Genomic DNA, 65095 nt, shown 5'->3' with positions numbered 1-65095 from the left:
TCAGTGGGGCGAGAGGTGCTCCCTGGTGCCAACAGACCTGCAGGCAGAGGCCCGGTTCCATCCCAGCAGAGCCCGAGAAGCCCCAGAGGTGCAGAATAAGGATTTCTGGATGACGTCTGTGTCTGGAACACGCAGAGAGCTCAGCAGGGTTAGGACAGCCAGCAGCACCTCAGCCTGTTGCTTCCGCTCCTGTTTGTCAGGGTTTGGGGTCACTCCCAAGGGCTGCTTAAGGCCGTCTTGGTTTCTTTCCCCTCTGGCTTCTGAGTCATCATGGAGACAATCACCACTACAAATCTCCAGGGGCCAGAGAGATAGTGCAGGGGCAAAGGGCCTTGGCCTGCAATGGGGAGTCCCAGGCTCCATACGGGAGAGAGTCCTGAGCACAGAGCCAGGAGTCAGCCCTGAGCACAGAGACAGGAGTAAGCCCTGAGCACAGAACTAGGAGTCAGCCCTGAGCAGAGCCAGGAGTCAGCCCTGAGCACAGAGACAGGAGTCAGCCCTGAGCACAGAGCCAGGAGTCAGCCCTGAGCAGAGCCAGGAGTCAACCCTGAGCACAGAGACAGGAGTCAACCCCGAGCACAGAGATAGGAGCGACCCTGAGCACAGAGCCAAGAGTGATGACAGAGCCCAGAGCCAGGAGTGAGCCCTGAGCACAGAGCCAGGAGTGAGCCCTGAGCACAGAGCCAGGAGTCAGCCCTGAGCACAGAGACAGGAGTCAACCCTGAGCACAGAGCTAAGAGTGATGACAGAGCCCAGAGCCAGGAGTGACCCTGAGCACAGAGCCAGGAGTCAGCCCCGAGCACAGAGCCAGGAGTGAGCCCTGAGCACAGAGCCAGGATTGAGCCCTGAGCACAGAGCCAGGAGTGACCCTGAGCACAGAGCCAGGAGTCAGCCCTGGGCACAGAGCCAGGAGTGACCCTGAGCACAGAGCCGGGAGTCAGCCCTGCACAAAGTCAGGTTGGCCCTGTATCCCTCCCACACACCCAACCAACCAAACTAAAGATGAGTGTCCCAGAGTGAGTCTTGCTGGGAAGCCTTGCCCCAGAGCCGGTGTCTCAGAGCCGGTGAGCCCAGAGCCTCAGGCATCTTGTTCCGGCAAGCCTGTGGGGGGCGCTGGCCAGAAGGGGCTCCTGGGCTTGGGGGCTTGGGGCTTCTTTTGTGGCTTCTTTTGTGGCTTCTTTTGTGGCGCCTGCTCGGCACTGCATGCGGGAGCCTACGGGGTGCCGAGGGCAGGACGCCCCCTCCCTGTGCTGTCCCGTCCCTGGCCTGGGTCTGCCTCTAAAGTTTTCTCTCCCGGGGACCGGAGTGATAGAACAGCGGGTAGGGCGTTTGCCTTGCACAGAGCTGACCTGGGTTCAATCCCCGGCATCCCATATGGTCCCCCAAGCACCGCCAGGAATAATTCCTGAGTGCAGAGCCAGGAGTAACCCCTGAGCATCGCTGGGTGCGACCCAAAAAGCAAAATAAATAAATAAATAAATAAAATAAAGTTTTCTCTCCCGCACGGTGCTCGGCCAGGATGTAGTGACCGCTGGGTACGGAGAGAATAAGACGGGCTCTTTCCTGGGCATCCCTGGGGGTACGAAAGGCGAGGGTTCTGGGGGGTCAGGTAGCGCTGCAGACCCCCAGCTGCCCCGCCCGCTGTGGATTCTAACCCCGCCCGCCTGGACTAACAATGCGGCAGGTTGAATGGGCTGAGAAATGCAAAGCCTGGAGACCTCATGCCGGAACGGCGGCCAGTCCAGGCGCCCCTAGAAAGCTGAGCCCCTGCGCTCCCCCCACCTCAGTGCCCTTCGGGCCCCCCCCCTCCGCCCTCCTAGGGTCCAGGCACCCCTCTGCCACCCTGCCCCCTCTAACCGCCGCAGCAGCTGGAGGGGGAGGGCAGCCTTGGGAGAGAGCCACCAAGTTCCGGCCCAGAACCCCTGCCGGGCAGAGGGCGGTAGGGTCCTGGGCCCTCCCGCTCCAGGCCTTGAGGGGTGCAGAAGCGAAGGGGTGCCGGCCTGGGATGGGTTAGAAGGAATAAGGGACAGATGTGTCCTGGGAGGGCGGGTGCAGGCCAGGGGTGTGTGGGTGTGTGCTGGCAGGGCTGCAGGCCACCAATACAGCCCGGGGCACAGCCCCAGGGGTATAGTCTTGGGGTACAGCCCCAGGGGTACAGGCCTAGGGGTACAGCACCAGGATGCAGGTTCAGGGTGTAGCCCAGGGTACAGCCCTTGGTACAGCCCCAGAGGTACAGGCCGGGACACAGCCGGGAGCACAGCCTGGGGTACAGCCCAGGGCACAACCCCAGAACTATAGCCCGGGGTACAGCCTCAGGGGTACAGCCCAAGAGCATAGCCCAGGGCCCAGCCCGGGTTCCAGCCGCCTGCCCGGCCCGAGTTGCCCGCTCCGGTCCGCGCTCCAGTCCTGCTTTCCCGGGCGCGCGGCGGGCGGGGTCGGCCGCGGATTTGAATGAGAAAGCGGCGGCGGCGGCGGCGGCCCCGGACCCGGACCGGCTCGGCGGCGGGACCTGCTGCCCCTCGCGCGCGGACTGTCCAGCAGGTCGGCAGGTCGGTGCCCGGGAGGACCGGGCCAGGCGCGCAGCAGGTGGCAGGCGGCGCGCTCCGGGTTGCCGGGTGCTGGGGGTGCTGGGGGTGCTGGGGTGCTCGCGCGGGACCCTTGGGGTGGGCGTCTGTGCGGGAGCCTCCCCCGCCGCCCGGCCCAGGACCCCGCAGGTCACCTCGCCAGGCGAGGGGATCCGGGGTCTGGGGGTCCGGGGGCCTGGGAGTCCAGGGAGCGAGGGGGCTCCGGGGGTCCGGGGTCCTTGAGTACGGGGATTCAAGGGTCCGGGGGGCGCGAGGGGTGCGGGGATTCGGGGGTCCGGGGGTCCTTGGACGCGGGGTTCGGGGGTTCCTCGGGCGCGGGGTTCCGGGGGTCCGCGGGCGCGGGGTCCAGGGGTAGCGAGAGGCGCGGGGATCCGGGGTCCTGGGGGTCCTTGGGCGCAGGGTTCGGGGGTCCGGAAGGCGCGGGGTCCCAGGGGTCCCGGAGGTCCTCGGGCGCGCGGTCCCGGGGGTCCCCGGGGGTCCAGGGTCCCGGGCGCACCGTGCGCCTGCGCGGTTCCCATGACGACGCCGCCGCCCGCCCGACGCCGCGCGCAGCGGGACCCGGTGGCCGGCGCGGACGGTCCTTTGTCGTGTGTAACCGGAGCCATTCGGGGCTCAGGTGGACGCCGGGTCATTGGGGGCCGGGCCGGGCGGAGAGCTGGAGAGACCCCCGCGCTTGGCTGAGCGCAGGGAGGGGCTGCGGCCGAGACAGGGACCCCGCCCGGGCAGACGGTCCCGCGGCCCCCTGCGCCCCCCTTACAGCCCCGCGCGACCCCCGGAGCCCCCGGAGCCCACGAAGCCCCCGCGCCACCCCCGCCTCCCCCGCGCCCCGCGCTCGCCAGGAGCCCCCGAGGTCCGGGCTCTGCTTTTCCACTTGTCCGCGCTTTGGGTCAGGCCTGAGGTCAGCCCGCTGCGGGAGCGCGTCCTGGCCGCCCAGCAGGCTTCGGGCTCGGCTGGACACGGTCCATTTCTCGGAGTCCAGCCTCTCCGCGGGGCCCTTTGAAGGCCTGGGGCCGGCGCCCGCCAAGGGCAGCCCGGAGCGCGCAGACCCACCTCGACGCGGACTTGGGCACACGCGGAACAGCTGCGCTGGACGCGGGGATGGGCGCGGGGCTGCGCAGGCCAGGCCTTCTCCGGGGTGATGGTCATTGCTTGCTCGTTACAGCAGGCCGAGCTCGTGGTCAGCAGCCTCCCTGATGGCCCCTTGGCCAGTCAGTGGGGGTCACCCCTGCTGACCACCCAGCACCCCGGAATAAGACCAGTGTCCACCCTCCACGAAGACCCAATTAAGCTCCAGTAGTGTATTCTGAAAAAGCTGCATTGGCTGGGGTGGGTTGTGGGGACCTGGCGTTGGGGGGTCGTCCCACTGTCCGCTCGCAGGTGGTCAGCCCGTGGCTCAGGCTCTCCAGGCCCTCTGCCCACAACTCCACAGGAGAACTCCTGCCTGTGCTGGTGGGGGGTAGGGAAAGGCCTGGGTTTACTGCTCCGGGCCCTCCTCGGCCCTCCTTGGCCCACCCCGCAGCCCAGCTCTCTCTGATCGTTTTCCCATTCGGCCCAAGCTGCAGCCGCTGAGGCTGCCTCTGGTGACCCTAGGAGGAGCCACGCTGACGGACAGGGACACCCCTAGATGTGGTCCTTCCCGCCCAGTCAGCAAAACTTCCTACTGCTTTGCTGCACCTGGGGTGCTCAGGACTCGCTCCTGACTGTGCTCAGGGACCATCCAGACGGGATGGAGCCAGAGTCAGCTTGTGCCCTCCCCGCTGTGCTATTTCTCAGGCCTGATCAGCAGAGATTTCTGGGACAATTTTATAGAGAAATGAAAGAAAATCAAATGTTTAATTGGTCTAATGCAGCATAGACTACTGCGTTAATAATATCTAATATTTATAATATATATTACATTGTACAAATTATAATACATACATATCATGCATGTGATATATAACACAGTGTATAATATTACATTTATTGAATGCGGATCCCGGGGCCTGGAGAGATGATAGCACAGTGGATAAGCATGTCCCTTGTATGTGGGACACTGGTTTCACCCCAGCACAACATGGGATCCCCAAACCCCACCAGGAGTGATCCCTGAGTACACAGCCAGGAGTCAGCCCTGAGCAGTGCCAGGTGTGGCTCCCAGACCAAACCCAACCCAACCCAAACTAACCCGAATTCTGCCTCATAGCTAAGTCAGAGTTGCTAGTTCTGAGAACAGTCGCCTGCATCTTTGTAAAGCACACAGGGGCCCCTCAAGAGAATGGGGGGCCCTTAGGAGAGAGGGGGGTCCCTCAGGAGAGTGGGGTCCCTCAGGAGAGTGGGGTCCCTCAGGAAAGCTGGGGGCCCCTCAGCAGGGCAGGGGACTGTGAGCCGAGTGGTGGGTGCTCTCAGGGCTCCTCTGAAGCTGGGATGGGGCTGTGGTCTCCTTGCCTCGCTCTGTGGGAGGGGGTTCCTGGGTCAGGTGGGGGCTCAGAAGCCCTTTGTCCGGTGGCCTGACTATCGCTCCCCAGAGGGCAGGGCTGCAGGGCTCAGGCGCAGGGGACGGGCACACACTTGGCCTTCCGGGGGCCTCTCTGGCCTCTGCCTCGGGCGTTCTCTGGCCCAGTGCCTGCCGGGAGCTCGCGGTGGCGCTGGGCGACTCCCTTTGTCTCCAGGCAGGGCGACGCCTCCGTGGGCTGCAGACCCAGCCATGCAGAACAGCGTCCCCAACAGAGGAGGCGGGGACAGCTGCTCGGCTCTGACCTCTGGGCCGCAGTGGGTCCCCTCCCCTCCCCCGTGGGCTGCCGTGGGCCACCTCCCCTCCCCGTGGGCTGCTGTGGACCGCCTCTCTGCCCACATGCTGGTCGGGCCAGGGGAACTTGGACGGCGTTTTCACGGTGCATGCACGGGGGCTTCAGAAGCAGGACGGGGGGGGGGGGGGAGGGGGGTGTTTGCCGCATCCTGAGTGAGTCCTGAGTACTGAGCCAGAAGTCAGCTCTGCGCCCCAAGCCCTCGCCCTCCTCCGCCCCGTCTTGGTCTTGGGACCCCCCCACCCCCCTCAGCGGTGCAGGAATGGGCCAGGCTGGGCTGCAGGCGACCGCCCCAGCCCCCTTGGACGCTCTCCGGTCTGTGCTGGAAGGGGAGGACGTTTCCCGGCAAACTCCCTCATCCCACCTCCGTGACGCAGACCCGGCCATGCCACGCGTGATGCCAAGGCTGGGACCCGAGATACGGCAAGCGTGCCACGCTGAGCTCTGGGCTCCGGTTTACTCTGGACTCGGTGTTTGGGGGCCGTGTCCAAGGGTGCAGGGGGCCTCGTGCTTCTGGAGGGTGACCGCTGGGGCCTGCCGTCCTTTCCCGCTCTCAGGCCCCGCTCGTGTCCAGCACAGCTGCAGCCACTGACCCAAGGGGCCTGAGAGGCCGGGATGGGGGAGGGCCCCACACAGAGTCAGTCGGGAAACCCCAGCCCATACGTTCACATTCGGAGCTGATCGGAACCGCGGGGCCTGACCAGAACCTCAGGGCCTGACCGGAACAGCTCAGGGCTTCCCTCCCAACTCTGCTCGGGGAACCCTGCGTGGCCGGGCCCCCGGGGACCCTGTGTCTAACCCGAGGCCTGCTGGACCCTGCCTCCAGTCCAACAAGGCCTAATAAAAAAGTCCTTAAACTTGAATTTTCAATCTTCATGAAAGAATCAGATCACCATGAATCACAGTTAAGGTCCTTCATGGCTGAGGTCAGGCCCAGACCCCTCGTCCCGGCTTCCCTCCTGCCCCCCCTGCCTGTGGCCACTCTCTTTGCTTCTCTCTCCCTCTGACCGTTCCCTTGAGTGCAGCGGTGGCCGACTTCGCTGCTGCTGTGTGGGTGGCATGGACGCCAGTCCCCTCTGGTCAGCACCGGTCCTCCAGGATGACCTCTGGCCCGGCCGTTCTCAGAGTGGGCCGGTGGCCCGCGTCTTGGAGGACCCATTCTCTTGCTCTTCTCTCTGTGGCCTTTGGGCGCTATTTGTCCTCCTGCGTCCGCTGCCCCCTCCGTCTGGCTGGCTTCACCCCGCACGAGACTTTCCAGGTCTGGAGCGAATCGCGGGTTTCTCTTGGCGAGTGCGTTCACAGTGCACGCGCTGCGGTCTCTCTGTCCACTCACCCGTCCACGGGCACTTGGGTTTCTAGATTTTGCTGTTATCAGTCGTGCTGCAATGAACACAGGAGTAAGGCTGATTTTTATTTTTTTGTTTAAATTTTTTTTGTGGGGGTTACACCCAGGAGTGCTCAGGGCTCGTTCCTGGCTCAGGCATGGGGTCATCCCTGGCGGGGCTCAGGGGAACCTTTTGGGCTGCTGGGATGGAGACAGGGTCAGCCGTGTGCAAGGCTGGGCCTTGACTCACAGCTTGTCTCGCAGCCGTGAAGGGCTTTCCCAGTGCCGTGGGAGTCACGGAAGGCCTTTGTCCCTCGGGCCGGAGCCTGGCTTTTCGGGGTGATGCCAGCTGGTCCTGCCAGCGCGTGCCCCCCTGGTACCCTTCGCCAGCTCCACATTGATGCTGCCTGCAGCTGGGTGCTTGATGCCCGAGGTTTGGGCTCCCTGAAGACCCAGCGCGTCCTGTGTGAGCTGGCTCCGTGACTTTCCTCTGGTGCTTGCCGGGAGGAGCTTCACGGAATCAGCCCCGGGCCGGTGTCTCCTTGCAAAGGCAGCGTCAGGCTGGGGTGGGCCCCCGCTCTTGGCTCCCGCCCTGGAAGGACACCAGGGACCTTCACCAAGGGGATGCTGTTGGGTTCAGCCCCGGCCTGGCTCTAACCCCAGCGCAGGAACCGGGCTGAGCGTTTTTCTCCTGGGAGCCGCGAGAAATGAACCAAATCCCTTTGATTCCTCCATCTGGCTGCGAGGCTCTGGATGGGGTGTTGGCAGGGCGCTGTGTCGGGAAACCTGCGGGCTCAGGGGTCCCTGGCCACCCTCGGCCTCCTGCCTCCCTCCCGCCTCCCGCCAGCGCCCCCCAGTCTGCTGTCTCTGCTCCCAACCTCTGCAGTGGATGGCTTGGGCCACGCTGGGACCTGCTCTGGGGGCTTCCGTATGGGCTCGGCAGCTGGGCAGGGCGCGGGGCCGGCCTGCTGGACACAGCCCACCCTGAGGTGTCCCTCCTGGGCCCGGCCTGCAGGAGCCCCAGAACAGCTACTGGCTGCAGCCTCCCGGGGGCAGGTGGTGGACATCCGGCCCCGTCTCTGGACGGAAGAGTCCAGCGCTGCCCGCCACACTCACTCCTCCCTCTCTCTGCAGGGTGCCATGAGCTCAGGACAGCGGAGCGGGGCGCGGTACCGGAGGCACTTCCTGGTGGACAACTGCGCCTTCCACGGTGAGCCGGGCGCGCGGCCCTGGGGACGGATGGGTCACCCGCTCTGGCAGGCAGAGCCAGTTCATGCGTCATTGGCCATGGAGCCCCTAGACACACCCTGGCCAGCATACACCTGAGTGGGCCTGTCCGATCCTGCCCCACCCCGCCCTGCCCTACCCTGCTCTGTCCTGCCCTGTCCCTGTCCCCTGTGCTGGCCCTGTCCTGACCCTGCCCTGTCCCTGTCCCCGTACTGGCCCTGCCCCGGCCCTGCCCTGGCCCTGCCCCATCCCCTGCAATCTCTTCCTTCTGCAGTTGGTCAGAGCACAGGTAGGCAGGCCACGGTCAGGCCCAGCCTTTCTGGGCCCAGTGGGTGTGTCTGACCTGTGGCCCTGCATGAACGCCCCCTGATGAGGCTTTGAACCCTTTGTGGGTGCAGGGCAGAGGAGGGGAAGGTCTGCCCCCTACACTCTGCAGGGGAGGGTTGGGGAGGGTTTGCCCCCTGCACTGTTCAGGGGAAAGTCAGAGAGGGTCTATCCCCTGTGCTGTGCAGGGTGGGGAGGGTCCTTATCGGGGTGTAGAAACTGAGGCTGCCCCCGACCATGGGCTCCACCGGGCCCCTCATGCTGTCTGCCTCACATGGGCTCTGTGTTTGGGTCACACCGGGCTCGGGGCTCAGGTCTGGCTCTGCTCGGGGCGGTCTCTGGGCCGACCTGTCAAGCCTTAGCTGGTGCTGCCTCTCAGGCCCGGCACCTTCTTCCCAGCGTGTTTGTAGTTACGGAAGAATGACTTTCCTCAGCACCCAAAGCTGGGAGGTGGGTCTGCGGGGTCTGCCTGAATCCCCCTGTTTCTGGCGGCTGCCCTGCGCTTGGTCTCGGAGGGCGGTCCTGTACCTCGGTCCTCTCATGCTTGTGGGGGGTGGTCCAGTTCTCAGTCGGGGCTGGTGCCCAGGGACCCTCCTGGTTTCGTGCTGGCTTACCCGGGCAGTATCACCCCTGCCACCGGCTCTGAGGAGGCCCAGCTGGGCGCACCTGGAGGCCCCGGGTGCCAGGGTGGATGGTCAGGGGGGGGTCTCCAAGGTGCCCGATCCCGTGCGCGGCCCATCATGCAGCGTTTCTGCCACACGGGGGCAGCAGAGCACATCACTTCCAGGGACAGCTGTCCTGGCCGAGACCGGGGCTGGGAGGGGGCGCTGGCGGGCGCGTGAATGTGCCGTGGCTTTCACAGGTGCTGGACGTGCCCCCCTGGGCCTTGCCGAGCTGGGACCCAGTTGGTCAGTGACTGGGGTGGCGGACCCTGACCCTGCTCAGGCACCGCCTGACTCCGGAGCTGTGAGGGGTGGCGGGGCGGCTGCAGTGACGTGCAGGGGTGTGGAGGGGCTTCAGCGTCCTGCTGGGCAGGGCCTCTGGGGCGTCCCAGCTGGCCTGACTCCTGCACCTCCAGGCTGCGGTTCCAAGAGAGGTGCCCGCGGCCTGGACGTCTGTCCTGCCCTCTGGACACGGGTTCGGCATCATCAAGCCCCTGCCACCCCGAGGGCCCAGCGGGGGTTTCCCAGGCTGGGAGCTGATCTGGGTGGGCGTCCTGGCCGAGACATGTTGTCAGGGCCCCGGAGCAGGCCTGCCTGGTGGGCCCCGGCCCCTGTTGGAGTGACAACTGCAGGCCACTCCCGGCCCCATGGGCCTTCTGGGGGCGCAGCGCTGGCCGGGCGGAGGGCTCATCTGGGAAGTGCTCCCGGCCTTTCTCCTTTCCCTGTCCCTCACTCTGTGGCTGTGGGGGCTGGCCGGGCTTGCTGGAGGCCTAACGCTGTGCGCACGGTATTTGTTGGACCATGGCTGGTGGCACACAGGCTGTCCCTGGCCCCGGGTTCAGGGCTGGCTCCTGGTGGTGTTCTGGGGTCCCAGGCTAGCTTCCTGCGTCTGCCAGGCACGTCTCGGCCCTCTGGACGTCTCCAGGAAGGGGCCAGGGCCCTTACCCTGTTACCTGCCCCCCAAGGTACTTTCTATTTTAGCACCGTAGTCCCGTTATTCGTCAATTTGCTCGAGCAGGCACCAGTAACGTCTCCATCGTGAGACTCGTTGTCACTGTTTTTGGCATATCGAATACGCCACGGGCAGCTTTCCAGGCTTTTTCTATTTTTAATTTTTAAAATATTTCCATACAGTGTTGTTTGTGATAATTCCCAAATTATTTTTGTTTCAAAATATGTACTTTTTATTCTTTAAAACGTTTTTGCCTTACAATTCGTAATGGTTTCTCGCGAATGTCATTCCCTCTCCACCCCCTCTGTCACCAGTGTGCCCCCCAGCTGAGGTTCAGTCCCGTTCTGTCCGCTTGGGTCTCAGCTGCTCCTCACTGGAATCTGCAAGCCCCATACAAGCCATACAAGAGGGATTCGGTTTCTTTTTTCTTTCTTTTTTTTCTGCTTTTTGGGTCACACCCAGCGATGCACAGGGGTTCCTCCTGGCTCTCCACTCAGGAATCACTCCTGGCAGTGCTCGGGGGACCATATGGGATGCTGGGAATTGAACCCGGGTCGGCCGCGTGCAAGGCAGACGCCCTACCCGCTGTGCTATCGCTCCAGCCCCGGGATTCGGTTTCTTAATTAATGGTTTCATCAGTGAGAAAGATGACTTGGGAGTGTGGGAGAGTGATTAGGACTGACCTGGAAATGCGGCTGGTGCGGTGGGTCAGCAGGAGAGTGGCCGGGTCAGAGGAGAGTGGCCAGGTCAGCGGGAGAGTGGCCAGCTGTCCCTGGGGCCCACGTGGGGGTGGTGACCGGCTGAGATGTCAGTGGCACTTTGCTTCCGGCTCCTTGGTCCCCACCTCTCGCCGCAACGCAGATGTGGCCGCTGCCCTTGTTTGCTCCAGGCCTTGGAGGGAGAGAGGTCGGGGCGGCTCCTCCCGGCCTGTGGGAGGTGATGTCCGACCGGCAGCGTTTCCTTGAGACAAGTTGGTCTAATTCAGAGATAGCCTAGCCCGAGGCGCAGGGCTGTGACCGGGAGGGTTTCCGGGAGGGGGTCAGTCCCGCAGTGGCCAGCCCGCCTGGACTGGGCGTGTCCTGCAGAGGGGACCCCTCTCCCCTGGCCGCAGAGTGGCCCCCAGGCACAGAGGCCGTGAGCTCAGGGTCTTTGGGGGCGGGAGGGTCCAGATCCTGAGCCCCGGGCCATGGTCAGCCTTCCCCAGAGAGAGGCCAGCAGGCATTGACCACAGGTGGCAGGGGTGTGGCTCTGCTGTGTCGGCACCTGTGTGCCCTGGGTCCAGGAGACATGGTCAGTGACTGGGCCAGGCTGTGGGGCTGGGCAGGGGCGTCTGCTTGGCCAGGCTGGACTGGCTGGAGATGCTTGGCACTGTGGGCCCCTGGTGTCGAACCCCAGACCAGCCCACAACCGGCTGAGTATTGCTGGGGAGATGCCCCTTCCCACAAAGCCGCTGGACACTGCCCCTTCTCCACACCTGCCAGGGGCCCGAGAACTGCTGGGTGTGGCCCCCCAAAGCCAAGTGAATTTGTGGGGGCTGGAGGAATGAGCCCCGAGCATCGGGGAGGGGCCAACACCGTCCCCCTTAAACAAATGTTTAAAACAGCCTCCCCGCTGTGCAGCCTCTCCCCAGACCAGCCTCCCCTGTGCTGTGGTTCCCGGCCCCGCAGCCTCGCGCCCCCTCCCCACTCTGGGCCCGGGGACACTAGGGGGCCGATTTCACACTTGGGGGTTTTATAAAAAACTTTTGCAGTGTTGTCTCCCTTCCCAGCACAGTGGCTGGGCAGTGGCTCAGGGCTGCCCGAAGAGCAGCTGGACTCCTGCTGGACATGTGGGCAGCCCCGAGAACTGGAGTCACGAAAGGGTTCACACCCAGCAGTGCTCAGGGCTGACTCTTGGTTCTGTGCTCAGGGTCACTCCTTGCTCTGTGCTCAGGGTCATAACTGGCTCTGTGCTCAGGGTCACTCCTGGCTCTGTGCTCGGGGTTGACTCCTGGCTCTGTGCTCAGGGTCACTCCCGGCTCTGTGCTCAGGGATGACTCCTGGCTTTGTGCTCAGGGTCACTCCTGCTTCTGTGCTCAGGGCTGACTTCCGGCTCTATGCTTGGGACTCACTCCGGGCTTTGTGCTCAGGGCTGACTCCTGGCTCTGTGCGCAGGGCTGACTCCTGGCTCTGTGCTCAGGGCTGACTCCTGGCTCTGTGCTCGGGACCATATGTGGTGCCGGGGATTGAGCCCAGGCTGACAGTGTGCAAGGAAAGTGCCCTCCCTGCTTTCCTCTCTCTGACCCCAGTTCTTCCTGGCCTGGACCCCTGTCCTTCTACCCCAGAGCCCTCCCTGCCCGCTGACCCCGCATCTGTGCAGAGCCCCTGGGAAGCCTCAGGGCTGGTGGCTGCTGGTCCTGTCCACTGTGAGGGAGTGGTGGGGCCGTGCCATCGCCTCTTCCCTTCCCAGCTTGGCTCCATCCCTGGGAGCTGAGAACCTTCTGGAACCTGGATGTTCGTGGGCAGCAACCCTGGCCTTCCTGATACTTTCTGTTGCCCAGCCTGGCTGTCTGGGTGCATCCAGCGTCACTGTCCCCAGCACATGCCTGGGGTGTCCCAGATGAAGGACACGTGTGTGATGAGGCCACGGCCGGCCACATCCTCCAGCCTCACAGCCCTGCGGCCGCCCCAGGGCCCGCCCGGCCGTCAATCCCTGGAACCCAGGTCTGGGTGCCTCGTCCCCACTGCTGCCTTGTGCCCAGAGGAGCTTTGGCTAGGGGCAGAAGAATGACCTCTAGCACCCCTGCATGGCCACTCAGTAGGCAGCCTGTGTGGGTCAGCTCAGTGGACCCTGCTCAATGGGCAGCCTGTGTGGTCAGTTTGCCTCTGCTCTGGGCCCTCAGGGGCAGAGCTGGGTCTGGGAGTGTCCCCCTTCACTGCCCGTCTCTCTGAGACAGGTCAGGGGCTGTAAGGCCGCAGACAGACCCCCTGCTCTGCAGTCTGAGTGCCCCCTGGGCAAGGGGCTTCTGCGGTCCCCCAGGGGCGGGCATCGTGCTGGTGTCACTGAGGCTGGGCCCGCCCTGGCACAGTGGGACATGGCAGCCGCAGCCCGGAGGCTCGTCTTCACCCCTGGCCCCTCAGCATCCCCAGCGCCTGGGCCCTGCTCGGGGCAGTTTGCTGAGTGAGGATGGCACATGCGGTGCTGCCTGGCCATGCCTCGGCCTCCCATGGCCTGTCCCCTTCCTGCACCCCCAGAGGCCTCCTGGCAGCATGACCCCAGCCAAGCTTCAGGATGGCTCCGGACTGTCCCTGGGCCTAGCTGAGGCGCTGCTGGGGCTGGGACCTTCCTGGGGTCCCACCCAGCCTATCCCATGCCCAAGCCCACGGCGCCAACCATCACCGTTTACGTGAAAGGGGGAAGGGACCCCTCCGCCTGAGAGGTCGGAGTTTCTGGCATGGCCGGGGGCGGGGGCAGGTGCGTGATGGCCGGGGGGGCTCAGGGGTGGGCACGGCGGGTGGGGGGAGGTGCAGGATGGCTGTGCAGGGGCACGTGCAGGCACGCAGGGCTCTGGGCTCTGGTAAGCTAAAGGGAAAAGGTTATTCTTGGTATTGTTCTCTGAGGCATAGCCGGCAGTGCCGAGCATGTCCCTGTGCTTGGGGTCTCTGTGAGGTGCTCAGGGGTCCCTTTGAGGTGCTCGGGGTCCCTGTGAGGTGCTCGGGGTCCCTGTGAGTTGCTCGGGAGTCCCTGTGAGTTGCTTGGGGGTCCGTGTGTGGTTCTTGGGGCCCCTGAGTTGCTCCGGTGTCTCTGTATGGTACTCGGGGTTCTCTGTGAGGTGCTCAGGGTCCCTGTGAGATACTTGGGGGGTCTCTGTGAGGTGTTCGGGGGTCCCTGCGTGGTGCTCAGGGGCCCTGTGTGGTGCTTGGGGGGTCTCTATGAGGTGCTTGGGGGTCCCTGTGTGGTTCTTGGGGCCCCTGTGAGTTGCTCTGGTGTCTCTGTGTGGTACTCGGGGTTCTCTGTGAGGTGCTCAGGGTCCCTGTGAGGTGCTTGGGATCCCTGTGAGGTGTTTGGGGTCCCTGTGAGGTACTTGGGGGGTCTCTGTGAGGTGTTCGGGGGTCCCTGCGTGGTGCTCAGGGGCCCTGTGTGGTGCTCGGGGGTCTCTGTGTGGTTCTTGGGGTCCCTGTGAGTTGCTCAGGGGTCCCTGTGTGGTTCTCGGGGGTCCCTGTGAGGTGCTTGGGTGTCCCTGTGTGGTACTCGGGGGTCTCTGTGAAGTGCTTAGGGGCCCCGGGTGGTCTGGCCTCTGTGAGGGCTGTGTGCCAAGCAAGTGCGTTCCCTGTGGAGTCAGAGGATCTTCCTGCCCCAAAGGGGTGCCGGGTCCTGAGGAAGCATCCGGGAAGCTTCTGGAAGGGCGACTCCCCCCTCGCCTGAGCAATTGCAGTGGAGCACAGCTGGGGGCTGCAGACCTCGGGCCTCCTGGGGCCGCGGAGGCGGGGGCAAGCCCTGCTGGGCAGGTCACGTGACCCTGCAGGCAGCGGGGCTGGAGCCCTGTTTGGCCTTGCAGAGGCTTCCCCGCCCTCAGAGGACCCCTCTGCCCATTCCCAGCTGGGGGCCTGGCCGGAGGTCGAGTCTGTGTGAAGCAGCCTGGCGGCAGGCTCGAGAGATGTGTGACGTGATGAAGGTGACTGAAGGGCCGTGGATGCATTACGCTGAGATGTGTGCATTGTTTCATACGAGATCTGAGTCTCTGCCTGACCACATGGGCGTCTGTGCCCAGGGACTGCACACGCGGCCTCGCCGAGCTCCTAGCAAGAGGGTCTGCACGCCTGTGTCTGCATGGGACACATGCCTCTTGTGGGCACATGTCTGCACACTGTGTCTGCACGAGACGTGTGCCTCGCGCGTGTGTGAGTCTGCACGCCTGTGTTTGCATGGGACACATGCCTCGTGTGTGCATGTCTGCATGCTGTTTCTGCACGGGACACGTGCCTCGTGTGTGCATGTGTCTGCATGCCTGTGTCTGCACAGGACACATGCCTTGCTTGTGTGTGAGTCTGCACGCCTGTGTCTGCACGGGACACGTCCCTTGTGTGTGTGTGTGTGTGTGTGTCTGTGTGCATGCGTCTCCGCTCGTATCTTGGGTGTGTCTGTGATCGTATTTTTGAGCGTGCATATGCCTGCACGTGTGTGTGTGTGCATGTCTGAGCACATGTACATATGCACGTGTGTCTCTGGCTGTCTCTGCATGTGTCTGACCACATGCATGTCTCTGCATTTTTCTGCATCTGTCTCCATGTCTCTGCATGTGTCTTTGTATGTCTTTGTGCATGCATGTCTTTGCGTGTGCCTTCGTGGGTCTGTGTGTGGCTCTGTGTTTCTGTGTGTGTCTGTGCATATGTCTGCATGTGTCTGTGTGCATGTTGTCTTTGTGTGTCTCTGTGTCTGTGTCTTTGTGTGTGTCTCTGTGTTTTGTCTTTGTGAGTGTCTGCGTGTCTGTGCTTGTGTGTCTGCATGTGTGTTTGTGTGTCTATGTGTGTCTGTGCATGTGTCTCTGTCCATGTCTCTGTGTGCATGTCTGTGTCTGTCTCTGTGCGTGTCTCTGCATGTGTGTCTGTGTGTCTGTGTGTCTGCGCGTATGTCTATATGTCTGCGTGTGTCTTTGTGTGTCTGTGTGTCTGCGTGTGTCTCTGCATATGCGTCTGTGTGTCTGTGTCTGTGTCTGTGTGCCTCTGTGTGTCTGCGTGTGTCTTTGTGTGTCTGTGTGTCTGCGTGTGTCTCTGCATGTGCGTCTGTGTGTCTGTGTCTGTGTCTGTGTGCCTCTGTGTGTCTGCGCGTGTGTCTGTGTGTCTGTGTGTCAGCGCGGCAGCCAGCCTGCGTCACACCGTGGCGGTCTCCCGCGGAGGCGGCTGTGGGTGAGGAGTGCTTTCCAGCGGTGTGGTCCGTGCAGGGCTGCAGGCTGGCCCGGGGCTCCCGCAAGCTGCCTGCCGCGCATCCCGCAGGGCCGTGAGGGGCAGCCTCCCGCTCACTCGCCCGGCTCACGGCTCACTCGGGGCAAAGTTCTGCTCTGGGGCTGGCGGATCTGCCGGGAGGGATCTGATCTGCCGGCCGGTGCCGTGCCGCAGCTGAGGCTGCCTCCCCTCCCCCGAGGCTCCGGCCGAGAATGCGCGCCCTGCTGGATGGCAGAGCTGGAAGTGTATAAGAACTTGAATCCCGAGAAGGGTAAGCGCCGCGTGGAGGCGTGCCGGCCGGTCTGTGCAGGGCGAGGGGGGACGGGGGTCGCGGAGTCCAGGCTGCAGGGTGGCCTGTCACGCCCTGCTGGGCACCCGCTCTCCGCAGGGATGGGACCTCAGGCAGGCGGTGGGGGGCTCGGCAGCTCGGGGGTGGGGTGGGGGGAGGCCTCTGTAGCCCGTGTCGGTATGGCTCGAGCAGGTGTCAGGAGACGGTTTGCCCAACGGGGAGGTCCTGAGCGCTTGGCCCCTGCTCCTGCCGGGCTGCCAGGGGAGACAGCCGGGGGCACCTGCGTCTTGGCTCTCGGAAGGCCCCGGACCTGTCCTGCCCAGCCTACCCCTGCCCAGCCCTGCCCATCTCTACCGTCCCTGCCCATGCCTGCCCGTTTCTGTCTTGCCCACCCCAGCCCGCCCCTGCCCGCCCCTGCCCATGTCTGCCCGTCCAGCCCGTCCCTGTCCATCCCTGCCCGTGTCTGCCTGTTTGTGCCCACCCCTGCCTGCCCCTGCCCGCCCCTGCCTGCCCCTGCCCGCCCCTGCCTGCCCCTGCCTGTCCCTGCCTGTCCCTGCCCATCCTGCCCAGCCCTGCCCAGCCCTGCCCGTGTCCGGTCCGGCACGGAGCTAGCCTGCTTGGGGCCGGCTCTAGCGGACACCGGACCCCTGCCGGGCCGTTCTGCCATCCTGGCCGAGCCTTGGGAGATGCTCGGTCCCTGGTGCCCCCCTTGCCCCGGCCCCCGCCTGTCAGGATGCCCTGAGACCTCTGCCTGGTGCCTGCGCTGCCTCTGCCCTGCCCTGCTCGCCTGGCTGGTGGCCTGAAGGGTCCCCAGGCAGACCCTCACGGTGTCGCCTCCCGCTCCAGAGGCTTGAATCCGTTTTCCTGGTCCCGGAAGGTTCCGTCTCACGATGGCAGTTGGTGGTTCCTGGCCGTCGCCCTGCCCACCCCACCCCTCCTGGCCCCTTCCCTGCCTGAGCCCTGTCCTGCCTCCCTAACGGTTTAGGTTCACTTTGTTGATTTATTCACTATTGAATCGCCGTGAGATACAGTTCCAAAGCTTTTGGGACCGGGTGTCAGTCATCCATGTTCCAACACCCGTCTCTGCGCCCGTGTGGTCTCAGCACCACCGTCCCGAGTCCATCCTGCCACCCACGCCAGCTGCCTCCATGGTAGGCACCTCTCCTTCCTTCTACCTCTCTCTCCGCCTCTCTCTTCCTCCCTCCCTCTCTCTCCCTCTCCCCTCTCCCTCTCTCTCTTTCCTCCCTCTCATCCTCTCCCTCTGTCTCCTTTCCTCTCTCTCTTCCTCTCTCTCCCTCTCCCCTTCCATCTCTCTACCTCCCTCAGTCCCTCCTTTTCTCCCTCTTTCTCCCTCTCTCCCTTTCTCTCTCCCTCTCTCTTTCCCTCTCCCCCTCCCTTTCTCTCTTTCCTCCCCCTCACTCTCCCTCTCTCTCCCTCTCTCCCTTCCTCTCTCTCTCCTTCCATCTCTCTTCCTCCCTCTGTCTCCCCCTCCTTTTCTCCATCTCTCTTCCTCTCCCTCCCCCTCCCTCTCTCCCTCCCTCCCTCCCTCCCACCCTCCCTTCCTCCCTCCCTCTCTATCTCTCTCTCCCTCTCTCTCCCTCTCTCCCTCTCTCCCTCCCTTCCTCCCTTCCTCCCCACCCTCATTAAAGATTGAGGCACAGGTACTAGTACTAGAGGCCGTCCTGTCCTGTGGGGTCCTTGCCCACCTTGCGGGTGTCCCCATCAGAGTGTCCCTGCCACCGGGCCCGTCTCCATCCCAACTGCCCTCCCTCGGCCCTTGAGGCCGCCTTCCAACAGTGGTCGCCCTGACGGTTTATTATTCTGTGTGTGTCCTTCCTGCCAGCGCCTCCGCCGTGGCGGATTTGAAGGAATCCTTCTGTCTGATTCCGGGGCTCTGAGGTGGGGTGAGTGACGCCTGACCCCGCGGGAGGCCCCGGCCAGGCTGCACACGGCATCTCCCGCCAGCTCCTCGGCCCGGGAAGACCCACGCGTGGGCCCGTCCCCGCCGCTGACACCTGCGGCCCTTCATTGGGATTCGCCCGTGAGTCAGTGTCCGTTCTGCTGGACGCTGAGTCAGGAGGTGCCTCAGTGGCTCTCCAGCATTGTGGGCCGCCCCGGGCTCTGGACCAGGACCTGGAAACCCAACAAGTGCCAGGGTGCACAGAGCGAGCGCTGTGGTCTCCTCTGTCCCTGTGTCAGCTGGGAAAGCTCTGGAAGGAGGGGCCAAAGGTGTGGATGGCAGGAGGGGAGGCTGATCTCCTAGCTGCCTGGGTGGGAGAGAACAGGAGAGGGAGGGATGGAGGGATGGAGAGAGAGGAAGAGAAGGAGAGGGAGAGAGGGAGAGAGAGGAAGAGAGGGAGAGAGAGAAAGAGAGAGAGAGAGAGGGAGGGACAAGGAGAGAGAGGAGAGAGAGGGAGAGAGGGAGAGAAGGAAAGAGAGGGACAGAGGTGAGAGAGGGAGCACGGAGGAGAGCAGAGAGGGAGTGAGGGGAGCCGGGGAGGGCGGGGTGGGAATGCCTGCCACCCCGGCACCACGGCTCACTGCCCGTCCCGCACACCCCTTCCTCGGGGTCCTCCTGCACCCTCCCTCCCTCTCTCCCCTCCCTCCCTCCCTCCTTCCCACCCTGTGCCTGCTAGTCTGTGTCCCCTACGGGCCCCTGCCGTGCTGCAGCTTTCCCGGGGTGTGGGACAGACCCGAGGGCGTGTGTGAGGGGGTCAGGGCACAGGGTGGGCACCCGAGGTCCCTTTGTTCTGAGCATTCAGGGTGGACTGGACTCTGCCCACCGTGGGCAGGGTGGGTCAGGTGGGGCCAGCGGAGAGTCTCCACCTTCCTCAGCTGGACAGCTGTGGTGGGCGCTGGGCACGGGGGTCTGCCCCGGAGCACACACACACACACACACACACACACACGCACATGCACACACCTTTGTACATGCGTGAATCCGTGTGTGCCCACATGTGCAGAGTGAGGGCTCACGACCGTGGTGGCAATTGCCTGGGCCCCCGTGGATGTGGCAGTAGTCCCCCCTCCCCCCGCCCTGCGCCCTCTCTCTGTCTTCACTTGGGCTCTTACCCCTGGAGGAATCGCGGCCTGGCAGGAGGCAGTGGACAGCGGCAGGGCAGAGAGCAGGCATGGGCCGGGCATAGGCTGGGCTGGATCTCAGCTCCCACGTGTGTGCTCATCTGCGGCCGGGTCGGGTGAGGGGGCTGCGGGTTCTAACCTCCACAGCCTCAGTTTCCCCAGTAGGGCCTGAGCTGTTCTCTGTCGCCGCCTCTTTTCCCTGCTGCGGGGGCACCATTCCGGGCCGGGCGCCAACAGTGGGAGGAGCCGTCCTGCATTGGGGTGCTCAGGGCGGGCGGGGACCCTCCTTCCCCAGCTGCTACCACCGACCCAGGGGCATCTCCGGGCTGGGCTCTGGGGGCTCCTTCTTGGGGGGAGGGCGCCGAGGAACAGCAATGGGCTGAACACGGATGGAGGTGGAGGTGCCCAAGCTGCCCCCCCCAGGCTGGGCCACAGGTGGGCACCACAGGCCACCCCGCCCTCTTTTTATTTAGAATGAAATGAACAGTTGGTTCCGGCCTGGCGGCCATGCCTGACAGTACTCAGAGCTCACTCCTGGCTGCTCCACCTTCCAAAATGGATGTTTGGGGGAACCAGGGGTTGAGCCCAGGGCCTCAGAAAGCAGCGAGCCCCCAAACCCCCACCATCAATAGGATGGGGCTGGGCTGGGTCTTGGGCACATCCTCGAAGCCCTGGGCAGTAGCCAGCATTCCAGGCCCTGCTGGAGGCCACAGGCAGGCTGCTGACCTTTTCTCGCTGGACCCCTGCGAGGCATTGTGCCGGGGCGGCTGGGCACAGCCAAGGTCTCCCCAGATCCCGTGGGCAGCGCGGCCAGCTGCAGCCCGGGGCCTCGTCCAGCCCTGGCCCCCAGGCAGGACCAGCAGGCAGTGTCTGAGCTGCGTGTGGGACCTGCTGCAGGCGCCAGGCTGGCCTTGGTCTGCGTCAGAATTCGGGGTCTAACAGCCCTTTGGATTCTTGCAGACATGTCCATGGTCAGGGGTCAGGGAATATTCCGGAGCCCTCCGCGGGGCTGTCTGCGGGTCTGTGGGGGGGGGGGGGGTCAGGGAACATTCCAGAGCCCTCCGTGGGCTGTCTTCTGCGGGCTGTGTTCCTCGTGTTCTCTGCTCTAGCTGAGAGGACCGGGGGACCGGCTCAGGGGCTAGACACCAGGTCCCCCAGCCCCCCCAGCCCTGGGTGGGCTCGCCCCAGTGTGGCCGAAGCTCGTGCACCCCAGGACTACTGCTCTTGCCCATAGGCCAGCCCGGGCCCATCCCCTGCTCCCCTGCCCCCGACCAGCAGTGCCACCTGGGCAGCAGGGAAGGGTCTGCAGCAGGAACAGCAGTGGTTCCTGTGTTGCTCAGTAACCCAGACACGCCCCCCGGAGCCACAGTGAGAGTGTCGGTGCTGTCCATGCCCCTCCCTGAGCGGCCTGTCCTCATCCCTTCTGCCCCTCCCCGGGCAGCCTGTCCGTGTCCCTCAGGTGCCTGGGAGACTGAGGCCACCGACACTGATTCGGGCCAGTGCCCTGAGCCTCCGGGGCCTCCCGAGCCGGCCACCTGGGTGCTGAGCTCAGAGGTGCCATGTCCCGGGAGAAGCCACTTGAAGGAGTTGTCGGGGCCTCCGACCTGGAGCATATTCTGGAAAGAGCCGTCAGCCCTGGCCCCACGCCCCCACCGCCCCGTGGCCCTTGATGTGTCTTGGCTCCCCAGGGCTGGGGTCCTGCTGTCGGGGCCAGCGGCTGCGGAAGTGCCGGGCTCCAGGGGAGTTGATGGGGCTGGGGAGATGCCAAGGCCGGGTCGTGGGGACACCGGGATGAGCCCAGGCATGGGGTGTCCTCCCCTGGGGGTCCCAGCTCCTCTTGGCTCTCAGTCCCTTCACGTCGCGTTAGTGGCCTGTGCATGTTCGTGCTTCTCTGTGACTGAAGGAGCAGTGCGGGGATGAACTGGGGCTGGCGGGGGTGGGCATGCATGGGGGACGGGAGCCTCTGGGAGCTGAGGGGAAGGCGGGTCAGCTGTGGTGACCACCGCGGCCAGCTGGTGGGCAGAGGCTGGCCAGAGACTGATCGTAGCGTGGCAGCCCCGAGTTCAGCAGTCTGAGTACTTGAGGACTGTGCGTCCCCAGATCATTCTGTGCTTTGACGATAAAGCTCAAGGAGTAGATAATGGCTGGGAATGTCAGGCTTTGTGTGCTGGAAGTGCCATTTGTAAAGGTGTGATCTGTAATTCAGAAAATGTCTCTGAAAAATGAAGGAAAATCCCTCCTCTCCCGTCCCTCCTTTGTTCTCTGCCGTTCCCAGAGTCCAGCCTGAGATGCGAGTGCAGAGAAGCTGCTGCACTGGGCTAGCGTGTGGGGGAACGGAGCTCAGGGCTGGGATGGGGTTGGGGGACACGGAGCTCAGGGCCAGGATAGGGGGACGGGGGCTCAGGGCTGGTGGGACGTGGGGGCGCCTTCTGGTCTATCAGTGTCGTCGTTTGAGATATCACGCAGCCACAAAGGTGGCCATGAACGCCAGGAAGTTCAAATTTTTTCACGGGGTGATAAAGCTGGAGTTAAACTTTGAACTGAGTGTCAGCTTTGGGGAATTTGGACGCACAGGGAGATGGGGTTGGGGCATGATAGCCCAGCAGGACTCCGTGGAAGCCTGGAGATTTCAGTCACCAAACCTCATCCCGAGGCGCTCAGCAGATTAACTCTGGAGGAGGCTCGCCCCGGTTGAGTCCGGCCGGGAGCATGGTGGTAATTGTGGAGTGTGGGGCATTTGGCAGCCGGGCTGTTTGGGGGAGAGGGTATGCGGGGCCCCCACCCCCTCGGATGTGCCCTACACGACTCAGCCTTCGGCAGGGTCCCGTGGAATCTTTGTAATTTGTTGGTCTCTCTCAACTTTAATTTTTTGTCTCTGGATCATGTCTGGTGAATGAACTCACTTGGCGCCAGAGGTGGATCCATTCTCCACGCCTTTAGCTCACACTCGGAGATTCGGGATGGTGTGGTGGGAGATGTGAACTGAGTGACCCCTGTGAGCTGAGTGACCCCAGTGAGCTGAGTGAGCCCTGTGAGCTGAGTGAGCCCTGTGAGCTGAGTGAGCCCTGTGAGCTGAGTGAGCCCTGTGAGCTGAGTGACCCCAGTGAGCTGAGTGACCCCTGTGAGCTGAGTGAGCCCTGTGAGCTAAGTGAGCCCTGTGAGCTGAGTGACCTTTGTGAGGTGAGTGACCCCTGTGAGCTGAGTGAGTCCTGTGAGCTGAGTGAGCCCTGTGAACTGAGTGACCCTTATGAGCTGAGTGAGCCCTGTGAGCTGAGTGAGCCCTGTGAGCTGAGTGACCTTTGTGAGGTGAGTGACCCCTGTGAGCTGAGTGAGCCCTGTGAGCTGAGTGACTCCTGTGAGCTGAGTGACCTTTGTGAGGTGAGTGACACCCCTGTGAGGTGAGTGACCCCTGTGAGCTGAGTGAGCCCTGTGAGCTGAGTGACCCCAGTGAGCTGAGTGACCTTTGTGAGGTGAGTGACCCCTGTGAGCTGAGTGAGTCCTGTGAGCTGAGTGACCCCTGTGAGCTGAGTGACCTTTGTGAGGTGAGTGACCCCTGTGAGCTGAGTGAGTCCTGTGAGCTGAGTGACCCCTGTGAACTGAGTGACCCTTATGAGCTGAGTGAGCCCTGTGAACTGAGTGACCCTTATGAGCTGAGTGACCCCAGTGAGCTGAGTGACCCCTGTGAGCTGAGTGATCCCTGTGAGCTGAGTGACCCCCTGTGAGCTGAGTGACCCCAGTGAGCTGAGTGACCCCTGTGAGCTGAGTGAGCTCAGTGAAAGTGGGTTCGCTCATCACTGTGGCTACTTGGGGTTCTTCGCCTGAAGCCTTGTCTCCCTGAACCGGGAACAGGCTGTGGAAACTTTGTTCCTCCGCAGCTCCCGTGCCAGCTCATTGGGAAAATCCACACGTAAAGTCATGTCTGAAAACACGCACCAAAGCACGAAAACTCTCCTTCCATCCCTCCCCCCTCCCCTCTCTCCCCCCCTCCGCTCCCTCCCTCTCTCTTTCTCCCTTTCTCCCCCTCCCTCTCTCTCCCTCCTTCTCTCCCCCTCTCTCCCTTCCTTTCTCTCTCTCTCTCTCCCTCCCTGTCTCCCTCCCTCTCCCTCTCTCATTCTTTCTCCCTCTCTCTCCCTCTCTCTTCCTTTCTCCCTCTCTCATTCTCTTTTCCTCTTTCTCCCTGTCCCCTCTCTCTTCCTCTCTCCCTCCCTTTCTCTCTCTCCCTCTCTCCCTCCCTTTCCCTCTCTCATTCTTTCTCCCTCTCTCCCCTCTCTCCCTCTCTCTCCCTCTCTCTCCCCCCTCTCCTTCTCTCTCTCCCTCTCTCTCTCCCTCTCTCTCCCCCCTCTCCTTCTCTCTCTCCCTCTCTCCCTCCCTTTCTCTCCCCACCTCTCCCCCTCTCCCCCTCTCTCTCCATCTCTCCCTCTCTCTCTCCTAGCTGACCCAGAAAGCAGTTATTTGGAGAATTTGGGAAGTACATGGGCGGAGAAGGACTTTAAATGAGGATTTAAACCCTACCCCCCTAAACCTATGAGCTGGATGGCAGGAGATCGTCCATGACTGAGGGGCCCCCGTCCTGAGTCAGACAAATGTGGGCTGGCGGAGTAGGTGGACATTAAAATAAAACATGGCTCTGTGCTCATGGGTCAGTTGATGATCTCTCTTGGTTTGGGGGGTCATGGGGTTCTCTGAACTTTAAAATACATTTGGGACTATTCCCCTGAAGGTCACGTTATACATTTGTTGTGTTTGGGTGTTGGGGGCCACCCTGGTGGTGCTCAGTGCTGACTCCTGGCTCAGTGCTTATGGTCCAGTCCTGGTGGGCTTGTGTGTGTGTGTGTGTGTGTGTGTGTGTGTGTGTGTACACTAGATGCAGTTCTGGGGATGGAAGGGGACTTGCAGCGTGCAGCCGCGCTTTCCCCTGTCCTGTCTACCTGGTCTTGAAGCTGTCCTGTGGGTCTCTGCACTGCCATGTTCCTTGTCTGGGGTGCTAGAGGGTGGGATGGGGCCCGGCTCAGCGGGGCTTGTCTCAGGGACAGTGTCTCGCTCGCTTGTCTGTCTGTATGCGGGGCTGGGGTCCTCTGCGTCAGCCTGTGCTCTGCCCCTGCCCCATCCAGGGCGGGTCAGGTTGCTCGATTCCTGGGCAGGTGCCGCCGGGTTTGAGGTCGGGCTCATTCTCCTCACATGCAGCCCAGAGACGGCCGAGCAGCCCTGGGCGACCTCAGGAGCGCGAAGCTGATTGACACCTGCGTGCCCAGGAGTGTGGCCTGTCCTGGCATGGCCTGGCTGCTGCGCCTGGCCACAAGTCAGCATGGTGTGTGTGTGTGTGTGTGTGTGTGTGTGTGTGTGCTGTGTGTGCTGTATATGCTGTGTGTGTTGTGTGTATGCTCTGTGTGTGTTGTGTGTGCGCTGTGTGTGTGCTGTATATACTGTGCACTATATGTGCGTACGTGTGTGCTGTGCGTACTGTGTGTGTGCTGTGTGTGCTGTATATACTGTGTGCTTGTGTGTACTGTATATACTGTGTGTGCTGTGTGTATGCTCCGTGTGCTATGTGTGAGTGTTGTGTGTGTGCTGTGTGTGCTATGTGTGTGCTGTATAGGCTGTATGTGCTGTTGTATGTGTGTTGCATGTACTGTGTGTTCTGTATGTGCTGTGTGTGTGCTGTCTGTACTGTATGTGCTGTGTGCATGTGTGTTGCATGCACTGTGTGTGTGTGTGCAGGGGCCCAGAGCTGGGAGGCAGAGGGCCGGGGTGTCCCTCCCTCTGGCAGACCCTGAGCCTCCAGCCCGGCTGGATTTGTTTCCTCATTTTGAACTTGAACTTGTGACCCCGGGTGCCGCCCCTCCCCGGGTCCAGACCTCCTGGCTCTGCTCTGTTATCCCTCCTGCCGGGCGCTGGGGCCGTGTGGGACCAACTCAGGGTCAGACTGGGCCAGCCGTGGGCAAAGGCAGGCGCCCCCTTGCCGTGTCTCCGGCCCCCGATCTGTAAGACGCAGCCTTTGTCCCCGGGGTCTCTGACAGCGTCCAGACTGCGTGTCTGGGTCTGAGTCGGGAGGGAACCTGTGGCTCAGCCGCTCACCCCACAGCCCTGTCCACTCTGGGAGAGAGTGCCTCGGGCTTTGCGCCCCACTCCCCTTAATTTTCAGGCCACCAAAAATCAATGATTTTTCAAAACACAATAAAATCAATTACTGATGGTAATGGAAATAAAATGGCAGCCATAACCACAGAGACCATGGCCATGTGGGCCATAACCACATAGACACAACCACACAGACCACGGCCACACAGACCATGGCCACACAGACCACAACCACACAGACCACAGCTACGCAAACCACAACCATGCAGACCATGGCCATGAAGACCACAACCACACAGACCACGGCCACGCAGATCATGGCCACGCAGACCACGGCCACGCAGATCATGGCCACGCAAGCCACAACCACGCAGACCACGGCCACGAAGACCACGGCCACGCAGACCACGGCCACGCAGACCACAACACAGATCACAACCACGTAGATCATGGCCACACAGACCACGGCCAGGTAGACCACGGCCAGGTAGACCACAACCACACAGACCACAACCATGTAGATCATGGCCACTCAGACCACAGCCACGCATATCATGGCCATGCAGACCACAACCACGCAGACCACGACTGCGCAGACCACGGTCATGCAGTCCACAACAACAGACTACAGCCACGCAGACCATGGCCACGCAGACCACAGCCTGTGACATCAGGAAACTGAGTCTGGAGGTTGGGCAGACCCATGGGTCAGCCGGCGAAGCATTGTCCTCTAGACCCATGGCCTCGGCTTGTCCTGCAGGATGGTGAGGTTAGAGGAGGGGCCTTGGGAACAGGCTACACTGCGGGGCCTTCATTCTCCCTGCAGCCCTCGCCGGAGACTTGTGTTTCACTCTGAGTCGGGAGCGGTTGAGGGAGCTGGGGCTCTCGCTGGTCACTTGGACAGTAGCCCGTCGTGCCCGAGAAGGGATTCTGACACTGCATATGTGCGAAGGGATCCCTGGCACTCTTGGGCCTGCTGGGTCCTGCATGGCGGATCTCTTGGTGCCACGACCCTGGCAAGCATGGAACTGCATGAGGTGTCTCCTGTGAGTTGCCGTGACTGCCCGCGGGGTTGGAGGGAGACAGTGGAGGTGGCCCAGGCAGTGGCCCTGCAGCTCTACCCTGTCCTCATGTGAGGGAGGCTCTGCTGGGCCCTTCAGGGGTGCCGCTTCCTTCTGGCCCGTACTTCCTCTTCTCGGCCACCTCACCCCTGGTGTTGGTGCTGTGACCCACCGTGAGTGCCTGAGTGCTTGGTGAGTGTCCCTAGCACCGTGCTTGCGTAGGGGAGCCACCCAGCACTGTGTGCATGTGTGTGCACGCGCATCTGAGTGTCCCGCAGATGAGTGTCCTGGGCAGACAGGAGATTCCGAGCACAATGTGCATGCTTATCTGAGCGTCCCCAGCACTGTACATGCATCCATACATGAGTGTCCCTGGCACTGTACATGTGTGCATGCGTGAGCATCTTGGCACTGTACCTGCATCCATGTGTGAGTGTCCTGAGCACTGTGCGTGCACACGTGAGTGTCCAGGGCGCTGTGTGTGCACATGTGAGTGTTCTGCATTGCACGTGTACATGCACATGTGAGTGTCCTGGGCGCTGTGCGTGCACATGCGAGTGTCTCAGGTGCTGTGTGCACACGAGTGTCCCAGGCGCTGTCCATGTACGCGTGAGTGTCCTGGGCGCTGTGCATGCACACGTGAGTGTCCCAAGCTCTGTGCGTGCACACATGAGTGTCCCGGGCACTGTGCGTGCACACGTGAGTGTCCCAGCCCTGTGTGTGTGCTGAGCTGCGGCCTCTCGTTGCAGTTGAACGATGCATGACTGTCATGCAGTCGGGAACCCAGATGGTCAAACTGAAGCGTGGGACCAAAGGCCTTGTCCGGCTCTTCTACCTGGATGAGCACCGCAGCCGCCTCCGCTGGAGACCCTCACGCAAGGGCGAGAGGGCAAAGAGTAAGGGGGCAGGGCGTGGGCAGGTCAGAGGGCAGGGCAGGGGCGAGGGGTGGGGCAGAGCCAGGGTCAGGGGCATAGATATTTCCTGTGTACAGGGAGCCTGTAGGACATGTGTTCACATGTAGCATAGACACTCCGGTGTGTAGGAGCCTGCATGCATGTTCCCTTGTGACAGACACTCCAGTGTGCGTTCCCCTGTGAGCACATGCAGCTTCCCCTGTCCCTGGTCTGCTGGGGATCGCGGTGTCTCTCCTGTAGTCGGTGAGGCTGTCCCTGCCCGCTGCCCCCGGGGCCGTTCCCTCTGCGTCCCCCCTCACCCTGCAGGGCCTTCTGGGAGCGCCTATCCCCTTGCTGGTGGCCTGGCCCCCCCCATGTGACGCCCCTGCTGTTGTCCTGGAGAGGTCCCTGACCAGGGGCTTCCAGGCCAGGGGTCCATGATTCCCCATGGACAGCAGCAGCGTCAGGGTTGTGTCCACTCAAGAGCGCTGCAGGAGTCAGAGTGACGTGGGCAGGACCTGCTGGACGTGTCCAGGCTCCCCCCACAGCCGGCCGGGGGCGAGGGAGGGGATGCCCTGACCTCTGGAGCTGGGGTCACTCTCCATCATCAGGCCCCGGCACTGCCTCCAGGCTCTCCAGAACCTTCTCACCTCCTTCCGGCACCTTCCACTCACACCCTGCCCACTGGCCACACGTGTGGCCCCGAGTCCATGTGTGCGCCCGGGTGCCTCCAAGCCCCCTCGTTCCTGTGGCCCTCCAGCTCCCCGCATCGGTGCCTGTTCTCTGACCCGGACGGTGTTCCTTGGAGCAGGCTCTGGGTGGGCAGAACGTGCTGGTCAGGCCTGTGAGCGGGCACCAGGTGCTGTCCGGGGCAAGTCGGGACCCTTCAGCTTGGCCTCCCCCTCTCTGCCCCCAGTCCTCATCGACACCATCTACAAAGTCACCGAGGGCCGCCAGTCCGAGATCTTCCTCCGGCAGCCCGAGGGTGCCCTGGACCCCAGCTGCTGCTTCACCATCTACCACGGCCTCCACATGGAGCCTCTGGACCTCCTCACTGCCAACCCCGAGGAGGCCCGCACCTGGGTCACCGGCCTCAAGTACCTGCTGGCCGGAATCCGAGACGAGGACTCGCTGGCCAAGAGGCAGAGGACCCACGACCAATATCCTTGGCTGTGCTGCATGTGTGCACAGGGGTTTAGAGCCGAGAACGTGACAGTGTCAGGAGCCTGCAAGGGGCCCAGGCTCTCTCCCACAGCGGGAAAAGGAGGTGAATGGTCTTGTCACAGCTCCAGGGACCACAGGGATCACGGGATCACGGGGGACCTCATGGGATCATGGGATCACCAGGGATCACAGGGATTGTGGGATCACCAGAGATCACTGGAGATTACAGGGATCATGGAATCACCAGTGATCACAGGGGATTATAGGGGATTGTGGGATCACAGGGAATCTCAAGGGATCGCAGGGATCACCGGGGATCTTGTGGGGTCATGGGATCATAGGATCACCGAGGAGAGCAAGGATCCCAGGATCTCAGCATTTTCAGAGGAGGCAGTGAGCCTGCGCTTGCAGGTGTGCCCTGTGGTCTACTCCGTCCACGATGGAGGTGCAGGTCCTCGCGGCCTCTGCTCTGTCTGCCGTGAGCTTGGGGAGGGCCTCTCTCTTCCCATGGCTTTGGGAGCCCCAGCCACCTTCAGGCGCTCTTGCCTCAGCCTCAGCCCTGGCACCCGGCCTGGTTCCCGGGAGCTGCATCAGTTTCCCTGAGGAAGGAGGGGTGGCTGCGCCCAAGGGGGCGTTCCTGAGCCCCGATTGCGAGGACAGACCATGGTCACGTGGCGCTTTCGTGAGTCCCTTCCTGCCCTGACAGATCAGGGGGAAGCGGGTGTCAGTGTGGACACCCTTTGCACTCACTGGCCGTCAGTTACTTGGCGGGAGGAGAGGGGGCTCCTCCCAGCAGCTTTTGGCCAGCAGGGCCAGCGGCTTGATGCAGGGGCTGACTGTGCTGGGCGAGTCCAGGCCGCCCACAGTGCTGGGATGCGTGTGGGGCGGGGTGCATGCTTGGCATGTGCCTTTACCCTGTGTGCTTGGCACGGGCCTTAACCCTGAGCACCTGATGTGGGTCTTGACCCTGCATGCTTGGCATGGGCCTTAACCCTGTGTGCTTAGCGTGGGCTTAACCCTGCAAGGAATCTGCAAGGTCTCTGCTCCCGCTGTCCGTGGGGTTTGCTGGCTGAACAGGGCCAACGTGGCGGGGCTGAAACAGCTGGCCATGCCTCTGCCTGTTGTTTTCTCTGGCACTTTGGTAGACGGTGACGTGGGTGTGTTTCTTCTCCCATTTAGCTTCTTTGACCCTCGTGGCCTGTCTCGCACTCTTCCCGGGCGAGGTGGAGGGAGGCCCCTTCTCATTTCCTTTTGTGTATGTTCTAGAGTGTCTGAGCGCTTGGACGAGGGAACATATACATCACACGTGTGCCCCACGGGCGCTTCAGTGATGTAGGGAATGGTAGGTGCCATGCTGGGACCCAGTCGAAGGCTGTGGGGCCCATGCATTTGGCAGTTGGGTGTCTTCAGACCCGGTCTGCTTGCCTAGGGTGTCTTCATGTTGAATTACACCAGCTGACACTCGGGGGGCTTCTGGAATGGGGTTGCCTGGGGAGCGGGTGGCAAGGATTGGTCAGAGAGAGGGAGAGGATGAGGAGGCCATGGGTGCCAGTGCCGCCGGCCTGGAGCTGAGGGGACGGGAGATATGTGATAGGAGCTGATGGCAAGGGGGAGTGTGGCAGGGCTGTGGCTGGAGGCCGAGAGCTCCCCTGTGTCACTATGGGTCTGAGTGTCATCCTCACGACCTGGAAAATCACCGTGACAACAGTCACAGTAACAGCAAAGAGCACAAGTGAGGGAGGCCACTTGAGTCCGGAGATCACTCTCCAATGTGGCGGAGTTTGGAGCATTTAGATGGTGTCCCAGGCCTGGTGGAATTTGGTGCATTTTGATGATGTCTTGGGTGTGGTAGAGTTTGGTGTGTGTCGATGGTGTCCCAGGCGTGGTGGAATTTGGTGCATTTTGATGATGTCTTGGGTGTGGTAGAGTTTGGTGTGTGTCGATGGTGTCCCAGGCCTGGTGGAATTTGGTGCATTTTGATGATGTCTTGGGTGTGGTAGAGTTTGGTGTGTGTCGATGGTGTCCCAGGCCTGGTGGAGTTTGGAGTGTTTCGCTGGTGTCTTCATGGCAGGAGACACCCTCGTGGGGCACACACTTCATCACGCTGATAGAGAACAGGTCTGAGCGTTCATCATTACTGCACTCAAACTCAGAGTCTTCAGCTGTGAATGAAGGATGAGAAGAATGAATCTTCAATGAGTGTCTGGCGAATCCACTAGGCAGTGGAGTTCATCAGGGCTGGGGTTGGTCCCACGGGGAAGGACATGGTGTCAGCGTTAGGGTGTCCCGAAGGACCCAGCGCCCATGCCACCACATGTTGGCAGTGGTACCTGGAACTCGGGCACTGCTTGGGTGATGCCCACAGGCCTGCGGTGTGGAGGAGGCGAGCCCTGCCTCTCTGCTCAGATGCGGCTGCACGCAGGGCTGCACCCAGCCTCTGTGGCAGGCTCAGCACTGCTCCCGACCCTGGCCCTTTCCACCCAGGAGGGACGCCGGTGCCAAGGCGGGCTTGTGCTGAGGGGGTCTCAGTGCTCGGGCACCCAGAAGGCGTGTGGTCACCTGCCAGAGTCCAGAGCGGCGAGCATTTATGTAAGCTGACCTGATGGGAGCTGGCGAGGGACCAGGTTGCCATGGAGACCAGCATCCGCATCCCGCACACAGCTGGACCATGCCAGTTGCCCGGCACAAATCCCACCTGTCGATCTTGCCCTCCTGCAGGTTCTGGGGGGAAATGGGGGCATTGGCCCTTCACTCTGCTTTTAGAAGGTTCGGTTCTGAAGTCAGTGTGTGGCTGGCCACTGGCAGGGACTCAGACTTCCTGGGGTGCATATGTGGCCTGTCTTGAGGAGGTGAGCTGGGGTCCCCCTGTGTTTCCCTGCCGCAGCCAGCAGGAAGGGGCTTTTCCGACAGCAGAATCCCAGCCTCGGGAGCCCCTTCCAGCGGGACCCCCGGAGACGGGGACAGTGCGCCTCGGTGGTGGGGTGGGGCCACGGGGGCTTCTGCAGCCTGGTCTGTAGTCCAGGCCCGAACGAACCTTTGAGACTTAGTAAGAACTCCAGAATAGAGGGCTCCCCCAGGCCCTGACCGCCCTAGACTCTGGGATAGAGGGCTGACCGGGCCCTCTCCTGGGCTCTGACCACCCTGAACTCTGGGATAGATGGCTGACCGGGCCCTCCCCCAGGTCCTGCCTGCTCCTGGACTCTGGCCACAGTCGTGACCACCGAGCTGCAGCCACTATGAAGTGTTCCTGGGAGCGGTGGGTGCGTCTCGGTGGTTGAGCCTGTGAGAAGCTGGGTGCCCCCCCAAAATGATAGAGATGTCGGGCGCAGGGCCAAGGGGTGGCCGGGGTCCCCCAGTCCTGCTGCTTCCCAGCCTCCCCTCTGTGCAGGAACCCACAGGAACCTGACTGTACCTCTCCAGTGAGGGCGAGGCGAACGGGCGCGCGGGGCAGGGGCTGTGTCCTGGGGGGCCAGGGGGAGAGAGGTGGCCCCAGAGGGAGGGTCCGGCCAGCCACACTCGGTGCCCTGCTCCTTGACTGCATTCACGTGGGTGAAGCAGACCTTCGAGGAGGCCGACAAGAACGGGGATGGCCTCCTGAGCATAGACGAGATCCACCAGCTCATGCACAAGCTCAACGTCAGCTTGCCCCGTAGGAAGGTCAGGCAGATGTTCCAGGTACGATGGGGCGGTCGGAGGGGGGGGTCAGAGGACAGCGGGGCGGAGGGTTGGAGGGCGGTGGGTTGGAGGGCGGTGGGTTGGAGGGCAGTGGCTGGAGGGCAGTGGGCCAGCGTGCTCCCGCTGGGCTCAGGTCTGCGCTCAGGCTGCAGCCCTGGGTTGTCACTGTGTTTCCGGACACAGCAGGGCTGGTTTCCCTCTTACACTGACTCGGTTCTCTGCAGAACGTGGCCTCCCTTGCAGGGGCAGTTTAAAGGCTTCTCCAGAAGCAGCTCAGGGGATACCGGGGTGCCGGGGAGTGAGCTGGGCCACCTGCTTGCTGGACTATCGTCCTGGCCCTGGGCTGCTCCTGTCCCCGCTGTGGGTGACTGGTGGTCGGCTCGTAGCCACGTGTCCCCGGCATGTAGGGATGACACGTGGGGCCGGGGGAATGTACGTGTGCGTACGTGGGGGGTGACGTGTGCGGGGCAGGGACACGCGTGTGGCCGGACCCAGCCCCGTGCCCGCTCTCATCCCGGCACCTGCCTGCAGGAGGCGGACACGGACGAGAACCGGGGCACGCTGGCCTTCGAGGAGTTCTGTGTCTTCTACAGCATGATGTCGCTGCGCCGTGACCTCTACCTGCTGCTGCTCAGCCACAGCGGCAAGAAGGACCACCTCACCCCGGACGAGCTGGCACGCTTCCTCAGGGCGGAGCAGAAGGTGGGCCCGTGGGGCGGAGAGATCCCCACACCTGCAGGAGGCTGAGAACCCCCACACCTGCAGGGAGGCCGAGACCCCCACACATGCAGGAGGCTGAGAACCCCCACACCCGCAGGGAGGCCGAGACCCCCACACACCCGCAGGGAGGCCGAGACCCCCGCACACCCGCAGGGAGACCGAGACCCCCACACACGCAGGAGACCGAGACCCCCACACACGCAGGAGGCCGAGACCCCCACACACGCAGGAGGCCGAGACCCCCACACACGCAGGGAGGCCGAGACCCCCACACCTGCCGGGAGGCCGAGACCCCCACACACCCGCAGGGAGGCCAAGATCCCCACACCTGCAGGGAGGCCGAGACCCCCACACACGCAGGAGGCCGAGACCCCCACACCTGCCGGGAGGCCGAGACCCCCACACCTGCCGGGAGGCCGAGACCCCCACACACCCGCAGGGAGGCCGAGACCCCCACACCCGCAGAGAGGCCGAGACCCCCACACCCGCAGGGAGGCCGAGACCCCCACATACCCGCAGGGAGGCCGAGACGCCCACACACGCAGGGAGGCCGAGACCCCCACACCCGCAGGGAGGCTGAGACCCCCACACACCTGCAGGGAGGTCGAGACCCCCACACCCGCAAGGAGGCTGAGACCCCCACACACCCGCAGGGAGGCCGAGACCCCCACACACCCGCAGGGAGGACCGAGACCCCCCACACCTGCAGGGAGGCTGCCCCGGCCCCGCAGAGTTCTCTAAGCACAGGCAGGATCCGGCTCCAACTCTGGCACTGCGGGAGGGAGCCGCAAGCATGGCACTGGGGTTGCCACCAAGGACCACCAGGGTGGGAGAGAGGGGAGGGAGTGGGCAGGGGGAGAGTCTGAAAGGCGATTGCCAGTTGGTCTCTGAGCTGCTGCCTCCGGCCAGTCTGCGCAGAGCCCCCTGAAGAGGCTGCTCGGGCCGGGCCAGCAGGCTCCTCCTGGGTCAGGCCCTGGGCAGCAGCGACGGGAGGAAGAGGAAGCCAGGAAGCAGCGCGGTATGTGGGGGCAGAGGGCTGGGAGCGGGCTGAGTCGACTGGAAAGACGGACGGAACCAGCTGCCCAAGGGCCCAAGTGCTGGCCAGGGCCCGTGGGCCCATGGGACAGATGGGGCTGCTGAGCCTGCGGGGGAGGACGGGGAAGCAGGTCAAGTCCGCAGGACGAGAGGGGTGGAGCCGGGTGCCTTCTGGAGCCTTCTGCCTGGCCACTTGGCAGGGCACTGGGCCGGAGCTCAGCTGGGAGGTCAGGGGTCGGCCCGGCCTCGGCAGCACCAGGAATAGAGAATGGAATAAGGAGGGGGACTCAGGCCGGTGACAGGGAGAAGGAACTATGCGTGGCGCTGTCTGGCACAGGGGCACGGACTCCGGGTAAAGGCCCCGAGCAGGAACTAGCTCCTGATGATGGGAACTGAGTCTTTTCCCAAGAAGCACCTAGAAGGGCCGGCCGCATCGCCTCCTGAGGGAGAGTGTCTGCGAGGCCAGAGGCTGTTCCCTTCACATGATTTAAGCACGGCCATTTTAGCCTGACTAAAGGGAGTCACACATTTACTGGAATTCTGTGCTGGACGTGCTGAGAATCGTCAGGCTGTGGGCCTGAAGGAACAGCATCGTCCCTGGCATGTGTGCACACATATACACAAACACACACATGAATGTATACACACAGACGTGCACACGTGTACACACATACACGAACACACATGAATGCGCACACATGTGCACATACATGCATGCATGCAAACACACACATGAACACACATGAATGCACACACTAACATTCACACATGTGCATACACATGCACACACACGAACACACACACGAATGCACACAGGCATACACATATATGCGCTCACATGTGTGTACACACATGCACATGTTCACCTATGCATGCACACATGGCTCACACATGACACACATGCATGCACACACATGCACATGCACACAGACAGAAATGTGTACATAATTATAGGCCACAGCCCCCCTACAGAGAACTTGAATGTGGTCAGGCTTTTAAAAAGCCGGATTCACTAGCGCCTAAGTGGAGACTGAGTCAGATGGCCCCAAGAGATGCCCTGATGGCAGGAAGCACGGCCCAACACGAACATCACCCTGGACAGGAGAGTGTTCAGGCATCCCCTGGGCTGTGCCTGTGACAATGCTGCTTCCTGCTGCCACCGTGAGTGGGTCTTGCAGGGGTGTAGCCCCAGGTCCTTGCAGCGCCTGGGCCGCGGATGGGCACACTGCCCTCACTGCCCATCTCGTCACCTCGATGTCCCGGACTCTGGTGCACGCAGACCGTGCTAGCCAGGAGGTACTTCTCTCCTGCCCGGGCATCGGTGCAAAAAGCTGTCCAGGGTTCACCTGGAGCCCAATGAACCCTTGAACTGTGGGTTCGTGTTCACCCTTCCACCACTGCTCCGCGGCCATGGAACCCAGAAGTTGCCAAGGATGGAGCCACTGCCCCGCTGCCCTGTGGGAGGATTGCGGAAGTTGGGGTGTTGTCCCTATGGGCGCCAGGTGGGAGACTGCTGGGCTCAGCTAACGCTCTCGTGTTTAGATGAACAACGTGACCACCGAGGACTGTCTCGACATCATCAGGACGTTTGAGGTCTCAGAAGAGAACAGGGCGAACGGTGTCCTGGGCATAGAGGGTAAGAGACGCAGCATGTTCCCCTCTGGGCCACCAGCCAGGCACTGGGCACGTTTCCTGGGCAGGGGCCAGTGGCTGCCCGAGCCGCCGTGGGCTGGGCCCAGCCCAGATGCCACAGAACCAGTGTCAGGGTCTGAGAGGGAGCCAGGGAGGGCTCAGATGCCCCCAGGAGGCAGCTGTCATGGAACAGCATCAGCCTGGCCACTGTGAGAAGGCCATTTGACTCCCACATTAGTAATCTTCCCCAAGTCCCCAGCCCGTGTCCTCCCCTGAGTTCCACAGCCCATGTCCTCCCCCGAGACCCTGGCCCGTGTCTTTCTGCCATGCCACTGGTTGGGAGCAAGCCCCTCCATGCTCTGGGCTTCCGGCCAGGCGGCTTCACTTTCCTGAGGTGTCGCTGCCCAGGTGTCTGGTCACGCGGCCACTTCGTGTCCCCCCCAGGCTTCACCCACTTCCTGCGCAGCCCGGCCTGCGATGTCTTCAACCCGCAGCACCGCACGGTGCATCAGGACATGGAGCAGCCACTGAGCAGCTACTACATCGCGGCCTCACACAACACCTACCTGACGGGCGACCAGCTGCTGTCCCAGTCTCGCGCTGACATGTATGCACGCGTGCTGCAGGATGGCTGCCGTTGCGTGGAAGGTGCGCCCATGCAGGCTGCGGGGTGTGGTTGTCGGGGGGCTGCCTGAGGCATGAGGCCACACAGGGACCCTGAGCATCAGTGTCTGGACTACCCCCGACTGATCTCCCTCTGGCCGGAGGGGAGGACACTCCTCTGTGACTGAGGCATTGGTGACTGAGACGTCAGAGACCGAGATGGCTGAGATGGTGGTGACTGAGGCATAAGTGACCAGTATGGCAGTGACTGAGGTGTAAGACTAAGACAGCCATGACTGAAGCATTGGTGACTGATAGGTCAGCGACTGAAGTGGCTATGGCTGAGGCTTTAGTGACTGAGGCGTTAGTGACTGAGGAGTTAGTGACTGATGCGTTAGTGACTGAAGAGGTAGTGACTGAGGTGTTGGTGCTGAGGTGTTGGTGACTGAGGTGTTGGTGACTGAGATGATGTTGACTGAGGAGTTAGTGACTGAGATGTTGGTGACTGAGATGATAGTGACTGAGGTGTTGGTGACTGAGATGGTGGTGACTGAGGCATTAGCGACTGAGGAGTTAGTGACTGAGGTGTTAGTGACTGAAGAGGTAGGGACTGAAGTGTTGGTGACTGAGGTGTTGGTGGCTGAGATGATAGTGACTGAGGAGTTAGTGACTGAGGTGTTAGTGACTGAGGTGTTGGTGGCTGAGGAGTTAGTGATTGAGGTGTTGATGACTGAGATGTTGGTGACTGAGATGATAGTGACTGAGGTGTTGGTGACTGAGGTGTTGGTGGCTGAGATGATGGTGACTAATGAGTTAGTGACTGAGGTGTTGGTGACTGAGATGGTGGTGACTGAGGCGTTAGCGACTGAGGAGTTAGTGACTGAGGTGTTGGTGACTGAGGTGTTGGTGACTGAGGTGGTGGTGACTGAGGTGGTGGTGACTGAGGCATCAGTGACTGACACATGGTGACCCAGGCATCAGTTACTGAGATGGTGGTGACTGAGGCGTCAGTGACCAAGACGGTGGTGACTGAGGTATTGTGATGAAGCACAGCTCATGACCAGGAGGAGGTTTGTTAGTTTTCTGATGGGGTATCCCGGGCGCCTATGTGGAGTGTGGGGGCCACAGGGACATGCTTGGTCAACAGCAGGGCTGAAGGCCTAGGGCTCAGGCTTGGGGTTCTTGGGGCCCACCAGGGTGGGCTGTACCTGGCCAGTGGCCTGTGGGCTTGGGAGGAGAAGCCCCTCCTGAAGAAATACATGTGCCCTGGGGCCTCCGGCATGGCACAGAATCTGCCAAGTCTGCACCTGGAAACCAGCCTGACAGCAATGGCTGGCGCTGGTCCCCCCACAGTTGGCACCAGTCTCCCGACAGCTGTGGCCTGGGCCTGCTGAGGCGGGCGTCACAGCCATCTTGGTCAGGCCACCTCATGGTCAATAGGCTGGAGCTGGGGCTAACGGCTGCTGCTCCCTCTCTCCCCCTCTCCCTCCCTCCCTCCCTTTCTCTCCTTCTCCCTCCCTCTTCTCCCTGTCTTTCCTCCTCCCTCTCTTCCTCACTCTCCCTCTCTCCCTCCGCCTTCCCCCCTCTCTGTCTCCCTCTCCCTGTGTCTCTCCCTCTCTTTCTCCCCCTTTCTTCCCGTCTCTCTCCCTCTCCCCCACTCTTCCTCTCCTCCTCTGTCTCTCCCTCTTTCTTCTGTCTCCCCCATCTCTCCCGCCCTCGTCCCTTCCCCTCCCCCCTCCCTGCCCCTCCTCTCAGTGGACTGCTGGGATGGGCCCGATGGGGAACCTGTGGTCCACCACGGCTACACCCTCACCTCCAAGATCCTGTTCCGGGACGTGGTGGAGACCATTAACAGGGCCGCCTTTGAGAAGAACGAGTGAGTGCGCTGGACGTGGGCGGGGCCATTCATGCTTCCAGGCCTGACCCCGCCTGTGACCTCCGGCTTCCGGCCACTCCTGTCTCTGCTTTGCTCTTTTTGGTGGGGGGAATTCCCCCAGCGGTGCTCAGGGATGACTCCCGGTTCTGCGCTCAGGGATGGGTCCTGGTGGGGCTCAGGGGCCGTAGGGGTGCCGGGATGGAACCTGCTTTTTCTCCTGTCCCAGGCGTCTCTGGGGTGGGTCCCTCGGGGCAGGCTCACAGGAGCAGCGGGGTCTGGGCTCAGGGGGGGCCCCACTAGCCTGCCCTGCCACCGTCCCCAGCTTCCCGGTCATCCTGTCCCTCGAGAACCACTGCAGTGTCCCCCAGCAGAGGAAGCTGGCCCGGTACCTGAAGGAGATCCTGCGGGACAAGCTGGACCTCTCAGCTGTGCATATGGGGGATGCTGGGCAGTTGCCAAGCCCGCAGAGTCTGAGAGGGAAGATCCTGCTGAAGGTGGGAGAGGAGTCCACGACCCTGTCCCCGTGTGGCTCTGTCATCCCGTCCCCATGTGAATCCTGTGATCCTGTTCCCACAGGATCCTGATCAAGGTCCCCATGATCTTGTCCTCATGTGGATCCTGTGATCTGTACCCCCATGGGTTCTCGTGATCCTGTTCCCATGTGGATCCTGTGATCTGTCCCTGTGTGGCTCCCGTCATCCTATCCCCTATGTGGTCCCCATGATCTTGTCCTCATGTAGATCTTGTGATCTGTACTCCCGCGTGGTTCTCGTGATCCTGTCTCTGTGTGGATCCTGTGATCCTGTCCCTGTGTGGATCCTGTGATCCTGTCCCTGTGTAGATCCTGTGAGCCTGTCCCCATGTGGATCTCATGGTCCTGTCCCCATGTGGATCCCGTGATCCTGTCTCCCCTGTGGATCCCGTGACCTTGCCCTGTGTGGACCCTATGGTCCTGCCCTGTGTGGATCCTGTGATCCTGTCCCCTATGTGGATTCTGTGGTCCTGTCCTGTGTGGATCCTATGATCCTGTCCTGTGTGAATCCTGTGGTCCCGTCCCCATGTGGATCCCATGGTCCTGCCCTGTGTGGATCCTGTGATCTTGTCCCGTACCCGCTGTGGGCCCCTCTGCACTGAGGTGTGCCGACTTGCTCTCACTCACCTCAAGTCCCCTGGCCCCTCCATGTCTGATGCACGAGGCCTCCCTGCTCTGAACACACATGAGCGTGAGGACGTGACTCTTGCAGAGCAAGAAGCTGCCCCCGCACCTGGGGGCAGACGCGGAGGAGGGGGAGGTGTCTGACGAGGACAGCGCGGACGAGCTGGAGGAGGAGTGCAGGTTCCCGCAGCGGCAGGTGAGTGCGGGGAGGGGCCGTGGCCAGGGCGGGCGGGAGGGCCACGCCTGGGTGGAGTGTGATGGGGGCCCGTGTCTGTGTCTTTGTCTGTGGGTGGGGATCCGTGTGGCTGGGGGAACCTGTCTGTGGGTGGGATGGGGCCATATGGTCTGTGTGGGCGGGAGGGGGAGCCATGGTAACCCGGGGCAGGGGTGTGAGTGGACAGGGAGCATGAGTGGCCCCAGAGCGGCCCCAGGCACTGCTACCAGACCCTGGAGCTCCGCTGGGTGGCGCCACACACAGCCGTGACAGCCGTCTGCTCCCTTGGGCTTCTGGCCACGTCCTGGCAGGGTTGGCACAGTGTGGCCCCTCCTCACTCAGGACGGCCACCCAGGACGGCCTCCCACAGATGCCCGCATCTGTCCTCTCCCCAGCGATGAGCAGTTTCTTTAGTTTTTTCTTTAGTTTTTGGGCCATGCTAAGGGGTGCTCCTGGCTCTGTGCTCAGGGACCTGACCCGGTGGGCTGCGTGCAAGGCGAGTGTCCCCCACTGGGCTCTGGCTCTGGCCTGGAGCAGTGGGTGGAGAACAGCCCGTCTGGGCTCCGATTCTGCTGCGGGTGCCGGGCTCTGGGCCTCTCCGTACCCGCCTTGTGTGGGCCCCAGGTGACCCGCTGGTCATGCATCTCGGGTCCCGTCCCTGTGGAGTTCGTTGGCCGTGGGGGCTGCTGTGACGGAGCTTGCCGCCTGGCTCCCGTCCCCCTGTAGCCGTTCCCGCTCTGTCCTGGGTTTCTCCTCAGCCCCTCCCCAGCCTGGAGGGAGGGACCTGGGCCCATACACCTGGTCTGCCCACAGAGCGCTGGGGGCAGCGAGCTGCAGGCCGAGTCCACCACCCGCAGGAAGCTGGAGCTGCTGCTGAGGGAGCGGGCCCGGGCGCGGGAAGACACGGATGGCTGCACTGTGCGGGCACTGCTGCGGGCCACACGCGAGGGCCTGGACGCCCACCTGGGGCAGCAGCGGCAGGTACAGCCGTCCACCCGGTGCGGTGCCCCTCGACCATCCACCCAGTCTAGTGGCCCCTTGACCATCCACTGGCCCCTTGACCGTCCACCGTGCATTGGCCCCACGGCCGTCCTTCCTGACATGGCGACTCCTGGGCCATCCTACCTACATGGTGGCCCTTGGCTGCTCCCTCTACCCTGTGACCCCTTGGTCATCCCTTCCTGACCTGTGGGTGACCCCTTGGCCACCCCCCTCTGTCCGCTGCTCAGTTTGAGTGACCTTCTTGACTAGACTCCCACCCGCGGCCAGGCAAGCTTGAGGACGCTCATACTCAGCCTGTCCCTGGCTTGGGCCTCGTCTGTCTGATGGATACCCTCAGGCTTTCCTCAGGGCATTTCTCATCTGGGCCAGCACTGAGGCCAGGTCGGGACCGGGGCACGGTGGCCTAGGGAAGGTCTGCTGTGGGCAGAAGGGACCTCAGCCCTGGGTAGGTGCAGAGAAACTCACTCAGAACAAGACCCAGCTCGTGGGGCCATGGGGTCCCTGCACGGCGATAAGGATCCCTGCACAGCCATGAGGGTCCCTGCATGGCCATGGGGGGGTCCCTGTGAGGATACGGGGTCCCTGCACAGCCATGGGAGTCCCTCCAGAGCAGTTTTGGAGTGAACCCAGAGCCTGGGGTCTGCCTGTGAGGGTCAGTGTCCCAGGGACTGACTGGTCCCTCACACATGGCATGGGCAGCATCTCTGCCAGGGCCGTTGTGCTCGGCGTGGGGGAGAGGGCCCACAGGTCGGCAGGGCTGGACAGGCCAGGTCCATCCTGGACTGTGGGAGGGCGGCCGAGCAGCGCTGCGGGCACATGCTGACAGCCTGGGGTCAGCTCAGGGCCTCACGCTTGCTGAACCGCGTGGGACTGAACCCCCCCCCCCCCCCAGGGGCTTCTGACCATGCTCACATGGCCGTGCGTGGCCCAAGAGTCCCCGTGTGCTCAGGCTGGTGCTGGCCTCCCCACCCGGGGTCTCTGCCACCCTGGGCACAGGGTGGGGCGGGGAGAAAGGCGGGGTCAGCTCTGTGGGGGGTAGGGTCAGCGATAAGGGGCCTGATTGTGTTTCCTTTCCTAGCGCTCCCGCACCAAGGGAAGCAGGAAGACGCCGCACGTGGTGGGCCTTGGGAGGCAGAAGGTAGGACCCAGCCACAGGATGACTCTGCAGGCCCTGGGGGGTGCTGGGGTCAGCCGGGTGCCCAGAGAGCCAGGCGGGGGCAGACGCAAACACTCCATGCCCTGCGAAGCCGGGGCTGCGCGCGCACAGGTGGACAGGAGACGGTGCCCGTCACCAGGTGGATAGGAGACGGTGTCCAGCACCAGGTGGACAGGAGACGGTGTCCAGCACCAGGTGGATAGGAGACGATGTCCAGCGCCAGGTGGACAGGAGACGGTGCCTGTCACTAGGTAGATAGGAGACAGTCCAGCACCAGGTGGACAGGAGACGGTGTCCAGCACCAGGTGGACAGTCAGACAGGTGGACACACAGAGGAGGTTCTGTGCAGACCCAGTGAGGGCCCAGGGCCTAGTGGACAGGCTCCAGGCTGGCTGTAGGGTTGGAACATGGGGGCCGGACACACAGATGCTGGTGCTCGGGCTGGAGCCTGTCTCCTCTGGGTCCACTGGCCAAGCCGGGCTCTGACTGAGTCCTGAGACAGGCTGGTGGCCTGGACTTGGTGGTGGACATGCCTAGGTGGAGCGTGTATTGAGCCATGCAGGCCGAAAGGGGCTTGTACTAGGGACAGGCCGGAGCTTCTCAGGGAGACCCCCCCGCCACCCCCCAGAGTCAGACCATGGCTTGGAAGATGGGCTGCACACGGAGAGACACAGAGTGACCGGGTGTGGCTGTCGGCCATGGGTAGGGACAGGCACAGAGTGACCGGAGGTAGCTGTTGGGCTGTGTGCAAGGACAGACCCTACAGAGTGACTTTTGTGGGTGAGGTCAGAGCCAAGGTTCTAGAAGGTGGGAGCTGTCCCTGCATGCTCCTCGCCACCTGAGCTGGGCACCGTGGCCTGGCAGAAGGGCAGGTGCAGGCCCGGGGGTTCATCCCCCCACCCCGCCCGCCCGCCCCACGGTTCTTCACTTTCCTGCTGCAGACCGGGAAGTCACTGTCCAGGGCGTGTAGTTCCGACGAGGAGGAGGTGACCGAGAACCCTGGCCGGGAGGGTGGCCAGCTGCCGAGGTGAGCCCAGCGCAGGTGCCCGTGAGCTGTGGCTTGTGTCGGCTGGGGGGCGGGCGCAGCCCCCCTGGGGAGTCCCGAGCCCCCATCCCAACGTGTCCCCCCAGGCCGGTCCGCCGCAGGAAGACCATGAAGCTGTGCCGGGAGCTGTCGGACCTGGTGGTCTACACTAACTCGGTGGCTGCGCGGGACCTCGTGGATGATGGTACGGGACCTCCTGCCCGCTGCCCAGCCTCCCGCCAGCCCAGAGCCGACAGTGGAGGTCACAGGTGCCTCCGGAAGCTGCCCTGCGGCGGGCGCGGAGAACCCGGGTTCAGAGTCGCAGTCGGGGGCCGGTAGGGGCGGCCGGCGGAACTGGACACGGGTCCTCCGGCCCGCTGTGTGCCCTGTTGTGCCCGTGTTGTACCCTGCGTCCCTCCCCAGGCTCCTCGGGGAACGTGCTGTCCTTCAGCGAGGCCCGAGCCCGCCAGCTGCTGCAGCACAAGTGGGAGCAGCTCATGGCCCTCAACCAGCGGCAGCTGACCAGGGTCTACCCGTCTGCCTGCCGCGTGGATTCCAGCAACTTCAACCCGCTGCCCTACTGGAGCGCCGGCTGCCAGCTGGGTGTGCCTGCTGCCTGTCTGCCTGTCTGTCTGTCTCTCTGTCTGTGCCCGCTGCCTGCTCTGTCTCTACCTCTGTCCACCCCCACTGCCAGTGCCCTGCCCCCGCTGGCCACGCCCTAACCCACTCCCCCCTGCAGTGGCCCTGAACTACCAGTCCGAGGGGCGGATGATGCAGCTGAACCGTGCCAAGTTCCAGGCGAACGGCAACTGCGGCTACGTGCTGAAACCGCAGCAGATGTGCAGAGGTGCGGCCGGCAGGACGGGCTGCCCGGTGCTGGCTCCTGGGGCCCCGTGGGTGGGGGCGGCGTGTGTGCCCACCCGCAGCACACTGCTGGCACTGCAGGGGCCATGGGGGGGCGGCCTGGGGTCGGGGCCTGCTCCGGGCTGGCCACAGGACCCTCCTGTCCCTGCAGAGACCAGGCCCCGAGGTGGACCCTGGCTCCCTCCTGTGGACTCCGTAAGGCCTGTCCACCTATGTGTACCTGTGCATGTGTGAGTGCGTGACCCCGTGTGTACTCATGTGTGTGCATGAGGGTCCCGGTGTGCGTGTTCACACATGTGTCTGAATATGTATCTCTCTGTGTTTGTGTGTACACGCATGTTCATCTGTGTGTGTATGTGTGTGTACATGCCTGTGTCTTGTCTTTGAGACGAGGTGTGTGCGTGCATGTGGGACTGAGTGTACATGCATGTGCCGTGACTGAGCACATAGGTGTGTGCATATGTGTTTGTGTGACTATGTGTGTGTGTGTGTGTGTGTGCGTGTGTGAGCGTGTGAGTGCATGTGGGACTGAATGTTCATGCATGTGCCTGTGACTGAGCATATAGGTGTTTGCACGTATGTTTGTGTGACTATGTGTGTGTGCATGTGTGAGCATGTGAGTGCATGTGGGACTGAGTGTGCATGTGTCTTGTGACTGAGCATATAGGTGTATGCACACGTGTGGCTGTGTGTGAGCATGTTTGCATGCGACTGTGTGCGTGCATGTGTGACCGAGTGTGTGTGTTCCTGCGTGTGCCTGTGTGTGCCTGTGTGTGTGCATGTGTGTGCTCTTGTGATGCCAGCTCTAAGTCTAACTTCACTTTCCTCCCTGCATAGGGACGTTCAACCCCTTCTCTGGAGACCCATTTCCTGCCAACCCCAAGAAGCAGCTGGTCCTGAAAGTCATCAGTGGCCAGCAGCTCCCCAAGCCCCCGGACTCCATGTTTGGGGACCGGGGTGAGGTGAGTCCCAGGGTCCCCGTCACCCTTGCCCGCTCTCTCCCTTTCCTCTCTGTCTCAGCCCCTCTCTGCCCATCTTTGGGAAAAGCTCCGGTTTGGGTCGGCCTCCCCTGGACTCGAGTGTCCCCGGCTTTCGCGCCTGCCCCAGCTCCTGCCCTCGGTAAGCCCCTGATGAGACCAGCTGCTGTTTGGACATCTGGGCAGCGATTTTCCAGTCGATTCACCTGTAGAGAAGGGCGCCCCTGTAATCACTCTTCTGTCCTTCTAGATCATCGATCCTTTCGTTGAGGTCGAGATCCTCGGCTTGCCTGTTGACTGCTGTAAAGACCAGACTCGAGTGGTGGACGACAATGGTACGATGGCTGTGGTGTCCCCTCTGCAGGACGTCCCTGAGCAGATGCTGCAGCAGCAGGAAGTGTGTCTGTGGGCGAGACCCAAGCCCCGGGTCACCTCCGTGGCCTCTGCATGTCCCTTGACCCCCTCGGTGCTCAGACTGGGGCTTGGCTGGGAGTTGTACATGCACATGCCAGGCCTGGTTCCTGCGAGCCTGTCACGGTCAGGGCCTGCCCGATGGTGCTTCTCTCCTTCCAAGGCCTTGCGTTTGTGCAGGCCCAGCAGGCCACAGCACCAGTGTCCCTCTGCCTCCTGGCCGTGTCCTCTGAGCTTGGTTCCTTGGCTTGGAAGGCTCCCAACTCGCCCGCTTCTCTGCCAAGGCAGCGGCGGTGCTGTTTGTGAGTGGGCAGCGTTCTGGGGAGTCAGACCCTGTCCTGTCACCAGCTCGGACCCGGGCCCGGCCCTCACCAGCTGGCCTCTGGGCGGGGGCGCCATGCCATGCCCGGTCCTGGGCAACTGCAGGTGCGGCAGAGGCCCAGGCTGGCCCTGGTCTCCTCGCAGGGCTCTGGGTGGGTCGAACGCCATCACTCTTTGGTGCCACATCAGGTGTTTTTGGGTCATTCCCGTGGGTCCCTGGAAGCATTCCAGAACATTCTGCAGGGCTCCCAAAGCGCGTTCTCCGCTGACCCATTTCTCAGCTGCGGCTGAGCGTCGCTCCTTCTCTCCGAGGCTTTAACCCTGTGTGGGAGGAGACGCTGACCTTCACAGTGCACATGCCCGACCTTGCACTCGTGCGCTTCCTGGTGTGGGACCATGACCCCATTGGCCGGGACTTCGTGGGCCAGAGGACGGTCCCGTTCAGCAGCCTGGCGCCAGGTCAGCCGCGCGGCCGTGCTGGGATCAGTGGTGGCAGGGAATGGGCGCTGGTGGAGGGACCCTCAGGCCTAATGCGGGTACCACTCCCCGGAGCACCGGGCTGGCCAGGGGCATGGAGGCCCCGCGGGCTGAGGAGGGGACTGGGCCATGTTTCCTGGGAGGGGGGTGGTCGGCCGATCACCTCGGGGTCCTGTGCCCTGGGGGTCGTTTCTCCCGGGGCTGCAGGATCCCTGTGGGCCCCATGATGTTCCAGAGGTCCCAGGTGCAACCGGTGGGGCCAGGGCAGGAGGCTGGCGGGGACTGGGGGATGGGCCTCAGGGGGATCCGCTGGGGCCGGGGCCCCTAAAACATGCATCGTGGCCACACCCTCGGGCAGAGCTTAGGATCGGGTCAGCAGGCTGGAGGATCCGGAGCCAAACACAAGCACTCGGGCTGGAGAGGGAGCCCCGGGCCAGCACCGCCCACCTGGGTTCTGTGCCCGGCAGTGACCCCTGAGTCGAGCCAGGGGTGAGCCTGGAGCATCGTGGCCTTGGCCCTAACATTGCAGGGTGTGGCCCCCACAGAGAACCAGGCTGGGGCTAAGAAGGGTGAGTTTCCAGGGACCCGTCTCTCTCCCCCAGGCTACCGTCACGTGTACCTGGAGGGGCTGCCTGAGGCCTCGCTGTTTGTCCATGTGACCATCAACGAGATCTACGGCAAGGTGAGGCCCTGACAAAGCCACCCGTGGGGGCCCCCGCATCCCGCCCACAGAGCCCCACCCTCCAGGGCCCCTCCCACCCGTCCTGCCCATTCCCCACTCCTCAAGGCTTCCCGCCTGGGTCTCAGGGACCCAAGACTGTCTCCCAGCAGTGGCACCTTGGGAGCTGGGGAGGCCCGGGTGTGGCAGGTGGGGTGCAGGGTTAGGTTGGAGCCCACAGTGCTCCTGGGGGGATGTGCTCACGCACGGGTCACCTCGGTGGGCCACTTGCAGCCCGGGAGACACCCAGAGTGATGGAGTGTCCAGGCGGGGCCCTAGAGTCCTTCGGGTCCTGCACGCGGCTGGCCTCTCCCTCCGCGTCCTTGGGAGCTGGGTGCCGCGCCCACAGGGCCGGGCGCCATGTCCTCTCTCTGGGGCCCATGCCGGCGAAGAGTGGTCTGTCCCCGTAGCACGCCCAGGACAGGAACCCGAGGGTCACTGAGGACTTGAACTGGGTGGAACCTGTCCTGGGTAAAGTGACGCTGAGGGGAGAAATGGGTGCGGCCCTCACTGCCCCTAAGCCCACCACCTTGTGGTCGATCTGTTGCTCCCGGGTGCGGGAGGGGATTCCGGGCAAGGACCCCAATGCGCTGTTGTTCTTTCCTTGCAGTGGAGCCCACTAATCCTCAACCCCAGTTACACCATCCTGCACGTTCTAGGTGCCACGAAGGTAGCCCTGCAGCCGTGGTCCCTGCATGCGCCCAGAGGCGTCCAGCTCTGTGTGGGCCTGTCCCCTGCAGCTTGTCCCCCCCGGGCCAGAACTCTGTGTCGTGTGCCTGTGTGGGGCTGCAAGCATGTTGTCCTGAGGCTCGTGCTGCACTTGTGTGCCTGTCCCGTGGCTGCAAGCCTGTTGTCCTGAGGCCATGGGCTACACTCGCGTGTCTGTCCCGTGGCTGTGAGCCTCTTGTTCTGAGGCCGCGCGTGCCAGGAACCCTGATGTCCGGTTCTCGCCTTCCAGAGCCGCCAGCTGCAGGGCCTGAAGGGGCTGTTTTCGCGGAACCCCCGGCCTGGCATCGCCGAGGGCACCCCGCACGCTGTCCGCAAACGCTCCCTGGGCGAGCGGATCCTGCGGCGCTCGGCCAGTGCCCCAACCAAGGGCAGGAAGAAGAGCAAGCTGGTACTCCAAGGGGAGGTGGACGCCAGGGACGAGCTTCCGGAGGCCCCTCGAGAGCCGGCCAGCGTGCTGAGGAGGGCGCCGCGGAGCCTGCAGGCGCGCCCCGTGTCCATGCCTGTGGACAGGAGTGTCCTGGAGCCCTTGGCCCTGCCCTTGCCGGCCCGGGCAGGAGACCCCGGAGGCCAGGAGGAGACACAAGGTGAGTCTGCCCGGCTGGTGCTGCTGTGGCCCTGCGGCAGGCGGACTAGGGCTTTCGTGGGCAGACTGTGCCCCTCGTGGGCGGACTAGGGCTTTCCTGGTTCCTGTTTAGACCAGACCTGCTGGGGGTGCGGCCCCAGAGCCCAGGGCCCCCATGATGCTGGAGCAGCTGAAGGGCGTCTGGGGGTCCCAGGGGTTGTGGGGCCCTTGGCATGTCTGCCCCTGCACCGTGTGTCAGTGGCCTGTGTAATGGGGCGGGGGAGGAGCGTGGCCCACCCTGCGCCCAGCCTCCAGCCCAGCGCCTGCCCTTCCCTCAGCAGCGCAGGGGAGAGACTGCTGCCCTCAGACACGGCAGGACCCTCTCGCCTCCTGCCTGCATCCAGCCTGCAGTCTGCTGGGGTTGCTGAGCTTTCTTCCATTTTCTCTTGCTCTTTTAGGGGGGATGTTTCTGGGCCCACCTAGCTGTGCTCAGGGGCTACTCCAGGCTCTGTGATCAGGGACCCACTCCTGTTCTGTGATTGGGGACCCACTTCTGTTCTGTGAACGGGGACCCACTCCTGGCTCTGTGATCAGGGATCCTCTCTTGTTCTGTGATCAGGGATCCACTCCTGGCTCTGATCAGGGATCCTCTCCTTGTCCTGTGATTGGGGACCCACTCCTGGCTCTGTGTTCAGGGATCCTCTCCTGTTCTGTGATCAGGGATCCTCTCCCGGCTCTGTGATCAGGGATCCACTCCTGGCTCTGTGGTCAGGGATCCACTCTCGGCTCTGTGATCAGGGATCCTCTCCCGGCTCTGTGGTCAGGGATCCATTCCTGGCAGAGCCCAGGGCCCTTGCTGTCAGGCTTCTCAGATATTCTGGGTGGGAGAATCTGTTTTTGTGAGGCTTCCTCAGCTGTGCTCAGGGACCATCAGGAGCTGGTACTGACCCCAGGGCCTGGTGCATGGGCTCCCATCCTTCGGACCCTCACAGCCCCAAAACCTGCATCCATGTGATTTATTTGAAGGAGGGGAGAGGAGTTTAAAAGTGTATAGCTTTGCTAACGGAAAAATATGTGCCTGAAAATTTACCTTAAAGGCCCCCTTTTTAAAAAAAAATTTTATTAGTGAAACACCATGAGGTACAGTTGTAGACTTACAAATTTTTGTGCTTGGGTTTCAGTTATACAATGATTGAGTACCCATCCCTCCACCAGCGCCCATTCTCTACCACCACTGATCCCAGTAGCCCCCCCACCCTCTGTCCCCCCCCCCATCCCACCCCACCTCCGTGGCAGGGCATCCCCTTTTGTTTTCTCTCTTCTTTTGGGTGCTGTGGTTTGTAAAAGAGGCATTGAGTGGCAATCATGTTCGGTCTGTAGTCTACTTTCAGCATGTATCTCCCATCCTGGGAGGATCCTCCCAACACCTAAAGGCCCTTTTTTTTTTTTTAATAATTTATTTATTGGATCACTGTGGGAAAAGTTACAAAGTTTTCAGGTTTAGGTCTCAGTCATGCAAATATCAAACACATTTCCCTTTACCAATACTTATTTTTTACCCCGAAGAACCCCAATAAAACCCCACCCCCCACCCCTCCCAGTGCCTGCGAGGCAGATGAATTCTAGTTAACACTCTATCTGCTTTGATTAGATTCATTGTTTCAATAAAAGATGCACCACTATTATTTAGAATTTACCCCCCTCCCCAAATCAGACATGCTGAAAAAGCATTGTGAAGTGATTTGCTTTCTACAGCTGGGTTCAAGAATTAAATGTTGGTTTTGGATTTCCGCTATTTTACTTATTAACCCTGGAAGTATTTCTACTGAAAGTCAGATAATTAAGAGATTGGTTTCTGTGCTCTGGAGTCGTGGCCGTGCTGGAGAGCCGCTCATGGGGGGCAACTGGTGACCTCGGTAGGGCGTGAAGGACGGACCGGAACGCCCCCCTTCCCATGAGGTTTTAGTCGCCCCCACACCCCCGGCTCATACCTGCTGTCCACAAGGCTCCCATGCGGCCGCCATCTTTCTTTCCAGAGAGGAGAGAGCGAATGGGGCAACACCCTTTCCCCTCCAGGCAGACATGATGGCCTGGATTAACACATAGTCCGTTCACTTTTCTGCTCCAAGCTGCTGGGTTCTGCATCAAGTCCTTGTGCTTCTGGGGCTGTGGTCGTGCCGGAGAGCCGCTCTTGGGGGGCAACTGGTGACCTCGGTAGGGCGTGAAGGACGGACCAGAACGCCCCCCTTCCCATGAGGTTTTAGTCGCCCCCACACCCCCGGCTCATACCTGCTGTCCACAAGGCTCCCATGTGGCCGCCATCTTTCTTTCCAGAGGGAGGAGGGCGGAAGGGAGCAACACCCTTTCCCCTCCGGGCAGACATGATGGCCTGGATTAACACATAGTCCGTTCACTTTTCTGCTCCAAGCTGCTGGGTTCTGCATTAAGTCCTTGTGCTTCTGAAAGACCCTTTTTTGAGATGGCAAATCAAGCTCCATGCATAGGATCTGTGGCCGAATGGGAGCAGAATGTCAGCTGCAGGGAGACCGGTGGGCAGCAAACAACAAGATGGTGTTTCCCACCTTTTAGATGCCCCTTAGATGCCACTAATTCTTACATGCGGGTGCTAAGCATTTGGAACAAGCAGTAATTCCAGTGAAGGTGTGGAATAAAATGTTAAACAGAGGAAAGGAAGAATTTCAAGTTCTATGTAGCCGGACATGTTTTTTTGGAGAAAACTAGTATTGAACATAATTCTATTGAGCAAAAGCTTAAAGGGCTCTGAGTAGTACTGTCATAGGATATTAATTTTTCTTTATAATTGTTGGGTTTCTCGTTTATTTTTGGACCACACCCGACTGTGTTCAGGGCTTACTCCTGGCCTTGCACTCAAGAATTACAGGTTTTTTTTTTTTTTTCGTGATGCTCAGGGGTTACTCCTGGCTCTGCACTCAGGAATTACTCCTGGTGGTGCTCGGAGAACCATATGGGATGTTGGGATTGAACCCAGGTTGGCCACATGCAAGATAAACGCCTTTCTGCTGTACAAACGTTCTGGCCTCACGAGTTTTCAATTTTATGATAAAGAATTTTTTTCTGAGTCAGGAAAATAGTCAAAAGTAAATTTTTCATGGCTGAGACATTTGCAAACTCTTAAAATAATCTGGTCGAGAAAAACTGAACTCATAAATTTGTTGGCAGAGGAGTAGCGGGGTGGGATAATCCTAGTGAGTGAAGTGGCTTTTCCTGCGTGTGTGTTTGGGGAGCTTGGCCATGGCGGTGTGAGCTCCCGCAGGCTGGCCGAACCCCAACCCACAAAACTGTTGTTTTTAACTCGAGGTCTTGACTCGGTCCCTTTCTGCCTCTCTCAAGGTGGCATGCCCCGGGCACTTGTGTACTAAAGTGATGACGCACTCAGATGTGTGTGGGGCTTGGTCAGAGAGGGGCTGTGGGGCCAGGGCCCAGGATGGAGCTGGTGGGTGAGGCCTCCGCCGCCAGTCCTTGAGATGATGGGACTCGCGCGCGGCCGAGTCGTGTGTCCTGGCCGCGCAGACTAACCTGTGTCTTGTTCTATCTTTCCTGCCTCCGTCTGTCTAGTACAAATCTGAATAGGAGACCAGGTAACATCCGCGAGCTGCCTGCCATGCACCCAGGCCGCATGGGCGCTGTGTCCATCCTCACGCCTGCCCCCTGCTGACCCGCATTCTCCATCTGTCTGTCCGCGGGCTGCAGGAGGTGGGCGCACCCCCAACACGCCCCCTTTCCCTCCAGCAGAACGCCAGGACCACGGGAGAAGCGCAGGGCCGGCCACGGTTGGACACCCGGGCCTGTCCTCATCCTTGTCTTCCTCATCCTCCTCGGCCCCCGAGCACCCAGACCCACCAGACAGCGACGTCTCCCGCCTCATCGACCAGGCCGCGCTGTCCCTGGACAGCGAGCCGGGCAGCTCCATCTCGGCACTGCTGGGGGACCCGCTGGATGAACCCGGGGTCCCCGCGGAATCTGCGTCCCAGCCCTGCCCCTCGCCGGCCCCTGCCGCTCCGGACTGGGCTGCACTCTGCTTCTGCTCGGCGGACAGCAGCCTCGTGGAGGTGGGCGTGGACCCTGGGACTGTGTCCTTCGGCGCCTGGGACGCGGTGCGCCAGGACCCTGGGTCGCGGGGGTCCCCTTCGGGGCGCGCGCCCGCGGCACCCCCCTCGCACCAGGTCCCGGCTGTGCCCCGGCCCGGCCAGCGCCCCTCCCGGGTCCCGGCGTCCCCGGGCTGTCCGGGCGCGGAACCCAGCGGGCCGGGCGCGCGGGGGCCCGGGGGCAGTTGGTGCCCGCGCCCGCCGCCCGCGCCTGCGCTGCCCAGCCCGTGCAAGTCCAAGAGCCTGGGGGACCTGACCTCTGAGGACATCGCCTGCACCTTCGAGGGCAAGTACCGCTGCATCAGCCGGAGCTTTGTGGCCGCGGGCCCGCCGCCCAGGCCCGGCGCCGACGCGCTCACGGAGCAGCTGCGCAGGCTGGTGTCCGGCGAGCCCGAGGACGCCCGGCCGGAGGCGCTGACCAGGAAGCTGTCCTCGCGCAGCCAGAGCCGCGTGCGCAACATCGCCAGCCGCGCCAGGGAGCGGGACGCGGGTCGGGCGGGGGCCGTGAGGGGCGCGGTGGGGGGGGGCATCGGAGACGCGGGGGGCACCGGGGGCACGCAGGGCGCCAGGGCACGCACTGGGGGTGCGCAGGATGCGGTGGGTGCGGCCGTGGTTCTGCGCTCCAAGCCCCGCGCCGGGCAGCCGCTGGGCATGCGCCACTCCACTGGCTCCTACATCGCGGGCTACCTGGGTGCCAGGGGCGCCGAGGGCCGTGGCGTGCCAGAGGGTTGTGCTGCCCCGCGGCCCGGCCGCCTGCATCCGCTGTGCGTCCAAGGCCGCGCGCTGCAGGCCGAGCCTGGAGGGGCCAACAAGCCGGAGATCTATTTCCTGCTGAGGCTGTGAGGGCCTCCTGTCTGTCCACTGCGGCCAGGACGCACTAGCCGGGATGCACCCGGGTCGCACCCGGCTGGATGCACCAGCTGGGACGAACTGACCGGGAGGCACCAGCCGTCACCTCCACCTCACCCCACGTCTCACTTCAAGGTGGCCCTCATGGTGGCCCTGGACCTCCCCAGACGCTCCACCCCGTGTCCTGCTCAGGTCCATCCTGTCTGGTCTGCCGCAAAGGGAGGGATTTTTCATTTCACGACCAGCTTTGCTCCTGGTTTTCCTGCACCCTTGAGACCTACACGCGATTACGACACCTCGTTCAGGTTGGAGACCGGGGAAGCTCTACCGACCAGGCCCCCATGCCAGGCTCACCAACAGCCTCATTGTAGAGGTGCGGGGAAGGGGGGTGGTGATGAGTTAGAGCCAAAACATCTGTGCAGACAGGGTCACTTTATGCAAGTCTATTATGTGATTTTGCTGATGGCTCTGTATGTCACGTGGACATGTCCATCTGATTACCCGATTAAATTAAATCCCATGGCGGCTCTCCGTGGGGAGTGCACAGGAGCTGCTTGTGGAAGAGACCCCCTGCATCTTCCCGGCTGCCTGGGAAGAGCCTTTTCCTCCCTGGAGAGAGAAGCAGTCCTGTTCCACACGTCCTACTCACTGTGAATCCATTTTCTAGCTGCACATCCCCGTGTCCCTCTTGGCTTTTTGTATCATTGCAATGATGTTCTTGGAAGTCATGGAAATGTGATTAAAGCCGACTTTTCAGCACTGGTGCGTCCTTCCCTCCTGATGACTCTGGGCTGGCCCTTGGATGCCCGGAGAGATCCCAATACCACCTGGTTTCAGCCACAGTTTGTGTTTCAGTATTTCCATTAGGTTTTTTTTTTTTTTTAATTATTTTTTGGGGGCTGGAGCAATAGCACAGCGGGTAGGGCGTTTGCCTTGCACGCGGTCGACCCGGGTTCAATTCCCAGCATCCCATATGGTCCCCTGAGCACCGCCAAGAGTAACTCCTGAGCGCAGAGCCAGGAGTAACCCCTGTGCATTGCCGGGTGTGACCCAAAAAGCAAAAAAAAAAAATTTTTTATTCTTATTGAATCAAAATTTTTTTAACTGTGATATGCCGTTTAAAAAGTTTTCATGTTTGAGTTTCAGTCATACAATGATCAAACACCCGTCCCTCCACCAGTGCACATCAATGTCCCCAGTACCCCCCCATCCCACCCCTCTCCCTGCCTCCCTGGCAAACAGTCTCCCCCATACTCTCTCTCTACTTTTGGACATCTGTAGCACTGTCCGTTCATCGATTTGCTTAAGCAGGCCCAGTAACGTCTCCATCGTGAGACTTCTTGTTACTGTGTTTGGCATATCGAATACGTCACGGGGAGCTTGCCAGGTTTTGCCGTGCGGGCGAGATACTCTCGATAGCTTGCCGGGCTCTCCGAGAGGGGCGGAGGAATCAAACCGGGCAAATGCCCTACCGCTTTTGGACATCATGGTTTGCAATACAGACACTGAGAGGCCATCACGTTTGGTCCTTTTTCACCTCTTTATCTCCCATCCTGAGCGACCCCTCCAACCATCCTTGACTTAGTGATCCCTTCTCTCTCAAGCTTTAACGACCACGCCTGTGAGGTGACTTGAGAAGAAATCGAATATAGTAAATTTCTGTGTTTCTCATTTTATAAATCATCCCTCCCAGACCCAACAGAGTGATGGGGGCTTAAACCCTACGTTGTCTCCTGGCAGGTTTGCTTGAGCGCAGCGTGTCACCCGGTGGAACTCGCACCCACCACCTTCACGTTTTCTCTCTCGTCTTTGCTTTCTTTCTGTCTTGTTCTCTTCCTTTGCCTTTTGTGGTTTTTATTGAACTTTTTAAAAACCCCATTTTCTTTCCTTAGCCCACCAGCTCTACTTGGAAACATTCCTGGTAGCCGTGGTTGCAGTTACGAGTCACTGCCGGCGCTGTGTGTCAGTTCTGCATTGGCCCTGGTCACGTCTGGTTCTGTTCCCACCCCCACCCCCACTGGGGCGTCTCAGTTCTGTGATTCAGGGCCACGGTCTGCCATCGTTGACATGGCCATCCCCTTGTCTCAGGGTACCGTGGACACCACACAGGGTCTGTCCTTCCGCCCATGGCCCTGAGCCTGCGGCAGCTGTTCCTCCTCGTGCCCAAGGGAGGCAGACCCTGGGCACGGTCCCACCTTCAGACACCCCCGAAAAGCGGGTGGCACCTGCCTGCTGGGGTTTAGGCCCTCGCTCCTTGCCCTCGTTGCTGAGGGTGATCTCTGCAGCCTAGTGCTGGTCCATGGGAGAGACCGGTGGCATCTGCTCCCTGCTGGAGGTCGGGGCCCCCACTCCCCTCTCACGGCTGCTGCCCAGGCCTGGCTCCCGCCTCTCCATCAGCTTGGCCACAGGGTCCCAGAGGCTGTGAGGGGACGTGAGGGAGCTCAGAGAGAGGCCTGGCGGCTGGTCACAGTGGTCAGCAGCGCGCCCCCGAGGGCAACCCATCCCCCCCGGCTGACACCTTCCCTGCCTCCGTTAAGCCAAGCCCATCAACCAGGAGGGCCTGTGGCCAGAGCAGCGGGCAGCAGCCTGGCGTGAGGGTGGCCAGTGTCAGTGGGTGCCCTGGGCAGGGTGTGAGTGAGAGCACTGCAGACCCGCATTCGTGGGGGTTTCTCAGATGCCCACCTGCAGAGACCCCTCGGAGTCCCATGAGCACTGAGCCAGGAGCAGCCCCCAAACAGCTACACCCTTAAGTGCTGAGATTGCTTCATGGGCTGCCACACCCTGCCCAGAGCCGCGCTGGAGGGGCCCAGAGCTGGTGGACATTCCCTCCGGGTGCCTGGCAGGGGGCAGCAAGTCCCCAGGGCGTGCCCCACCCCCATGCTCTCCGCAGCAGCCCGGTCACAGTGCCAGCCGTCTCATGAACATTAAAGAGTCTGGTGATACAGGACAGTGGGAGGCATTGGCCTTGGCTGTATATAGTCAGTGCGAAACCCATCCCCGCCATCACAGAGTCTCCCAAACCTCACTGAGCACAGAGCCAGGAGTCAGCCCTGAGCACAGAGCTAGAAGTGACCCAGAGCACAGAGCTGGGAGTCAGCCCTGAGCAGAGCCAGGAGTCAGCCCTGAACACAGAGCTAGAAGTGACCCTGAGCACAGAGCTGCGAGTCAGCCCTGAGCAAAGAGCCGGGAGTTAGCCTGGAGCACAGAGCCGGGAGTGACTGAGCACAGAGCCGGGAGTGACTGAGCACAGAGCCGGGAGTCAGCCCCAAGCACAGAGTCGGGAGTCAACCCTGAGCACAGAGTTGGGAGTCGGCCCTGAGCATGGCCGGGGTAACCACAGCCCCAGATAAATAAGCAAACAAATACATGAGCTTTGAAACTAAAAGCTGAGGAGGTTTTCTTGACTAACTTTCTTTGGGGGTGGCACCCTGACACTGCTTAGGGCTTACTCCCGGCGGTGCTGGGGGAAGCTGTGGGGTGCCGGGAGTTGAACCCGGGCTGGCTGCATGCGAGGCAGCGCCCCTGCTGTGCCCGCCTTGGGGTCTTCTCCTGGGGCTCGTGGAAATCGCTCCCAGAGCCACCCTTGGGGCTCTTCAGGGCAGGCAGGGCCAAGGGTCCGCAGAGATGCTGGCATGTAAGAACTGGCGGGGGCCATGCACCTGCCTGGACTCTGGGAGCTCCTGGGTGCCCTGCGGGGTGCTCCGCGAAGAGGAGGGGCTCAGTGCTCCAGTGTCCTTGCACCCCAGTGAAGGGACAAGGCAAGTCCTGCCTCCAGCGTGCGGCCGCCAAGCCCCTGGGCCCCAGGCCTCTGTGTGGGGCTGATGGTTTCCAGCAGGATAGAACCTTCTGGAAGGCGGTAGAGGGGCCTCAGTCTTGCAGTCCCCTGGGGGAGGCCATGTCGGCCTCAGGGCTGCCAACCCCCAACACCCCCCCCCCAGAGGCTTGCCTGAGCCTGGGGCCACAGCAGGCCCCGGGGACTTGGGCAGGCAGGAGCAAAGCCCCTGCAGTACAGAGCCTCAAACCCAGGTCTGAGTTTGCCTTCGAGGCACAAGGATGCTCTTGGCTGCTCCGGTTCCTGCCTCACCTGTCCACGCAGCCTGGCTCTTGCCGGGGACGTTTGCTCCGTGACCCCTGCCAAGACCCCTGATGGACATGGGCCTCTGCCGTCCTGGGCCCCCTGGGCCCGACTGGCTCGCCTCCGGTCGAGTTTCTGACTTCCAAACGGGGGATTTTAAATTGCTTGGTGGGGGGTAATGTTTCCATTAATTCTGAGTGTGGTGCATATTTATGAGAATCTTTGAAAGTTTTTATTAGTTCAAACGAACTCACAGTAGCTGCTGAGTGTGTCCCCAGGGAGGGGCAAACGTGTGGAGAATGAGCTACTCACCCAGCCAGGTTTGGCTGACAGGAAACCTGCTCGCTGACCCCAGCCCTGCGGGACCAAGAAGGAGCCCTTCCCATTAACCCTGTACTCGGGCGTTTGGAAGACCTGCTTGATGGTGTTTGAGGGGCTTGTACGGAGCTTAGGAGTTTGTTTTTCAAGATACACGGACAGATTCATCCTCTCCTTTGCTTCTGCTCTGAACAGCGGCACCAGGAAACAGGGAATTAGGGTGGATGGATGATGAAGCTTTTAGCAAGTTTTTTCAGGCTCTGAATTTCAAATCCCGCCAGCGCCTCTGGCCGGGAGTCTATTCCAGAACCCAAAATCACTTTCTGCTTTCAGCTGCCAAGGATTGACTTAACCTAAATCCTATTTCCCTGCCCAAATCCTCTTGGAACAATATTTCCTTGTCGGAACGGCTTAAGCACTCTCGTCTCCCCAGACAAACCCTGACGAATATGCTGGAGTCTCTTCAGTGGCCCCGAGGGACCCGGGCTTGGTCAGGTGAGGGACAGGTGGTTCTCGGGGACCAGTCTGGCCGGGGACAGGGAAGTCCCCTGGGAAATGGCGTCTGTCACTTACCCCCTCCTGGGCTGTCAGCCCCTCACTGTGTCACACTTCTCCGTCCCTTTGCCCTGTGGCCTGTCAGACCCCTGACTGCACCCGTGGGCCACCCAGGGCAGCCCTTCCGCCTGGCTCTGTGGAATCGCCACGATTCTTCCCCTTCTGCTGTGAATGGCAAACGTTTGTCTTACTCTGAGCGGAACAGCACTGCCTGGTGTCAATGTGACTTTTCCGTCTGCCCCTTCGATGTTGCTGGGAGTTGCAGTGAACATCAGGGCGGTAACTGCTGTTGGCTGGAGGTCTTGTTGGCTGCTTTCTGCTTTGCCAGGGCTACTCCCGACTCTGTGCTCCAGGATCACTCCTGGTGGGTTTGGGGACCCCAGGTGATGCCGGGGATGGAACCCAGTCAGCCACTCTCTGCTGTGCTCAGTTCCTTTCCTGTGGCTTTTCCTTGGCCAGAGAAGCTCAGGGACTTACAGTGAGAGCTGATGTTCCTGCATCCCGCTGGGCAGTGCCTGGTTCTTCCTGCTCCCTGCTGGGCTGCTGAGGTCAGCCGTAGCCACGGACATGTGAACTGTTTATCATGGGTCACGGCTGTGCTGGCTGTGTGTTTCTGGGCCGTGGAGTGTTGGCTGCATGTGTCCTGGGCCGTGCTGTGCTGGCTGCATGTATCCTGGGCCGTGGCGTGGGGCTGCGTGTGTCTGGGCCGTGGCGTGTGGGCTGGGTGTGTCCCGGGCTGTGGCTTGTGGGCTGCGTGTGTCCGGGTTGTGTGTGTCCGGGCCGTGGCGTGTGGGCTGCGTGTGTCCGGGCCATGGCGTGTGGGCTGTGTGTGTCCAGGCCGTGGCATGCGGGCTGTGTGTGCCAACCCCAATTCTAACTGTGAGTGTCACCCAGGTCCCCTGCTGCCCGGCTGGTTCCCACGGGCAGTGGCAGGGCTGTGCGACCCCCAGCCTGCGTGGGGGGTGCTGGAGGTCCCTGGAGGTGCCAGGTCTGTCTGTCTGTCTGTCTGTCTATGGCTTGCTGGACTCGGGTGCTGGGCAGGACCGAACGTCGGGGGCCTCGGGCTTGTCCGTAGGGCAGTGTCCCCTGCTGTCTTTTGCTTGTGGGGAGGCCGCATTGGCCGTCCTCATGGGGCTTGTCCCGCAGCGATGGTGCTGTTCCCTGCCCGGCTACCTCTCCTCCTCTTGCTGCGGCTGCTGTGGCCTCCACCCTGGACCAGCTCATTCCCATGTACTCAGCGAGCCGAGAGCTCCATTTCCTGCCCTGGTGGGGATCTGTTGGCAGGCCCAGGGCTGACCCAGAGCCCTTAACCCTGAGGCCCCCAGGTTAGAAAGAGCCGGTGGGGTCTTGCGAGGGCTGGGCAGGAGGGGCCGTGCTTTTCGGACATGAGAGAAATAATTTATTGATTAATTTGGTTTTTGTCCTCAGATATGCCCAGGACCTACTCCTGGCTCTGCTCAAGGGTCACCCTGGTGGGGCTTGGGGAGTCCCACGGGGAGCTGGGGATGGAACCTGGGTCAGATACACGCAAGCAAACGCCCTCCCCACTGTACCATCGCTTCAGCCCCACAGAGAAATGTCTTAAATGGAGACAATAAACAGAGAGGCAACTTAGCTTTTGGTGTTTAAGCCAAAGCCAGAGCTCTGTACTAACACCGCTGACATTTCCTGAGGAATTTTTTATTCTTATCAAGTCAAACAACAAACACTGTCCTCCCGTTGTTCATTGATTTGCTCGAACGGGCCCAGTAATGTCTCCATTTTGAGACTTGTTGTTACTGTGTTTGGCATTTTGAATACGTCACGGGTAGTTTGCCAGGCTTTGTTGTATGGGCGAGATACTCTCGGTAGCTTGCCGGGCTCTTCGAGGGGGCGGAGGAATCGAACCCGGCTTGGCCGGGCTGGCTGCGCTCAAGGCAAACGCCCTACCGCTGTGCTATCGCTCCAGCCCCTGATCAAGTCATGTATTGATTAATATCATAAGAATGAAGAAAAGCACATAGTTCTAATACCCATTAAGAGAAAGGGTCCTGACAATGGCAGTTTTGAAAAAGCATTTAAATATAATAGATTTAAAATATATTTGCTGGAAAAATCTTTCTTGAATTAAGAAGAACCATTAACAATGAGAGAAAAACTGGCTTTACAATGTATCAGAAATCATAAGAACTCTTTAGCTCACTCTAAACCAGAACTAGTTAGCTTATATTAGCAGTTGGAAAGTCAAATGTGGGTCAAAGAGAAAAAGCCGCAGGCTGTGATTTAAATAGGAACTCACTGTAAAGGCTCAGTGACATTCATAAGCAACGGCCCTGCTCCCCTGAGAACGTTTCTCTCCATCTCTTATTCTGTTCAGTGCTTCCTGCAGGAAAGTTAATGAAAAAAAAAAAAAGAATGCTTCTATTCTCCATGCCGATTCAGACTCAGACTGCTGAATTATTGATAGCACGTAAGAATGGCGCCGCTTCCTGGCCTCCAGGTCTGCAGAAAGGAGCCACCTGTGATTGTGATTCCGCCCCTGCCCCTTGCCGAGGGCGTCAGACTGCTGGATCTGTGAGGGTTCGAGCTGTGCACCCTGAGAGTCACAAGGCGCCCCAAGGGACCTCGGTCAGCCTCTCGCCTTGCCCCTTCCTCCCTCTACAAAGCATCCGCCTTTCCCGAGTTTAGAAGCGAGGGAGACTCTCACGGCGGGAGGGTCAGTGGTGATGACCTCCGAGGTTCTGGCGTCTAGCAGTTCTGCGGCTTTGCACCCAGGCTGGACACTGCTCCGGAGCCCGGGTCCTGATCTCTCTCTGTAGTGCCTGCGTCCTGCATCTGTCTCCCAGAGGCCATCCTGAAGCACCTCCCTGGATGCTCACACGAGCAGTGCTCGCCCGCACCACGCGCCCACCCCCAGCACCTGGAGAGGTCCAAGGTCTCCCAGGCTGAGTGGCCGAGAAAGTCACATGCTGAGGGGCGCCAACCCCCGATTCCAGAGGGGAGAGATGCGGGGTCTGCGGGAAGGGGACGCGTCTGCCACGGACACCTAGGGGCTGAGACCCGCTGCCCATGTGGACGGCTTTGCTTGGGGGCAGTGAAGGCTACATCCAGCCATGCCCAGGGGTCATTCCTGGTGGGGCCTGGGGGCCATATGCGGGCCTGACGCCTGCCCCACCTCTTGGCTGCTCTGGGGAGACCCTGCTCTCCAGGGCCATCGGCTGGGGTAGGGCAGCCCGGACCCTGGCCGCCGGCTCCCACACACACCACTCTCCTCACTGGAGTCCAGGGGCCTCGGCTGCCCCCTCTCTTTGGCGGGGGACTCTGGGGGAGTAGGGCCAGACCTGCCCCTTCTGGCCAGCTCGTGTGGTGGGTGCCAGGGGAGAGAGTCGTCAGAAAGAAGACGGCCCATCCCCGGGGCCTTGAGGCTGGTTGGGGGGTTCACGGCCACGGGCAGGAGGACCCTGGAGAAGGGAGGTCCTGCCTTGGGGAGGGCGGCAAAGAGGGGGGCAGGGGCCCCGTTCTCCTGCAGGCGTGGGGCCCGGGGAGAGGCCTGGGAGGGTCCCTTGAAGGCCCTGCTCTGGGCGGGGTCCTGGGACTGGGACCGAGGGGCTGGGACCGGCCTGATGGTGAGACCGGGTGGCCCTGGGCAGGCTCTCAAGGGCACTGGGGTGTGCCTAGACATCTCTGGTTCCTGCCCCTGACTCTGTCCCTGTCCCTGACCCTGATCAGTGGGCAGAGGCAGTTGCATGAATTTCACAAGAAGATAGGCTACCCCCCACCTCCATTGTCCCCTGATGTCCTTCATGTCCCCCGTGTCCCCCATGTCCCCGCTGCCCTCTCTGGCCCTCAGTCGCCTTCTCCCACGTGGCGGCTGTGGCTCTGCAGAGGCCTCGAGCTGGCCCTGCTGGCCAGATTTGGCCCTCCCAGAGTCGGTGCATTCCTCTAAGCAGCATGAGTGGGAGCGTGGACGAGGGTCAGCGTTTGCCCCCGACCCCAACACGGCTGGGGGGCACCTGGTCGCAACCCAGCTCCCACGGCCACGGACACCACAGCCGCCGCGGGGTCAGCGTCCACTTAAAAGTCCTCCCAGAGGCTGGACGCCGGCCCTGGAGCCCAGGTGGGGCCTAGCTCTGCCTGTGAAGGACGCAGTGTCCAGGCAGGGACCTGGCTCCCCTCCTGAGGGCGGGTGGCTGCCGGGAGCGGGTCAGCCCAGAAGCGTGAGGCCCACTGCGGCCAGCAGGGGGCAGTGGCCGCTAAGGCAGCGCCTCCCTGCCAGGCCAGGTCTGCGGGTGCTGCCGGCCGAGGCCCTTGGGAAGAGCAGAGGGCCAGGAATGCTGTGAAACAGGGAACGTCAAGGCGCTGACCGGAACATTCCAGGGCCCCTGGGCCATTTCCGGAGCTGGAGCCTTTCCCCATGCTCTGGGCCAGGGTGGTGACCATCTACCTCGGAGGCTCAGGTGCCGGCGGCTGGTTGGTCACCTGCTGCCCCATGGTTCCCCTGCTGAGGGAGGGGTGAGGCTCAGAGACCCACCAGGCAAATGGGGGAGGGGGACCCGGTTGCAACCGGGAGCTGGGCTGAATGGACACTGGGATCACGGCCGGGACCCACCAGGAGAACCCTGCGAAAGCTCGAACCCTCGTTCTCCTGGGCCTGGGCTGTCTGACATTGGGGCCTCCCCGGGGCTGCTGTCAGGGCCCCTGCAGGGCTGGGAAACGACCTCTTGCAGCAGAGCACGGGCCCTGCACTGTTTCCCGGTTCCAGAACCTACTGGCAGTTTTTTCTCCCAGGCGGTGCTCAGGGCTGACTCCTGGCTCTGTGCTCAGGGGTCACTCCCGGCAGGACCTGTGGACCAGCTCGGGTGTCGGCGCGTGAGGGTCAAACACCTTAGCTCCGGCACCATCTTGCGGGGCCTCTCTTGTTTGTGTTTTAGGGGGACATTTGTGTGTGTCTCCGCATGTGTGCGTATCTCTGTGTGTCTGCGTGTTTGTGTGTGTCTTTGTGTGTTTCGTGTGTCTCTGTGTCTGAGTGTGTGTTTGCGTGTGTGGCTGTGTGTCTGCCTATGCGTGTATCTGTATCTGTTTCTGTGTGCATCTGTGTGTGTGTCTGTGTTTGTGAGTGTCTGTGTATGTTTGTGTGTATCTGTGTGGGTCTCTCTATGTGTGTATCTGCATGTGTGTCTGTATATGTCTCTGTGTTTATGAGTGTGTATTTGCATGTGTGTGTGTCTCTGTGTGTACGTTTGTTTCCCTGTGTTGTCTATGTGTCTGTGGGTGTCTCCGCATGTATATGTCTGTATGTCTCTGTATGTGTCTATGCGTGTGTGTTTTTGTGTGTCTTAGCGTGTGTATGTCTCTGCATCTGTGTGTGTGTATGTCTGTGTGTGTCTCTTTGGTGTGTGTGTCTTTGTGTGTCTCTGTGTGTGTCCCTGTGTCTGTGTGTGCATGTCTGTGTGTATCTTTGTGTGTGTCTTTGTGTCTTTGAGTCTGTGTGTGTGTGTGTGTGTGTGTGTATGCTGCTCCTGGTGTCTGCATGTCGGCTTTCTGGGAGCCCCCCCTCATCTGTCTCGGCCCCCTCCGGCTCACTGGACCTTGCTTCTGGGCTTGGGGGCTGAGCTGATTCCTCCTTGGCGGAAAACGAATACGCTGAATTGAAGTGGGAGGTGAGGCTAAACCCTATGAAATAGACACTTTTTGACTTTTTGGAAGGTCCAGGAGAGAAGAAAAATGAGGTCCGAGAGCTGGGGGCTGGGGTGGGACTTGCCCCGTGGTTCTCTTACCCTGTGAGAAACCCCGAGCAGGGCAGGCAGCAGCCAGATGCCTTCCAGATTTCGAAACCCATTCTGGTTTGAGTTTGTTCGTGAGATGTGATCAGAGCTGGCCTCGAGCCACTCTCCTGGGGGACAGTGCGGGCGGCCGGGAGTGGGCAGGGCCGTCAGGCTGCCCTGGGTCAGCGCATGGGACCGGGCCAAGCGTGACTCAGCGCTCAGGCAGGCGGGCGCATCGCCGTGTGTGCAGCTGATGTGGCCTGTGATGGAGGCGCAGAGCCCGGTGCTGGCCAGCGCCCCGCGGCTGGACGGACCGGGAGGCCAGTGCCGGGCGAGGGGGACGCGGAAGGCAGAGAAATAGAAACCAGAGATGGAATGTTCGACGTTTTATTTAAATCAGGTGTTTCCAGGCCCAGAGCACCATGAAGCCTCCAATAAAACCCGTAAATCGCCTGTGCGCTCCCTGTGCATCTGGACTGAACTGTACAGCCCCGCGTCCCCCACTTCCCGGGCACGACTTTCCTCTGCGCTCCCTCTGCATTCCCTATGTGTGTCCTGTATTTCCATGTGTATTCCCTGCACATCCCCTGTATATTTGTGTATAATCTGGGTATATTCTCTGTATATTCCCAGTGCAGTCCCTTGTATTCCCTTTTAATTCTGAGTATAATCTGTGTATATTCCCTGTCTATTCTGTGTATATTTTCTGTGCATTCTCTGGATGTTCCCTGGTGATTCCCTGTGCATTCTCTGTGTATTTCCTGTATATTCCGTGTATATTTCCCGTGTATTCCCTGTGTATTCACCGTATATTCCGTGTATATTCCCTGTGCACTCCCTGTGTATTCCCTGTGCATTCCCCATCTATTCCCCACGTATTCTCCGTGTATCCCCTGTGTACTCGTCCCTTGCACTCATTGTTCTTTCAGTGCCCAAGAGAAAAGGGAGATGGAGCATTTTCCACCTTTCAGTCCTTGGGGCTCTCCTGCATCAGAGGCTGAGACAGACCCTGGACTGGAACCGATCTCTCACAGTGCTCCCAGCTGAGACCCCCCCCACCCCCGCCACCTGCTTGCACAGCTGACCCTGCTGACCCTGCTGACTTTCCTTCCTGAATTCACCAAGTGGACAGGCGTGATGCGCCTGTCGCGATGTATTTCCCGGTGTCAGGACCTCTGCAGCTCCACGCAGTGGGGAGAGATGTGGGGAGGGGCCTCGCCCCGGGCTGCCCTTTGCCCTGGCTCCCCCCACCCCACCCCTGGCCCGGAGCATGGGGACACACCATTGATGCCCCCCATCAGCGTACACAGTCCCTGCATAGCCACCCCCTATGGTCTGTGGTCCCTGCAACACCCCTTCTCCTACCTGCCTCCACCCCTCCCCTCCCCTCCCCTCCCCTCCCCTCCCCTCTCCTCCCCTCTCCTCCCCTTCCCTCCTCACCTTTCCCCCACTCTGTGCCTCTCCCCTCCCCAAGTCTCTCCACTCCAAGCCTCTCCCTTCCCTACATCTCTCCCCTCCCCACTCCCCTTCCCGCTTCCCCCCTTTCCACTGTGCTCCCTCTCATGCTGCCTGGTCCTCTGCCAGCTGCTGCTGCTCAGTGCTCCCGGCCCTGCCCTGCCCCATCTCTCCCTGCCCTGTCCCTCCCTGCCCTGCCCTGCCCTGGCCCTCCCTGCCCTGTCCCTCCCCGCCCTGCCCCTCCCTGCCCAGCCCTGCCCCTCCTTGCCCCTCCTGTCCCTTCCTACCCTGCCCTGTCCCTCCCTGCCCTGCCCTGCCCCTCCCTGTCCCTCCTCGCCCTACCCTATCCTGCTGTCCAGTGCCCTGTGCTCTGTCTCTCTTGGCCGGTGCTCACTGCCCCACTCTGCCTTGTGGCCACTGTCCACTCACGGGGGCAGTGGTCACTTCCTCATTCTCCTGTGTACAGGCTGGGG

The 65095-nt window shown here is 61.7% G+C and overlaps 1 protein-coding gene across 1 annotated transcript; it reads left to right on the top strand.

The window, feature by feature from the left end:
• The first annotated feature begins 7828 nt into the window (after positions 1-7828).
• Positions 7829-52469, top strand: PLCH1 (phospholipase C eta 1). Its single transcript, XM_056114314.1, has 25 exons — positions 7829-7905; positions 27040-27186; positions 28100-28343; positions 31893-32022; positions 32554-32724; positions 35320-35413; positions 35854-36057; positions 37768-37888; positions 38211-38382; positions 39133-39240; positions 40072-40239; positions 41339-41398; positions 42358-42443; positions 42548-42645; positions 42864-43043; positions 43180-43287; positions 44142-44266; positions 44532-44616; positions 45326-45472; positions 46093-46172; positions 46819-46878; positions 47167-47521; positions 51271-51704; positions 51825-52112; positions 52188-52469. The coding sequence occupies exons 1-25, from the start codon at positions 7836-7838 to the stop codon at positions 52467-52469; spliced, it is 4017 nt and encodes a 1338-aa protein (XP_055970289.1). The 5' UTR covers positions 7829-7835.
• Positions 52470-65095: the final 12626 nt, after the last annotated feature.

Source organism: Sorex fumeus, unplaced genomic scaffold (assembly GCF_029834395.1).
Source record: "Sorex fumeus unplaced genomic scaffold, SorFum_2.1 ptg000024l, whole genome shotgun sequence".
In the NCBI taxonomy this organism is placed as follows: domain Eukaryota; kingdom Metazoa; phylum Chordata; class Mammalia; order Eulipotyphla; family Soricidae; genus Sorex; species Sorex fumeus.
This window is presented reverse-complemented; position numbering and strand designations above follow the sequence as displayed.

Bases quoted from the DNA above. Each gene is read 5' to 3' on its own strand.
- PLCH1 (XM_056114314.1), top strand. From the start codon at position 7,836: ATGAGCTCAGGACAGCGGAGCGGGGCGCGGTACCGGAGGCACTTCCTG. The intron at 39,241-40,071 runs GTGAGTGCGGGG...GTCTGCCCACAG, and splicing joins GCAGGTTCCCGCAGCGGCAG to AGCGCTGGGGGCAGCGAGCT. The intron at 46,173-46,818 runs GTGAGGCCCTGA...CTTTCCTTGCAG, and splicing joins TCAACGAGATCTACGGCAAG to TGGAGCCCACTAATCCTCAA.